This window comes from Pistacia vera, unplaced genomic scaffold, assembly GCF_008641045.1.
Source record: "Pistacia vera cultivar Batoury unplaced genomic scaffold, PisVer_v2 Contig68, whole genome shotgun sequence".
Taxonomy (NCBI): domain Eukaryota; kingdom Viridiplantae; phylum Streptophyta; class Magnoliopsida; order Sapindales; family Anacardiaceae; genus Pistacia; species Pistacia vera.
The window spans coordinates 187,240-259,328 of NW_022196534.1; the positions used below are offsets into that span (position 1 = coordinate 187,240).

Sequence of the window (72,089 nt, forward strand, 5' to 3'; positions counted from 1 at the left end):
AGCCGAGTTGGTGGGGTCCTGGATGTAATGTGGGTCATTCATATTGATGGGATGGTTGGTGTTGGTGATGTTTTGCAGTTGTTGGATGGGGATGGGTTAAGCGAGCTGATCACGGGTAGTTGAGGGGTCAACTGATAGGGGTCATGTTTGCATGGATAGGTTTGTTGTATTTGTGGTGGTGGGTGTTAGACCATCCTTTATGGATGACTAGAGTTGGGAGGATGGTGGGTCTGAGGCCGAGGATCTAAGGTCTAAAGTTATAAGTGGCTGCATGGGGTTTATCGAGACGCAGAAGCGATTTTCCGGTATTTGATTGAATGGGAAGTCAAGAGAATATTATTGATTTACCTTTTCTCGTAGGCTTTGATTCTCGGCCCGGATGTTGTTGTTCTCGATTTCCATCGTCGTGACCTTGTCTGCCTGTTGCTGCATTAATGCGAAAGAGCCTCAACCTTAGTCGCAATGTCTGCTGAGGCAGTGTCTGTGACTTCAGCCATGACATAATTCTTCGTAAAGCAGGACGTCAAATGGGAATTGATTGCCAAAGGCCCCACAGTGGGCACCAAACTGTGGATACAAAAATCTATGGTTACGGAAGTAGGGTCTGATCCCATGAGGTTAAGGCCACTAACAATCCGCTGCACCTATACACAAAGCAAACAAGCTTGAAGCTTACGTAAACACCTGTGTGATGTTTGCCGTAGGCACTCCAACGCTCAAGTCAATAAAGTTGAATGAGGCAATTTAGTGAGGGTTAAGGGAAGGGTTACCGGAGGTTAAGTCAGAGACTAGAACCACGACGTTGTAGTATAGCTCTTAGGAGAAGAGCTTGGGTGCAAGTAGGAGGCATTGAGATCGAATGCCTCAACAAAGGAGTGACCCCTGTTTATATAGTAGTTGTAAGATCTTCATGTCCTGATAGGACTCTAAATCCATAAGGGAAGAGGCCTAGTAAATAGGAAAGACCCTAGTTCACTTGTCTTATTAATAGCAGGAGTTCTAATTCACTTAAGATACGGAATCTATGGCGAATTAGGATAAAACCAAATAGGAAGAGTCTTACTTACCTTGGTCTAGAAGGCCTGACCTTAGGTGAGCTACTGGTGACGCCCATTTTGGAGAAAGGTTTGATTTGGGCTACACGTTTTGGCCCATGTCATGAATTCTGATGCTAGCCCAACCAGAATTGGATCGTAAGCTCGGGTCATCTTAGTAGAAAATTCCTGTCTAGGCTTGATAAGGCTTAAGGTGATTTTTGACCCCTACAATAGTATAATTAAACAATACATAAAAATATATATATTAAAATAGCTACCAATATTAAAAAAAAAAATAACAATAAATTTATATGTGGAATAGTTAAAAATTTATAATTTTGTATTGCTTGTAGCCTGATATATCCCATTGTAAATTTTTTCCTTTATTAAACTATCTCTTTGTTCAAAGAATGGTTTGAATAACATAAAAAAAAAAAAGGGTTAACGAGATGATAGTGGGGTAACAAAAGTATTTGTAAAGAATAGGATGTTAAAGTTAATAATAATAATATAATATAAATTTATCATTATAAAGTTTATTAAAAAGTGTGGCTTCGTTAAGTCAAATGCCAATAGATTCACTTTTATGAAAAACCCAAAGCTATCCTTACATGCTAATTTTGAAGCCCAAGTTTTTGCTAAAACCCACCAATGATTGCCCATAGGTGGAGTTATTTAAGTGCCACTAACTCTCTTTCTAACTCCCAATAATATTTTCTAAAAGATGTAATAATAACTTTTTTTAAAATTTTAATTACCAAAATGGTCATTTAATCTTTTAGTACACTCCAAAGAAGTTTAGTGGGGCTTTAAAAACACAACTTTTGCCCCAGTTGATTTCTTATAAGGCTCAAAGCCCATGAATTATATCGGCCGAAATTTTCTTTTGACAGGTCCATTTGTGGGCCGACCCTTCAAATTGACAACAGATTTTGGGCCACAAAACCCTTTTGAGAACACAAACCCCTGTTAATCATTGAGCTTTTATTCCAATGGAGCTAAACAGTCACTAAAGAAACATGTAAGTAGCAGTCAGTCTACCACGCTCTGCCCTCTGTTAATCATTTCTATCGTTTTTTAAGTTCTTCAATGGAAGCGGTCGAGGTAAACTCACAACTTCATTCATTTACTTCAATTCTAACATATACTTATTTTCTCTCTTTGTTGCTTTGTTTAGTTTACTCTGTGAAAATGCTAGAATGATTGATTGGAGGTCTCTAGGGTCTTTGTTTGAAATATTGTGCATGTATTTCAAGAAATCAGTTTTATGTTGCTGTAATTGAAAGTCAAGGTTGACACTGTGATGCTGGCCTTTGTAACGATACTGGTGCTGTTGATATTAAAATTCAGATTTTGTTATTATATTCAAGTTGAATGTTGCTATTGAATTGATTCATGTTACGGATTTAACATTAGTCGCAGTGAATTGCATTTCCCATATTTTGCTACTTTAGTGATGAGGTGGTGGTATTATTGGATGAATTTTCGACAATGGGGAATGTCATGTTTACCATATGGAGGATCACGTTTGTAACATTGAATGTCTAACTTGTAAAGAAATATGAATTATTAATGATTCATGTCATGAAAAATGTTGCAGGTATAATTTCCGTGTATATAAAGAAAAAAGAATCCAATTTTAGTAATGTTATTGCCTCGTGTGGTAGTGAAATCCTTTAAATAATGTGTTGATTTTCGTGATGTGTCACATTGTCTTTCCGTTATACTATCTTTATCTTTACTTGGACTCTTACATTTAAATGGGATGGAGAAAAGAAAGGAATATAAACAATTTTAATAGAACTTTTCTGTGTTGTTTGCTATTGTTTTGTTTAATTTCTTCACTTGGATCTCTTGTTAATTCATTGTTTTGGCAGTAATTGTTGTTGGTCATTTACCGTTTGTATTTTTGTAAATAATGTTGACTTGTTTATTTTGTACTCCTAACCAGAAAAGAAAAAAGATGTTACAGCTGATGACCTTTTTGTTCATTGCAGCTATGTTTATCCAACGGCACTGCGGAGAATGCTGATAATTGCTCAATAGTTCTTGAGCTCACTGAAAATGATCCTTTATTTGATAAAAAGAAGGTGAGAAATAAAATTGGCACTAAGCAGTTAGTTTTTTGTCATTACTCTTTACAAAGCATTGTTAAATCATGTATTTTCTTTACCAAAATTTTAATGACAGTTGAGCATACAGTCATAATTATTATAGTCTACTTTGCTCAAATTATAATATTATTTAGATTGAAAAGAACTACACCAATTTGATTGAGTCTTTTAGTTGGTAGCCTTTTTTTTTTAATTGTTTTTTTGGCAGAAACTACTACTTGATAAGGGTTTTGGAGTCAAGGTACAGATATACCTTAAGAGCTCTTCATCTCTTGATTCAATAAGTAATACTTTGGAGAGAATGCTTCAGATAGGAAGAATAATCCACTTGGATGAGGTAAATTCCCAATACTAGAACATTTATTTTTCAACTCGTTAGGCATATTCTGAACCTAGTCATCGGAATTCATTGAAGGATATACTTGGTACTTATTTGTTTCTAGGAAGTATCAGGGTAGATAATTTGGTGCATGGGTTTGCTTAAAACTCTTTTCATTGATGCTGGGAGATTATGCTTCCTGGCTTGTCTAATCAATTAAGATAAGAAAGGCAGAAAACGCAGTTCATTGTTCCTTGATTGCAATCTATCTATGTGTAATTGATGATTAAATGATGTGCTTGGTGCGGGTGCAGGTGGAACTCTATTTTGGTGAACATGATACACAACTCGGATTTTACAGCACTAGGAACGAACTGGAAGCCCTTAACTCCATGCTTTTGCTTGTGAACAACTCACTCTCTGGTCAAACGTATAAGCAAGTGAATGTTTTGCAAGACTTACAAGAGGCAGTCATTGATAAGATCCACAAAATCGGGAATAAGTATAAAGTTGAAATGAAAATTGATAAAACTTATATTGGTGATAAGGAAAAGATTTTAGTACAATGGGGTGAAAACAATGGCGTTAGAACAAAACTGGAGATTGCTTGTAAGTTTTCAAGATTTAGGTTGCTTTTGTGATGTTTCCTTATGAGCATCCATATTTGCTGTCCCTTCCTCCCTCCCTCCTTCCCCTACTTTCTTTCTTTCTACCTCCCTCCTTCCCCTACTTTCTTTCTTTCCTTTTTTTTATTTTTATTTTTTTCCTTTTAGGACAGGGTGGGCTGGAGTGTTGGGGAGTCTAAAATGTTATTTTTCCAAATCCCTTGTTTTTCTTTAAAGCATTCACTTGGGTATTTAATATATTATGTTTTCCATGCTGCATCTGTCATGCAGGTGTAGAAGGAGCTGGTAGAGGAACCATTGCAATGGAAGATCTGAAAGTTGGAGATGTTGCTTTGGAGATCCCTGTATCAATTATCATTTCTGAGGACATTGTATACAAATGTGACCTGGTATGCTTTCTCATTTGAAAAGTACTTAAAATCACTCCTGAAGTTTAGGGAATTTCATGTATGTTATGTGACAAACATGCCTGGAAAATATTTAGAACGACTAAAATTAGGATAGATGTCCTCACATCTGAAGAACATTCTCATACCTGTTCCATGCTATGTGGATCAAATTTCCCTGTTTGAAGCTGCAATGCCATATTATTAATGGGTAAACTTTTACGCTTGTATTAAGGAATTGAACCTACCCAAGGTAGCTTCAGAATATGCTGCCTTTATCCACTTGGTTACATCTCTATGTCCACTTTTTACAAAAAGTGCAAATTAAAAAGATCTTCAGTTTCTACTGTCTTAAATTTAATATGACATTTAAATAGGATTAGGAAATGTAAAAGTCCTGATCCCATTTAAATCTCATATTACATAAGACTGAGCAGTAGGCTGACAAAATTCAAATGTATATTAGTGTACTGTTTCAGTGAAACATTTAAGTGAATATTAATGCCATGGACAAACTTTTGTGGATGAGTCTAAATTTGTTTTTATTCCATTTATCATGTCTATATTTTTGCTCCTGTTTAGTCATGTGAGATCATGTTTACTACTAAAGATAGAATTGCAAGTGTGGCATAACTCCAATTATCAAAATTTTGGTTCATTACTGTGTTGTTGAAAGACTTTGTCTGGGTGCAGTATAATATATTGCAGAAGATTGATGGCATGTCCTCTGAGACTATGTTGTTGCTGTGGAGCATGAAGGAGAAGCACAATTGTGACTCAAAATTCAAGAATTACTTTGACACTCTACCAAAAGAATTCAATACAGGTATTCGTTTCCTTTTGACACACTTTTGTCAATTTTATCAAGTTTGTTACTGTATTAGGTGTAGGTCTTTGCAGAGAAATAAATGTTGTTGAATTGTCTAACACCATTTTTTCTGCTTTGAATTCTTTTAATCGATACAGGATTGAGCTTTGGAGTTGATGCAATAATGGCTTTGGAGGGGACCTTGTTGTTAGAAGAGATAATGCAGGCGAAAGAGGTTATCTATACACTATTTATAAATATATTCAACATATTTGATTTGACCACTGTGCTTTGCTTCTTACAAGGAAAGTTGGCATTGTGGTGAAAGGGTGTCAAGGTTGTTGTATATAAGTTGTTTATCTTTAAGTTTGAAGCAATTATTTGGTGTTCTGTGATGAATCAAATGTGGATAAACTATAAAGCAGCCATATTCTAGGAGTGTGAATATCTAGGAAATAAACCTCAATACTAAGTGCAGTCCAAGTACTATGGTATTGTTATTAGAAGATCAAATGCAAAGCATACAGAATTAAGTGTCTAATACTTTGGCTTCCTTTTTTTCCTCTCACAATTTTGAATTTATGGAAATAAAAAGTACAATTCTAAATTGTTTTCATAGGATTTCTTTCATGTGTGACTTCCTCAGACTTCTTTGTATGCTTGACTTATGTAAATCTAAGTGGAAAGAGGAAAACCTTTTGCTGAACATAAGCTTTTTTTTCCTCTCCTTTTTGCAGCATCTTCGCAATCAATATGATGAGTTTTTTCCAGCACTATGCAATGATTATCCTGATATATTTCCTGCGGAGTTCTATACATGGGAGCAATTCTTATGGGCTTGTGAACTCTGGTACTCTAATAGCATGAAAGTCATGTTTGCTGATGGAAAGCTGAGAACTTGCTTAATTCCTATTGCAGGCTTTCTTAACCACTCGGTATTTCATTCTTTTCTCTATTCCACCCTCTGTTCTTCATCCCTTGTTTACATCTAGATTTTAGAATGAAACTCATGGAACTTAATGTAGTAGAATATACTATCAGACTGTGGGAAACCTGAGGTACTTCAATTTAGGTGACAGCCCACTAGCATACATGTTTTATCTCCTTCTTTGGGGCTTATTTTCTGGAGCTCTATATACAAAGCCTGGTAAAGTTTGTTTTGACATGCTTTTCTTTTTCTATTTTTGTAGCTATACCCACACATAGTGCACTATGGCAAAGTAGATTCTGTAACAAATTCCTTGAAGTTCCCTTTGTCAAGACCTTGCAGTGCTGGAGAACAGTGTTGTCTTAGTTATGGAAATTTCTCTACTTCACATTTAATTACATTTTATGGTTTCTCACCACAGGGAGACAATCCATATGATGTTATTCCAATAGGTATATTTCACGCTCTGCAAAATTTTTTCTTTCTACCCGTGCACATTGTCTATGTGTTTTAAACATTCAAAATCTTATCCTTATATGAGAACTTTTTCGTGCAATTTTGTGACTGAGTACTTAACAGACACATGCAGACACACTTGTTAATATGTTTTTGCTTATGTACTAGGGATAATTTATCGGTGCAATCCTTGTTCTGTTGCAGATATTGATGTTGGTCAGGATGATTGTATTGAGGATTGTCCCATGTCAAACTGGAGCACCCACATGGTGCAGGGTACTTGGCGCTCAAACAATCACAATATTTTCCATTATGGCTTGCCTACTCCATTATTGGACTATCTAAGGAGAGTTCGGAATCCTCTCCAGCAGGAAAAGGACCTTGTAATTTTCTTCCTATATTTCTTCATTTTCTAATGTATTGATCTGCCAATTTTCTATTAATTACACTTCTAATTTTTAATATGTTATCTTTAATGTTTGCGTTTTCCCATATTGCACTTTTTCCATTGAATTGAGTGTGGTCAACTTTGATTTTTTTCATGCCCTAATTATTTATATTTATTCAGATCTTTCCTGTGTGTAATTTTTGTTATTACAGTCACAAGCTAACTTGGAAATTGAATTAGAAGTTCTTGAGACCTCCACCCACGTTCAGTGCATGATGGAAATCTTGGTGACTCAGATTTTGTAGATGGGTAAAGAAATCTCTTCCAGCACAAAATCATAATTGAGCTGAAAAGCTTTCCTTTTTCTAAAAGATATTTGGGTCATCATTACAGAGAAAACACGAGTTGGGATGTGAGTTAGCAATGGAGTCTAAAGATCTACAAAGGAAATTTCTCCTCATTTTGACTTCGTGTTCTGCTGGTTGCAAGTTGGTTGAAAGTGAGTTGTCCAGATTTGTGTCTTGAGGAGTGAGGACACCTTGTCAATCTGAGCTGGCTAGAAGCTTAATGTGTCTGCCTCATTTCCGGAAGGGTCTTTCAATGCAGTCACTGGTAAAACATTTTTACCGGTAATTTAGAATGACCCACAAGTATTACTTAAACCCAAAAGAAATGAGTAGTTTAGGTTCATCTTAATCATGCTTATATCAAACTTGACCTTTTTTTTATGTTTAATATGGTAATTAAACAGGTTGAGTCTGTTTTCTTTTATCTAATTCAAAGTTGACTGCCAACCAAAGCCAAATAATTTTTGTTTTCGGGTCAACCATTGATATATTTTTTCTATACAAGCAAAAAGTCGTATTAAAATTTCATTCACAATTAAGAAAATCTATGACTTTCATATTTCATCACATATTATTTTTGTGTCAATTACTTGTGTCGACTTTTGAGACGACTCACCTATTAAACAGTTATATGGGTCGTATGTTGTTATTCTTAATAAATTATGATGTTGGTTTGGACAGAAATAATTAAACAGTCATGTTGGTTGAAACATATATCTGAAGATTGCCATATCGACACGACATAAACACAATTTGTCCACATAAGTGTCACTCCTAGTTCTCATACTCATATTGCTGTTACTGTGGAACATAGTCATTAATTCTTGTGTTTATATCAGCCACAACTACAAGTCAAAGGCTCATTTTCGAAGAATTGTTTGTCCTTTCGATATGCAAGGGGTGGAATCTGACTTTGCAGCAAAAATTTAATTCCTAGCACTTTTGCAAGTGCTTCATTTTCTTTAATGCATTTAGATAATACATAATACATCAAATTATCTAATCTTTGTGATTGCTGATGGAGAGAAAAAGGCAAGCCCCAATGCCCATTTCTTGTAAATGGTGGTCAATATGGTTTTAGCAAATTTTTTAGGTTAGTCGTGTAGAAGTGCTTCAGTATTAGGATAAGATCGGAATTCTGAAGCCAAAATTGACTTGGTATATTATTCTGCCATTTATTATTTCTAATTTGTTCTTACTTAGGATTCTTTGACAGGTGTTGCTCTGTTGATTGTGATTTGTTGTATGATTTTGGAGTTGTTGATTTTTGACCCTTCAAATAGCAAGATCATGATCATGAGTCATGGAGCATGAATAATGATGGCATTATTTTATTGGGTGGCCCATTATTGAATGTTGTTTATTGACACATGTGCAATGCTAAATGTTTTTAATAGAGAAAATCTAAGCCAGACCATATCCCTCAAGGCACCTTGCTCTTCTTGGCATCTCTATCTGTCATTTTAGTATATCTCTAAATCTATAAACAACTTAATTTTTTTTAAAGTTTATATTGGAATTAAATTTTTGTCAATATATTTCAAATAAAAAATAGAAAAAATTTTATAATTTTACCTGTGTTGACTATGTTATAAAAAGAATTATAATCTCTCTTAAAAATATTAAATCCTTAACTAAGTGTCAAAATCCCTTGTAAAAGTATTAAAATACCTTTAATACTTTTTTTTTTTTAATTGAAAAAAAGTTCTCCTCTAAATCATAAATAAAATATAGTTTATGCTCATAACAATAACACCACAAAAGTTCATAACTACCATTCACCTACTGGTAGAGGCTTTCATTTATAATGTTGTTGTGTTTATTTAATAAAAATTGTAAAAAAATTTATTTTAATTTTTAATTTAATTTAATTGTGGAGAAAACGACAACCAAATTCTTGCTGCTTGCACCATACAAAAAGAGTGGTGGTTATGTGAAGTGGACTGGTGACTAAGGATGTTACGTGTTATTCTCCTTTTATTTCATTTGTTTATTGAGAATTTTTTCTCTTATTTTGGGAGGATTACCATATATTTTCAAAATTCTTGATTCCCAAATATTTCTACCTTTTTGTTAAATTCAGTGAGGTAGGGATGCGTTATAATTCTTTAAAAGCCTATTAAATTTTTTTGAAATATATATATATTTTTTTAATTATTTAGAATTTTGTCTTGAGCATTGGGTTCGTTTGGTTTCTGATCTAAAATAATTTTTTAAAATTGAAATCCGATTTAGGCTTTTGAGTCGTCTTTAATATTTAAATTCTTAAACATATGTTTAATTAATATTTATAGATTATTTTTATATTAGAATTTATAAAAATATAAGTTTTATACTTGTTTTCTATATTTTTTTGTATCTCTTTTTCTAAACACAAACCAATAAAAATCATTTGTCAACCAGATTGTCAACAAAAAACATACTGATTGTTAGAACAAATTGTTTGTGAGGTTTTAAAATAATAAATCTCTTTGCAGTTAGTAAATTGGTAGAACGAACTTTATTATGATTGACGAATGCTTTTTGAATTTTCTTTCTATTTTTTATTTTAATAGTTAAAACCTTATAATTAAATTTTTGCAATTCAATTAAACCTCACAATAATTGTTGTTATTAAGTGAAAACAAATTGAAATAATTTAAAGTGTGTAATTTCTATAAGACAATGAGTCATACAATCAGACATACCACATATAAAAATTTATATAAAATAATTATTTTATCCCATGTTTTTTATTTTGTTATAGTATATTGAGACTCGGTTAGGACACGTTTTTAATAATACAATTATGCGCCGAACAATGCTTCCTACATATTCTCCGTTATAGCAGTGAGTCATTGACTCATCATCACTCCGTGAAAAATATAATAACTAAATTAATTAATTGATTACAACATTTTTTTTTAGTTGCTTAACGGGCCCCAATTTAAAAGTTGATGGCTGGCCAATGACTTGTTCTGGCTGTTCCCACCACCCAACTTTTTTGTTTTCTCTCCAACCGCCGACGCCGTTTTTACTTTCTTAATTTATCACCTGTGAACGTCACTTCAACTCCACATTTGAACCCCCAATCCCTACTTGACACGTCACTACAAATCCAAACGGGCCTTTAAAAAAAAAATAAAAAATTAAAACGTCTAGGTTGAGATATTAAAATTCTTTATAATTATTTAAAAAGGAGTTTTTGATAGCAAATCTCCAATCAATGGGGTCAGTTGGTATTTTCATTGGATTTTTTAATGTTTACTTAAAATTTTCTTTTATGATAACATATTAGTTGACATTTTAATATAGAAAAATTAAAACAATTCATTCTATTGGAGTTATATCTTAATAATTTTAATATTGAAAAGTGTTTGATATGATTTAAAAAATAATAAAAAGAATGAAAATAGCTTTTAATGGCATGTGAAAACTGTTTTCAAAAACATTTTTACTTATTTTTACCAAACACTTTTTCATAAGATTATGTATCCCTTGTTTTAAAAAACAAAATTTGATTTAATTAACCCAATTTAGGAACTTTAAAGGTTATCTCATAAATCCACAACAATTAGACTTATTTATTAAATTCATAAATAATTTTAGAATTTAATTATATCATAATAAACTTGTTTTCCTAAGAAAATAGGGAAGTCGACGTGGCGGACAAAGGTTTGCGTTGTATTTACATAAATTCTGTACGAAACAGGCGATGGACCTCTTTTACTTAAACCATAACAAAAACAAACCACCTCCGATCGCCTTACCTTACCTTACCTTACCTTACCAAACGGACGAGAAGGAGAAGAAGAGAAATATTACTACTAGTACGCCATCGTTCGTTTCCTCTCTCTCCTCTCTCGTCTCCTTTACTTTCTCTTTCTTCATTCCTTGCTTCTTCTCACGCCCAATCCATCACAAGAAGGAAAAGAAAAAAGGAAAAAGAAAAAGCATTCGATCAACTTCCAACGATTTATGTTTATTTTTTATAGATAAAAATTATATCGTTTTGGTGAAGATGATGGTGGCAAATAATAGCTTTGATTTATGGAAAAATGATTCCTTTTTTTCTGCAGCTGAGGAGGTTCAAGAATCAACTGATGTGTATGTTATTTTTTTTATTTTTTTTTTTTATCTTGAGGTGTTTGGTTTTTGTGCTTGATTCGTTTGTTCATGGTTTGTTTTACTAGTTTTTATGATGTGGCTGTGGATTGTTTTGGGTTGAATAGCTTGTTTGAGCTGGGGATATGTGTAAATTCGATAATTTGATGGGTTTTGTGACGTGGGTTTGGGATTTTTTAGGTGGGAATTCAAGGGATTCTAATGCTTAGGCTGAATATAATTCTTTAGTTATAATATATGTTGCGTTTTATTTTGTCTTGTCTATGGTTTTTTTGGGTTTGGTTTCTAGTTCTTTTTGTATCTAATCATATAGCTGGGATATGCTTCTTTTGATTTTTATTTATTAATTTATTTGGTTTGAGTTCTGTGAGACTGTGTTGCAGGGCATTCTGAGCACGAAATAATTAAGTTTGCAAATTTTTGGGATTAGATTTGGGAGGGAAATTCTCATGTTATAGTTCAATTAGGTGTTCTTATTGTACAAGTGAGAACTGAGAAGTTAGATATTTGATTCGCGACTTACAGGTTTTTTATTCAATATTACAAGTTTTGCTTTTCACTTACAAGTGATACTTTTCTCTTTTGTAAGTCTGATGTTCTTCTTGGTAAGCATATCCGGGGTTATTTTGGTGAATCTGAAGTAGTTATGGATATGCCATCAGAGCACACTGCTATGGTTAGGTATATTGTATGTGCAGTTAAGATGAACATACAAAAGAATCAGCTTTGTGTAATTTAAAGTTATCTAAATTATTCTGTTAATGTGATGATAATAGAGATTTCCTAATCTCATTTATAATATTGAGCACCATTTTTACTACTTAATTTGTTTATTTTCCTGAATTTTTTTCTGTTTCCAGAATGGAATCAGCATACAGATTGTGGATAAGAGAAAGGAGAGAAGGCCTAAAACAAGAGGATTTAGATGAACTCTGTAGGGAGCTCCAAACGGCTTTAGGTACTGCTAAATGGCAGGTATGTTTCCTTTTCTGATGAAACCCTTTATTTCCTATGCTCATCGAAATTATGACAGACTTGAAGTCTTTTCAGTGATCATAACTTCTTCAGTGCCTAGTAAAATTCCTAGTTTGTGCTATGCATTATTGTCTTTTTTTTAAAGAAAACGAAAATTCTTGCCTTAAGTTGAGATCAATTTTGAATGAACTGTTTGGTTTGTCTGAACAATAAATTCATACTTTTCTTTTTTAGGTCTTTATAAGTGTCATAATTTTTTACCGTACATATTCTTGTGATCTAAGCAAAACTTTCTGATTAAGTTTTTCCTTGTTTATCTTTTGTTGGCTAATCAACTTCCACAAATATTGATTTTGTCTTATTGAAATGTGAATGTTGAATCAGTTGGAAGAATTTGAAAGGGCTGTCAGGTTGAGTTACAGCCATCGTTGCAATGATAATGCATCAGCTAGGCATAGACAATTCATTGCTGCCATTGAGAACCAAATTTCGCATGTGGAAGCAGCATTAAGAGAATATTTTAGTGAGGAAGGAAAGCAACCCCTTCGATGGATAAACTTGGATGAAGAAGAACGCGATGATTTAGCCATGTTTCTCTCTGGAAATTCCCCAACCTCGTCTTCTGTGAAAGATGAATGCAACAGTTCCAGATCTCTCGTGAAAAACTCACATTTGGAGAACAGCCACCACAGAAGAGATGCAGGACTAAACTTTAATGCTATCTGCCCTGGAGAAAATTCTGATGAATTAGTAGTTATAAAAGATGCTGGCAGTATCAATAAAAATAGTGAGTGTGTCATAGAAGTAAAAGATGATTCTCCTGGAACAAGCAATGACATAATCTATAAAGCAGATAGAGGAACTGGTGCTAGGAGAACGTGGAGTTCGCCAAATTTCAGTGCATTGAAGATTGTAATTGCTGATGAAGGTGGAGAAAATAACAAATTAATGCAATGCGTGGAGTCTACACCTAAGGAAAAAGGTTTCAAACCTGTTTTTTGGAAGCAGAGTTGTGTGGAACATCCACAGGCAAGGGGAGTCGTTAATGTGTTCAATCAGGTAAATTTACATGCATCACTCTGACTATACTTCATAAACTTCTTGTATTTTTCTTTGTAGTGATCTATAAATTTGTAATTTGATGGTTGAGCATGATTATAATCAATTGAAGTCCCTGGAAATCTAATAATCTTGATGTTCTGCAGCTCTTTGGTGGGGTTCAAAGACAGCGGCAAAATCCTGTGCTTCTTCCATTTAATCGCTCTGTTCGACTTATGCTTGTGTTGATGCTAACAGTTTTCTTGATTGGTAAGCTATTGACTACCTGAATTATTTAATTATTTATAGTGAACAGAACCGAAGGACCGTTCTGTGATTGAAACTGCATGTATTCTTTTGTTCTATTCAATTATTATTTAGGGTTCTTACTCTATTCTTCTTCATCCATTTATTTTTGCTGGTAAAACACATTGGAATCTGAGTTCTGAACAGATTCATGTGAAGTATCAATCTCAATATAATTAGAGTTAGCTCTTTTCATTTATATGGTCATGGTGTGTGTATAATAAAAAAATTCTGAATAGTTGAGTTGTATACTTGGGGAACTGGGTGGGTAGAGATGAATTTAATTTCTATGACAGCTAATTGACAGTGTCAAAACTTGTGCTTGCTTTAGGGATATCAAGTTGCAGTCTCTACAAGATGTTATATTTGAGTACTTAGATCTTTCTTTTGTGATTATTGTTTAGATAATCTAAATCTTTTAAACTTGTTATATATATGAAAGCAACTTAAAGGATGACTATTTTTGTGATCAGTAGATGACATTGTATGGTGTACTTTTGCTGAATTTGTTTATAGACCATTTAATATTCAGTAAAAATTACCAGAATGCTATTGTGCACATGGCATACTTGTTACATATGTATTTTCAAGGATTAGGGGGTGTAGGGGGAATGGGATGTTTGCCTTTTCAGAACTGCTAAATTGCTAAGGATGATCAAATTAAAAAAATACTTTTGGTGATAAAGTAAACAATTTTTGACTGCTAGCACTGGACCTTCTCAATCCCTCCTGAAACTAGGCTGTTTTACAACTTATATTATTTATTTGTTTGGACATCTTGTCCATTCTTGTTTTCTCTCTACACTTTTTATAGAGATCTTTGTTTCTTAAGCAAAAAAATAACTTATATTAATTATTTCTCCATGTATATGACCACGTGTTTTGCTCTTGTGGACAATATGGACCCCTTTAAATTGGGTTCCACTGCATTCTAAGAAATTTTGAGTTGATAGACAGTGAATGTCTGATCGTGTTATGCTATACCACTCAAAACACATTGAATTTTTTTAGCATGAAGTGAATATCATTTGTTATATGAAGTTACTAAAAAAAAAAGGTTTTAGATACAAGGTTGTTTAATGTTATGAGTTCTGATGCCTTGAAAGTGACTTTTTTCTGAACCCTGGTAAAATAGTTTGCAAATTGTGTACAATATTGTTTTAAAGGGAAAAGTGAGAGGTCGTTGAATCTATAATTTTTCTATCTGCTGCTAATGGTTTTGTTTCTTTTTTGATAAAACATGCTAATGATGGATTCTCATTTTTTTATTCTGCAGTGCCATTTGTACTTTATTCAACATGAGAACAAGTGGTAGTTTACTGCTCATGATCAAGGATTCAAGATCAGAGGTAATTGTAGTCCCTCAGCTAATTTTGTTACATAAAAAATTCTCAGCCTGATCATCTATAGATAGTGATTTTGCGGATTCCTCAGCTTAATCTTCGCAAGTTAACAGTTTTGATCAGACTCTTTAATATCTAACCTAAGAATTTAAAAAGATCTCTGCACTGATGTCTACATATGAGTTCCTGTTTTGCAATCGAATGGCATGACACGTCAATAATTTCCTATGTTATTTACACCCGACAAAGAGTCTGTTATTCAACTTCTGTAACTTCTGTTTATGCTTGGGGAGTTGGGGGAGGATTATATTCCGAACCAGCAAAATCTAAATAGTTTGAGCTTAGAAACAGGGGAGTTGATAGCTAAAAATGAAGGTACCCTTCAGCAAGTGTGTAGGGAAGTTCTTCTCACGCCTTCTAGTTGTACCTAAAGATACTAGCACGCATGCAAAAGCCTCCAATTACTCTTTGTTAATATTCTGTAACATCCCAACAATTGCTTTCTGTTACTCTGAATTCTTATAGAATTAAATTCTTTCGTCCATTGAATCTGCAGGAAATGGAGCTATTCATGAAACCGGAAATGCCTTCAGGCAGAGGATGCTTGTAATTCCACAAAGTTGTCCAGTCCTTTTATAGTTCTGGAAGTAGCCTAAAACTCCTCATCGAAACACACATACAACTAGAAACAGGGGTTAGGTTTTCATTTTAGATGTGTTTGCCATAGAAGCTGCAAATTGATTCATATAGTTGTAAACATATCGTTCGAAGATGAATTGAGTGCTGAGAATCCCATTTGAATTGAGTGCTGACAATCCCATTTGAATTTAGCTTCAAACTGAACATAGATGAGTTATAGAAGGATTGTCAATCATGCATATGGGCCAAAACCATGACTTCCTATGTATTATTTGTATCCTTGTGTAATTTGAAAAAGTGTCCTCTCTTTATATTTGGTTGCAGTTACTCAATGTTATTATCAGATCGATAAGTTCATTTTCTGGTAGGCCGACTAGATAGTAAGACCAGTAATATAAAAATTTTCATGAGAATAGCATAAGTGGTTTAAATTTAGTCCTTATATATTGGTCAAGATTTAGAATAAACTTTTGTAATAAGCATGACCTTATAATTGGCTCTTGAGATAATAAAAGAATTGAGATGATGAAAGAACTACACTCTCATGTAGATTTCAACAAACCAATAAGTAAATAAATAAAATTAGATTTCCTCTCTGTAAGTGTGATTATAGTTAATTTATTTGAGATGGGTTTATAAGAAATTCTTTTGACAAAAATCCAATATCTGTAGACGTAAAAATCTACTTATACGGAAAGGGGTCTGATCCCGTAAGGTTGAGGCCACTAGCGATCCGCTGCACTTGCACACGTAGAGAAACAAATGCGTGAAACGAACGGAAAACATCGCGGTGGTGTTTGCCGTAGGCACTCCAACGCTCAAGTCAGCAAGGCTGAAAGAGGCTAGTATAGTGAGAGCTAGGGAGTAGAGAGATTACCGGAAGTCTAGTTGGGGATTGTGACTACGGCGATGATGTGAAGCTCTCAAGTAGGAGCTTCGGGTGTAAAGATGTAATGTAATCTCCCCTATCTGGTCTCTCAACCCTGGTGGGAGTAGGAGTCCTAGTGTGACTCTGATACGAACCCTAGAGGAATTAGGGCGATGGTGAGCTGTCTTACCAGTGTTCGAATAGGAAGGTGATTCCGAATAAGAAGCTGTCCTCGAACAGGAAGGTGTCCTCGAACAGGAAAGTGATCCCGAATAGGAAGGTGACCTCGAACAAGAAGATAACCTCGAATAGGGAAGTGATCTGTGGGTGCCTTGGGCTCTGGACTCACTCATAAGTCCAAGAAGTAAACTGGGATTGGGAGGCTTGCGCCTAGATGGTTTGGGCTGACTGTACTTCGTATCAAATGGGTCTAATCCAGATTGGGCCGCAGCAGGATTGGGCCTGGTCTCTTCCTCATTCAGTCCCGTTTTCCTATTTGGGCCAAGGACGATTTTTTGCCCTAACAGTTTGCCCCCCACTCTCTGAGTTAAGATTTTCTTAAGTCAAAGAGTAGGAAGCGATCGAGGCGCGCTCGGTCTCCCTTCCTGGACGACCGATTGTCGGTGTAGTTGAACAGTTTAATGTAGGTGATTGGTAGTCGAGGGTCGTTCGGTATCCATTACCGATCCGGAGTATGCCATCATCCCAAGAGGGTGTGCTCGATCGGTGTGAAGGGCCGAAGGGACTGAGACAACGAGACTTTTGAAGCTCATGTGCTCATTCGGTGTGTCCTGTTGACTGGGGAAATGAGCAAGCATCCCATGGCAGGGGTATCTGCTCGGTATGCCGGGTCGAATGAGTTGGAGACGATGTTAAATTGAAGGTACGTTCTGTTGGGGTACTCGGGTGATCGAGTGGGATGAAATCGACTCGGCCGGCTTGTTGGACCGTATGACTTGCGTTTGTGATTCTACTGCGCTCTTTACTGGATGCCAAAGGGCCAAATAAAATGCGCAAACTTGACCCATGGCTGCCCACTCGTCCGCTATGGAAGACTGAATGGGCGAGGCCCCTTGGCTTGATCGCCTCGAGGGTGAACATGTGCTAGACTGCTCCTAGCCAGTCGCCCCAATTGGGAGAATCTCTTGGACATGAAACATAGGAGTGCCGGCTTCGTTGCGGGAGCCGGCATGTTGCAATGTGCTGGCTCAGTCGGGTAAGAAGGGCGATTGAATCTTTAGACATGTTAAGTTTGTGTGTTGATCGGTGGCGTGGGGTGGGGTGAATGGTGATAGTCAAAGTTTGAAAAGACCGGTTCGATCGATCGGTCGGTGGTATAGGGAGAGTGGTGATCCAATACTTGGTTTCTGGGGAGTAAGGATGGTGGAGTTGAGTCGGTCGATCGGTTGAGTAGAGTGGAGATCCAATACTTGGTTTCTGGGGTGTGAGGATGGTGGAGTTGAGTCGGTCAGTCAATTGGGTAGAGTGGAGATCCAATACTTGTTTTCTGGGGAGTGAGGATAGTGGAGTTGAGTCGGTCGGTCGGTTGGGTAGAGTGGAGATCCAATACTTAGTTTCTAGAGAGGATGGTGGAGATGAGTCGGTCGGTCGGTTGGGTAGAGTGGATACGCTAAAAATGTCTGGTTCAGGGTCGAATGGTTCTAGTGGAGCTGGGGCATATGTCGAGAATGAGTACGAGAGTGCCCTAACCATGGTGATGATGCCCGAATGGGGTATTCCGATAGGTATACCGACCAGTGTGAACGTGGCTGCCCAAGGGACAAATGCTACTAATCCGAGTGGTTCGGGCAGGTAAGGGGGGAGTGGGGAAGACTTCAAAGGAGTTGGTAGTCCATCCTCGTCTAGTAGTGGCTCTAAGGACAAGCCGAGTCAAGAGGAAAGTGGGATTCTAAGTAGGGATTATCTGCCTGTGCTTAAAGAAAATGACGTGTGGCGGCTCCGGACAATGTATCACATTCCAGATTTGATCCAGATCAGGGTGCCACGTTCGTATGAACGAGTTGACTGGGAGGTAAAAGGTTGGGTGAGTGTTGTCGATAGGGTGACCGAGTCGGAGATAAGAGAGAACACTCGCACGGATGACACTTAGTTCTATTTTTCTTTTGCTCATGTATCTTGGGGCCTACGATGCCCTTTCCTGGCGTGTGCGCCTTTCATTGTATTCTGAACTTAGTCGTTTGAGGCTTCTTCTATATGGTACTTGTGATTATGTTTTTGATGTTTTTCCTTATGGTGAATGATTTGTTGATTGCTTCCTTGTTCGTAGATGTGCTAGGGGTTGAGCCGTATGCTTGTGTTATGATTTTGGTGCAGCCCAGTGGCTGAGTCGTGTGAACTCTCTATTGGGTTGGGTCGGGTCGGGTCGATGACTTGTCGATTTTGAGGTGTAAGAACCCTTCACTCGGTCTGGCCGACTGAATGTGTAGTTTCATGAACCGGGCAAGGCCAATAGAAGGTGTGGTTCCACAAATCGGGCAAGGCCGATCCGAAGGTGAAACTGTGGATCGAGCAGGGTCGATTCGAATGTGTATGTACGTGGATCAGGTAGGGCCGATCAGACGGTATAAATTTGTGGATCAGGCAGGACCGATCCGAAGGTGTAAATTCGTGGATCGAGCAGGGTCGATTCAAAGGTGTAAATCCGTGAGTCGAGCAGTGTCGACCCGAAGGTGTACAAAATTTGTGAATCGAGCAGGGTCGATCTGAAGGTGTAAATCCATGGATCGAACAGGGTTGATCCGAAGGTGTAAATCCATGGATCGAGCAGGGTCGATCCGAAGGTATAACAAACATTTGATCGAGAAGGGTCGATCTGAAGATGCAAATCTGTGGATTGAGCAGGGTCGATCCAAAGGTGTAATTAACATTTGATCGAGCAGGGTTGATTTCGAAGATGTAAATCCGTGGATCGAGCAAGGTCGATCCGAAGGTATAACAAACATTTGATCGAGTAGGGTTGATCCGAAGGTGTAATTAACATTTGAGAGAGCAAGGTCGATTTCGAAGATGTATATCCGTGGATCGAGCAGGGTCGATCCGAAGGTGTAATTCCGTGGATCGAGCGGGGTCGATCCGAAGGTGTAACAAACATTTGATCAAGCATGGTCGATTTGAAGATGCAAATCCGTGGATCGAGCAGGGTCGATCCAAATGTGTAATTAACATTTGATCAAGCAGGGTCGATTTCGAAGATGTAAATCCGTGGATCAAGCAGGGTCAATCAGAAGGTGTAATTCAGTGGATCGAGCAGGGTCGATCCAAAGTGTGAAAACTCATGAATTGGGCAGGATTCGAAGGTGTCAGTTGCTGAATAATGCTTCATTGAATTCAGACCGTGAGACCGACTGTCTATGAATGGTGGATATGCCCACTCATCCTTTTTAAATAAAAAATGAAAAGACAACAAATATTTAGATTGATTTCACCTAAAAGTAGTAGCGTGTGGGATGGATTGCATTCCAATTGCTGTTGATGTCTTTGCCTTTGGGAGTTTGGAGCCGATAGACACCTTTCCCTGCTTCTTTGGTGATCTTGTAGGGCCTACAATCGATCTGAGCTCTGGCCTCCTGTCGTTCTGCATTCAGTCATATCTGGCGTGAATTGCCCGATTCGTCTCATCTTCCTCCCACCTTATTTGAGTTACTGATCTGGCCAGGGCATCTTCCATCGTGGTGCAACCTAGCGTCGTCAGTTCTTTGTATAGTTCACCATCCGAGATGAGACCCTTCCTGAAGGCATCTACCGCTGTCTCGGGGTTACAAGAAGGGATGGAAATCTCCTTTTTGTTGAATCTGCTAACATACTCTCTCAGGGGCTCTCCTCTCCTCTGGTATACTCTGTATAGGTCGGCCGACAGCTTCTCGAGTTTCTTGTTGCTGGCGAACTGCTCCACAAAGGTGTCGGTGAGCTAAGCGAATGAATCGATGGAACTGCTCGGTAGATTTGTGTACCACTGGAGTGCTGGACCGGATAAGCTCGAACTGAAACTTTTTCACATGCAGGCTTCCCTCAGCGGTCGGGGTATTGAGACAGTGAACATCCGCTGCTTGTACGAGGCTATATGATTATCTAGGTCGGTTGTGCCGTCGTAGGGTTTCATGCTGGGAATAGTAAACTTCTGGGGCATGTCGGCTAGGGCAATCTCGTCCACAAAGGGTGAATTCGCGTAACAGTGAGGCATGCTCTTCTTGGTCGGGACCGGCATTCCTAGGATGCGCCTCATCACTGCCTCTACATCAGCCAGCCTCTTGGCCAGTACCTGTTCCATAAGAGAGGGAGATGCCACTAGGTCATCTCGTTTGACTGGGTCAGCCATTGCATTCGTCCTTGGCATATTCCATTGGGTCATCCTGCGCGGTGTAGTCTGGTGGATCATTCCTTTGTGCACACCCTGGTAGCCTGGATCTTCGTTCATTCCTTCCGGTCGAATGACTCCTATGGTAACTGATCTAGTGTTTCGCCCTACATGAATGGTCAGAGGGGTTGTTTGATATTCGTTCGGTCTGTCAGGATGGGTGGGCTCGAGTGCTATAGTTTGGTTGGGTTGGCCGTTTAACCCGTGAAGGTGAGCTGAGCCGAATGGTGTTTATGCGGGGATGGTTGACTGGAGGTGAGGCTGGATGGTAAGAATGGGTTGGTCTTGCGGGTGTGGGCTCTCTGTCTCTTGGGCGTCTTGATCTTGAGACTAGGGCGGATCGGATGAATGGGGTTTTGTTAGTAGATCCTTTCCTCCATGAGTCAGGATCGAGTCGTCGACCACCGATGAACTTTATGGACGTGGCCTTTTACTGGAGGTCGAGGATCTGTGCTTTGGAGTTTGGAGAGGTTGCATGGATGGAACTGGGGCGCAGAATCGATTGGGAGGTACCTGGCAAGGCAGAAGCTCCAAATCATATAATTGACTCACCTTCTCGTTAAGAGACTGGTTTTCGGCCCTGATGGAGGTGTTTTCGGTCTGGATTAAAATGTTCTTGTCTTTCAGTGTGGCCACTTTGTCTGAATTATGTTGCATGAGGGCGGTCAGAGCCTCCAGTTTAGCCTCGAGGCCAAGGCTAGCATTGTCCGAATGGTTAGCCATGGAAAGTTCCTCTACATAGCAAGGTTCGTTGAGCCGAATGATTACTAGAGGCCTCACGGTGGGCGCCAAACTGTAGACATAAAAATCTACCTGTATAGAAGGGGGTCTGATCCCGTGAGGTTGAGGCCACTAGCGATCCGCTGCACCTGCACACGTAGAGAAACAAATGCGTGAAGCGAACGGAAAACACCATGGTGGTGTTTGCTGTAGGTACTCCGACGCTTAAGTTAGCAAGGTTGAAAGAGGCTAGTATAGTGAGAGCTAGGGAGTAGAGAGGTTACCAGAAGTCTAGTTGGGGACTGTGACTACGACGATGATGTGAATCTCTCAAATAAGAGCTTCGGGTATGAAGGTGTAATGTAATCTCCCTTTTGAGAGGGCTGGCCTCTGCTTATATAGTAACTGTCTGGTCTCCTAATCCCGGTGGGAGTAGGAGTCCTAGTGTGACTCTGATACGAACCTTAGAGGAATTAGGGCGGTGGTGAGCTGTCTTACCAGTGTTCGAATAGGAAGGTGATTCCGAATAGGAAGTTGTCCTTGAACAAGAAGGTGTCCTCGAACAGCAAAGTGATCCCAAATAGGAAGATGACCTCGAACAGGAAGATAACCTCGAATAGGGAAGTGATCTGTGGGTGCCTTGGGCTCTGGACTTGCTCATAAGTCTAGAAAGTGAACTGGGATTGGGAGGCTTGCGCCCAGATGGTCTGGGCTGACTGTACTTTGTATCAAATGGGCCTAATCTAGATTGGGTTGCATCGGGATTGGGCCTGGTCTCTTCCTCATTCAGTCCCGTTTTCCTATTTGGGCCAAAGACGATTTTTTGCCCTAATAATAACCAGGAGAAAATAGTAACGCAATCTCTGATGCATAATAACTCAAAAAGGCCAAAAAAATTACTTTCAGAGGAGATTAAAAGTTTACCAAGTCTTGGAGTAATCTACAAAACTGCAACCATGTTCCCCATAGGGGTATGGTTGATAGTTTATAAATATAAGTAGAGTTGACTTATTTGACTAAAACATTAGGGGTGTGTGGTATTAATTAATTTGATCAGGAATACGCTAGTTCTCATAGCCAAACAGTGGGCCTTTCATTAACATCAAAGTTTCAACCACAGCTGAAAAGAGAGCAGATCGACCAAAGTGGAGTACTGCGAAGAGAGAGAAAGAGCGACAGCAACAATGGGGGGAGGGATGGAGACAAACAAGAACAGGTTCATAGAGGAGTGGGGTGCGGCGCGTGAGAATCTAGAGCACAATTTCAGGTGGACCCGACGTAACTTGGCTCTCGTCGGCCTCTTTGGCATCGCTCTCCCCGTCTTCATTTACAAGGGCATCGTCAAAGAATTCGTAAGTTTCTTTATAGATCCTTCTAATTAGCTATAACAATAATTCAGCGCTGATCTCTTTGATAATCAAATGGGTGTGGTTGATGATTAAATTGAGCTCTATTACAAAACCCTATATCAATGTTATTTAGGAATCTATCTCTTTAAAGCAATTCATCAAACACTTAACGTTCTTATTGAAACTCAGATGACATGCTCTTCGAGAGCTATGGTGCCGTTATGTGTCCACACAATATGATGAAACTGTTACTACGGAGGAGATTCAGTGACATGAGGCACTAAGCTTGGTAGCATTAACATGAGTGGGGCAATCCCAAGGGCTGGGCTTAGTGGCAAAAGCCTTTGGTTTTGACTTGAGGTTCAGGGTTTAAATTAGTTTTAAGTCCGTTTTAAATCCGTTTGAGACCACCTACTTGGGATATTATGTTGTACAAGTTTCCTGGTTATCAAGGTTGGTGGACCTAGTTTAGAGTGTGGAGAACGGTGAATATGTAGGAGAGACTGAGGGATTTTTGGGTATCAAAAGAAAAAAATGGTTAAGGGATTTTTGTTGCATAACCGAATATGAGTAATTGTGGGTGGTAGAATAGAATTTGAGAGAGGGGTAAAAAAGAGTGTTGTTGTGGTGGTTGACTTGGGGAGGGCTGATTCAGTATTTTTGGTTAAAGAGATCAAAAAGAGCAAAAAGCTGTGAGAAAAAAAAGACAGTCTCTTGTAGGTACACTTCCTAGTGCCTCTTAAATTTTTTTTGGTTACTAAATTTGTATCATTCCGTTTAGGCAATAGTTTAGGGTATGAATGAGGTTATCCGTTGATTTATTTGTGCAACCAAGTATAGTAGTGTGGAGGAGAGAACCATTTCCATGTAGTATTTGTATGCCATAGTATTGGAGTATGAATGGGGTAAGAAATGCTAATTTAAATTGTTGTTCATGATTAAATAGTTAGTAAAGGCACTACAAGTAAATCAGATTCATGTTGGCTTGGTTCTTTAAAATTTATTGGGCAGGTTTAGTTAGTTAACAAATATGTGAAGGATGTTTATTGTATTTCTTTTGTCCTAGCAAGCAAATGAACGTCTCATCAATTAATGCCCAAGCTGGGGTTTGGGATTAGAAGGGGGAGGGAAGGTTTGGTGTTTAGAAAATGAATGGAAGAGTTTAGGTTACATTTTATGCTTGTTTAAAGCTTTTTCTAGTATAACGTAAAGATAGCTATGAAATTGGTTTGTTTTCTAAGTTCTACCACATGATAATTGTTTCTTTTTGACTAATTTATCATCTGTCGTGCTCTTGTGTTTGTATTCATATTTTTGCAACTGGCAGGCTAGGTGTGCATTCCCTGATCCTCACCAGCCCCATCTTAATACCCATCTTCTGCTCTATCCCTACTGCCATCCCACAAGTATCACGACCACACAAAGTTAATCAGTTCCAGCATTTTCCCAATTTAGAGCCAATTTGTTAGAAGGCTCGGGGATATCTGCGTATTAAAAAATATTCATTAATTTTTGTTCTCTCTCTTCCTCATTTTATCCAAGTAAAATTAGGACGAGGCTCATTTTTGTCATTATATGATTCTTCAATCACTAGAAAGGGAACTTAATCATTTCAAGTATAAATTTCAAATTAGAGAACTTTTACTGGATTTAGCAACTAATTGTGTTGATTTTAGAAAGTAGGAATCCTTAAAATGGTGTTTTCTTTTTTCCCTTTTCCCAGAAATCTAAGAGCGAGGAGTGAGTACTCATTTGGACATGATATGCAGGACATCTGTTTAATTATGTCATGTAAATGAATATTATGATAGACATATAATTTGCTTTAACTTGTTGGCATAGATTTAGTGACATACACCATGATATATGAAAATTCTGATAGGATCATTTTTTGTTTTTTGATTATTAATTCTCCTGACATTTTGTTAACTATGTGACAGCATATGCAAGATGAAGATGCGGGCAGGCCATATAGGAAATTCATGTGAGGTCTCTTCGAAATTTCCTTTTAACAATAATTATGATGAAGTAAAACTGAGTGTGCCATTTTCCGAATTTTGTGAACTGCTTTCATTTGCAGTTGTTTGTATTCTGCGCATTGCTTAGAAAGCTGAATATTGCAGGGTATCACAAGTTTCTGTTTGATAATACTTGCTTCAAGTTATTGTAACTGTATCTCCACTCTGTGTGACTAGTTTTAATTTTATTCTTCTTGTACACTTCAAATTGCACGACGGAAGCTGCACAATGTGATAGATTCTTGTGTTACTCCATAATTAGGGTTGCAGCACTCAAGTCTGTAATATAAATCACAATAAGTTTAGAAGAAACAAACGTTTGGTTATCAATCTAAACGCTGGACATTAGACTGATAATGTTTTAGGGTAGATAACAGCAGGATGACAAGTTTTGCGCTTTTTATCAAAAAGGTCTTCAAAGTTTGGAAAATACATTACTGATACCCCTTTATGCTATTAATTGATCCTCAAAGTTTTAAAGCTTTATCATAGGTACTTCTTTTGCCATAACTCCGTTTACAAAACATTTTTTATGAGACTAGGGTCACTATTTTACCTCAGCAGTTTCTAATAAGACCAAAGTTACAATTTTACCCCTTTATCTTATTAACGGTTTTTTAATAATAAGGGATTTCTTTGTTATTTTCTAAACTTAGAGGAAAATTTTGTTAGTTAATTCAAACAATTAAATAAGCATGGAGGTAATGTAAATGTTTGAAATTTAATTTCCTCCCATATCTATAGATGATTTGAATAATTATATGAATAAATTTAAAATCCTTCACAAAAAATGAAAATTTTAAAGATTAATAAACCAAATGTGGTGGTAATAAGGAATTTGTGTTTATCATGTTATAATTAAAATGAAAAATTAGACTAAAAAAATCATGTTTCAAGAATCAATTACATTATTTAAATTTGAAAATCATGACATATAACATCTACATGACTCAAAAATGAGAGGTAGCAAACTTGTGACACGTTAATCATTTAACAAAAGTTCATTTGATAGCCAACTTCAAAAGGCCATAACACTGTTTAAGTTTACAGATACCATAATTAATATACGGATTAGTAATATATAAAATTAAGAACTTTTTTATTTAGGCAATATTAATTTAAAAAAAAACACACACACACACATTAAATTATTATTTTCATGTTATTCAAGAGATCGGAGATTGCCAAGAAAAGTTGAATTAGTACATAAATGATAATATATGGTTATGATTTGTTTTGTTTTATTATATTTTTTATGAACCACCAATCATGAATTTGTATTTTGCTCGGGTAAAAATCAGACCATGAGAGGTTCTTGGTCCAGAAAGGTTTCCTGATGGAGGCAGTTGAAAGGTAAGACCATTATATTTGTCCTTGTATCATTCTATATATGATGTCGACTGTTTGTTAAGGGGAAAAATAAAAAACAACATAATTCATAATACAATTGTCTCATTGCAATTACAAGAGAAAATCATGACTGGCAGGAGTTTCTAATACCATATACGATTAATTAGTTTAATTCCCATGATCTTAACTATTTTTTTAACTTAAAAAAAAATGAATATACAGGAAAATACGGTCCCAATACTTATCCTTCCTTTCAATTAATTACTAATTCATGAATATTATGATTAAGAAAAAAATTATCCTTTCATTAAGAGAAATATCACTGGATTGGAGCAGTCTTGTTTATTTTCTAGCTTGATATTGTTTGATAAAGAACGGATTTATTGGGCAAGCTTAGGATTGATATAAATGTAAGTATAACTAAAATTTATGATGTGTCAAATTAATTATCTATTCATGAATAATATGACTACAACATGGAATTGAATATTGATTCTATCAATATTTTCCTCGATTTATTGGGCAAGCTGATTTCTCTTGAGTCTTGTGAGTCAGATACAAAGTTCCCAAAAAAAACCAAATTTAAAAAATAAAAAAATCGAGGAAAAAAAAAGAAGAAGGAAAAGAAAAAAAAACTTACATGAATGAGCTAGTATTGTAGCATGAGTTCATTGGATGTATGGTTTTCTTGGGCAGTCCCATTAATGGTGTCATGTCATGTTGGTGTTTTGGTAATTGGATTTTTTTTCATTTTATGCCCCTTTTTTTAAATTTTTATTAAATGTTTTGGGAATAACCACCACAATGGAGATCAATGGGGAATAGAGTAAGGTGGCCTTAGGCTCAGTCTCCCAATAAATAGTGTAAATTTAATTTCCTCCAGTATCTAAGTGATTAGAGTGATTTAGATGTCTAATGTTATAAATTTAATATGCTTTATGAAACTTGAAACAAAATTTAATAAGACAATTAATGAAGTATTATATGGATGATATTTAGAAAAATGTGATTATAAACTTTTTCTCTTATGATTTATGATTAAGATTAGGTGTAATATATACAATATAAAAATGCATAAAAATCATGTCACAATGTACATTCACTATCCATGAATCAAAACCAAACTAAGAGCAGATTAATTATCTCTCCTTTTCTTATTCTTTTTCAAAAAGTCTTGTGACCAAACAGAAAATCTAATGTACATGTTTTCTTTCTTGGAAAATTTTTACAAATTATTACCACTACACTCCAATGTAGTATTAGGTTATGAATATTATTTAATTTATTGTCATTATTTAATTAAAAAGTGTTTGACATTTGTACACAAACTCTTTGTATATAGACTTTTTTGCACTCTTTAATTGACACATCATTTATTTAATTTATTGTTTTTAATGAGTTAATTTTTTATGTGTATTCATCGTTCATTTTATACACATAAGTTCATAGTAAAGAGTTTGTACAAATAGTATTATTTAAATATTAATTTTTGATTTCTTAACGTTAGTGTTGTCCATATAAATTTACATTTGATCAATTTTTGACCATCATTATTATAAGTACTATATTATAAAAAATTATGAAAGTACCAAATGTAATGACAAATTATAGTTCATCCACCTTTATAATAAGGATAAAGATTGGCTTACAACTCATCTTACAAACTTTCTCTCATCATATCTTGACGTGTCAGTTCGTAATTAAATAAGTGAGACCTATAACGAGCAGTGAAATTCATTTGTGAGTTGTCACGTCGAAATTGTGAGAGAAAATTTATGAGATTGAGTTGTATGTGTAGTATTATCCTTATAACAAAATTTTGAACAATTCATAAAAAAATCAATCAAATTCAGACAACACCTCCAAAGCTTTTCAATTCCCTTCCAAAACGCAATACAAAAAAATGATAAACATATTCATCTCCAAAAATCATAAACCCACATAAATAATGAATATGAAAAATACAAAAAATAAAACACAACCAAAAAAACAAGAAAACATTAATAATAAACACACCAAGGGTACTACGATAAATAGTCAAATATTAGCGATCAAATTTTCCTCGTTAAAAATGAGTTTTAGCTAGCCAGAAAATACTCATATCGATTAAACACAGAGTTTCGATTTCTTTACTACTAGTAATTACGTATTGGTTATTTGCCTTAGCTTAATATTTTTCATTTTAGTAGTTTACTGCTATTCATTTCCTTGTCCTTTTTGGTATGCCTTTACTAATCTTGACTATTCTCTGTTGTAGAAGGCGGTGAAAGTGAAACTGTTTAGGAGAGGGCAATAACTTGCTTCTAGCACGCTTCATATTTGCTTTTGGGAAAAATTCACAGAATTAATTCATTTTCATTGGATGACCGAGCGATAACTAAAGCTCTTAGATATATTTCTATTTCAAATAAACAACAATCTGCATAGTGAGGCCACCAATGGGATATGATATAATATGAATTAATTATAATGAAAAAAAAAAAATCTATTTCAATTATACTATTATATTACAAATAAATGGCGGTAGATTCTATTTCCAATAACACTAGCAAATTTCACAGCTTTCCAAGCTGTCTCCCAAGAAATAGTGTAAATTTAATTTCCTCCAGTATCTAAGTGATTAGAGTGATTTAGATGTCTAATGTTATAAATTTAATATGCTTTAGGAAACTTGAAACAAAATTTTGTAAGACAATTAATGAAGTATATGGATGATATTTAGAAATATGCGATTATAAACTTTTTCCCTGATGATTTATGATTAAGATTAGGTGTAATATATACAATATAAAAATGCATAAACAACTGATAGTTGAAAATGCATAAAAATCATGTCACAATGTACATTCACGATATACACGTCCTATCCATGAATCAAATCCAAACTGAGAGCTTAATTAATTATCATATAATTTATAAAATTACAGTAATACTGTACATATATTTATGAACTGATTCAAAATGTCTTGATAAAGATTAAAAAATTTATTATTCAAGAAAATAGATTTGACAATATACGAATACAAAGAGTTTATAAAAATATTGAGAGTTATTTATTGAGTTTTGCTAGTTAATTTGGCAGTACACATAATCTCCCATATTCGCTACTTGAAATCAACATGATGTAATGTGATCAGCATATGCATTCCAATCTACCTCTATGTGCTTAATTCTTTCACAAAGGATAGGATTGTAACAACACAAATAGGTAGAACTTACTCTTAAAAACCGGCTTGTAAGAGCAGGAAGCCCATGTGGCTATTAACCCACCTGCCAAGCCCATACTTTAGGGATGCGATTGTTACAAAATAAGGATAAGATTTTTTAGATTCAACCTCTCAAATGTGCAGTTCAACTTCAAGTGGCAATAATAGTTTGAGACCAAAACATTTAAGAACAAAACCCAGTTAAAGTACCTTGCTGTGGTTTGGGCACAGCTAAGCTTCATACTATCAAAAACAGTACATGGCATTCTTATACCACAGAGGGAGTGACACGAAAAGTCACCTTCTACCCGATAGGCCTGCACTGTCGGGTTTCCAGCCAATATACTGGGAGTATGGAAGCTTACCTACAATTCTTCATAGGTATAAGTGGTATTGTGGTGATCCGGGATCGGAAAACTCGCATGGCTCTGATACCAAAAAGGGTATTAGGCCTCCATCGACGGTCTCAGGAGGTTATGCTCATGTGAAAATAAACAAAATAAATTAAATTCTCGGGCTTACTAGAAAAGTTTAAAACATAACATCAGAGACAAAAACGGAGACATGAAAATAATTATACAAAAAAAATATCCTCTTCTTCATTTGCAGCTAGCATTGCCATATTTCTCCATTATGGACTGTTTGATCTTCTCCTTCTCACATAAGAATTTCTTATGCAGGAATTCAGATTTAGATGGAGCAGCTTGAATTTGCATAAAAGCTTTCCAAGCATGAATATTGAGTTTCTTTAACTCGAAAGCTTGACCCTCCATTCTATATTTATTATCCCCTTCATAGAAATTTTCATCCGGATCAGCATCAAGCAGCGGATCTTCACGCATAGACCGACTCTTCGGATCATAATAAGCCGAATTTAAATCAAGATTCAGAAGGTACTTTGCTGTGTCCTCCCCAATACGTAAATTCCTCACCGTTCCTGTGCTTCCGCCATCAGTAGTACAACGAACACACTTCTTAACTTTTGCAAACTCCATAAGTTTGCTCTCGTTTATCTTCATATCAGCATTTTCATCTAATTTTTTAAGCTGCTGGTCTTTCAGATACTTCCTTCTAGCCTCATCCCTAGCTTCGTATCTCTGAACAACACGAGCATATGTCGCTGCTGTATCGAAACCATTCCATTGGTCTCGTTTGCCATCGTAATCCAGTTCAAAATTCTTACTGTTTTCATCGGCTGCAATGTTCATGTTTGTGAATTTGGCTCGTTTTTCTCTCGGCCTCTCCAAGCACCACTTAGTAGTCTGTGTAATTGCGCCACAATTTTCGCAAGCCCCTTTCCTGTATTTAGGAGCTTGATATATTTTTACACGTCTCTGATTTATCACAGGTTTAGTGTAGTTTGGTTTCTGTTTCTTTTGATGATTTTAGGAGGGTGATGATGATCCCTCTCCCTCAGCCTTAATATACCAAGGGGCAGTGGACAAATAATTTGGAATGTGGGGATTAACTGAATCCATCTCGGCTTGACAGAAATTTTGAATCGATTGATGGAATGAAAAAAATATTGATTTTCCACTATTTATATTCAAACATACCTAATACTATTAGTAAAGGGGTACCTAAAAGGACAAGGAAATCCATAGCAGGAAACTACCAAAAATACTCATAACGATTAAACACATAGTTTTGATTTCCTTGTCCTGAAACGTCCCTTTACTACTAGTAATTACGTCTTCATTATTTGTCTTAGCTTAATATTTTTCAATTTTAGTAGTTTACTGCTACCCATTTCCTTGTCCTTTTTGGTATTAGGTATGTTTGAATATCAATAGTGGAAAATCAATTTTTTTTTTTTTTAATTCCATCAATTGATTCAAAATTTCAGTCAACCCCAGATGGATTCAGTTAATCCCCACATTCCAAATTATTTAACGCTGATGGATCATCATCGTCACCCACCTTGAATCACCAAAAGAAACAGCAACCAAAATACACTCGATCTAAATCATTGTATCACAAAGGTGTAAAAAAATTTCAAGCTCCCAAGTACAGGAAGGGCGCTTGTGAAAAATGTGGTGCAATTACACATACTACTAAGTTGTGCTTTAAGAGGCCGAGAGAAAAAGAAGCAAAATTCACAAACATGAACATTGCAGCTGATGATTACATTGAGCATTTTGAGCTTGATTACAATGTCAAACGAGACCTCAGCGATCTACACTCGTGTTGTTCAGCTATACAAAGCTAGGGATGAGGCTAGAGGGAAGTACCCTAAAGACCAGCAGCTTCAAAAATTAGATGCGATAAACTGTTTGAAGAATGGAAAGGAGGATGATGAAGATGCTGATCTGAAGGTCAATGAGAGCAAGCATATGAAGTGTGTTCGTTGTACTACTAATGGCGGAAGTATAGGAAGTCAGGAATGGTGAGGAATTTCCGTATTCGGAAGGATACAGTGAAGTACCGACATGCTGACTCTTGATGTAGATTCGGTTTATCATGATCCGAAGAAGAGTCGGTCTATGCGTGAAGATCCGCTGCCTAATGTTGATCTATGGAGGAGATAATAAATATAGAATGAAGGGGCAAGCATTGGAGTTGAAGAAACTCAATATGCTTGGGAAGCTTCTGAAAAAGGTTCTGATATGCACATCCAAGCTGCTCCATCTCTATCTGAATTCCTGCATAAGAAATTCTTATGTGAGAAGATCATACAGTCTATAATGGAGAAATATGGCAATGCTAACCGTAAATGAAGAAGAGGCTAGTTTTCTTTGTTACTTTGTATGATTGTTTTCAAGTTTCCTTTCTTATATTTAATCTGATGTAGGAGAATTTCAGTTATTTGCTTATGTTATTTATCGGTAAACTTATAATTTAAAAGCGAGGTCCTGCCAAACTTATTTTTACAAAACAATCAGGAATATTACTTACTCGTTGCGGCATTGAGAAAGCAGTGAAGATTACATTTGTCGATCAATTATCGTTTTTAAGTATTATTTTTAAATAAAACTCAACAAATTACAATCTAAACATTGTTTTATTTAAAGGTCTTGCTTTATTTTACCCTCACACTAAGATATGAATTATGTTTAACTAACGATACACACAATTTGACTCCAAAGGGATAACCTAGCTAGTTTTGGTTCAAGTAGAGCTCAAATAAAAATAAGAGTATGTTAAAAATCATGTCAAAGGGGTATATTTTATATCAGTTGTCTAAGAAAGTGGCAGATGTTAAACTATCAAACAAGATTCAATATGTAATAGCATTTCAAACGTCAGAATTGTTATAACCTGCAAGTTTCAGTATGATAGCAATTAAAACATAAACTACTGCAATATAATTGCATAAATTCTTTGATGTATACACAAACAAGAGCCAATGATGGTTACAGAAGCAAATTGTAAACACTATCAGAGGGAATTCCACGTTTCACCACCCACCCTAGCTTGGAGATTTGACACTCAAAAATACTACATGGAAGTTAGTGCCCTCTCTACCAAAGACTAGAAACTATTTGTCATACCATAACTACCTTATGATGTTAGGTTCTTTACAGCATTTGTAAAATAAACCTTCTTCCAATAATGTTCCCCACTGACATGGGATTAGGCAATTAGTGATCAAATTCGATTTTTACATCTATACAAAATGAAGGTCCATAACCTAATAGAGCATCTACAATCAAACAGTTTACATCTGAAAAGAAAAGCTAATCAAAACATTAGCATCACTTCGTAACACCATGATATATAAGATTAGGATAAAATTCAAAGAAAAAATAATTACAATGCATAGAGCTCTACTTCACCAAAAGCCCATATTAAGTCAAGCATAATTCAAAAAATTGTACAGCAATACCTTCAAATGACAATATTTGTGCAAAAACACAAACCCTTATCGCTCAACTCCAAAAACCCCTTCTCTTGTGATCTCAAACTCACAAGATGAATCAGGCAAATGAGGCGCAAAAACAACACAAAGCCGCCTTCTTGCCCTCCTACACACAAAATCTTCCCCACCACCATTCACTGTCCCATTCTCTTCACTAACAAACTCTTCATTCCTCAACAAAAACAACCTTGAATTCACACAATTAGCCCAAGCTAACCCCAAAGCAGGACAAACCCGCCTTCCTGAAGAATACAAACAACCCAAATTCCCTATCCTCAACCCATTTATTCCTTCATTGGGCTCAATCAAATCAACCACCTGATTGGTCACCAAAACCGCCAAACCAAACCCCACCGCCATCGCCTTTAACTTCCCTGATATCTTGAAAAACAAAGACGACCTCTTTTTAAGATCACCTGGGGTGTTCTCAAAGTCGGATCGAAACAAAGCCGCAATAGAATCAATCACAATGAGCCTGATAGGCAGTCGAGACTTTGAATTTTTAATAAAAGATTCTATCTTGGGCATTTCATCGAGTAGTTGGTCCACAGAATGTACACTCTGAACAAATATGTGATCACAGGGGTTATGATCATTATTAGCTAGAAGGGCCGAATTGGAATTGCGAAAAGTGGCGCTGAGTTGGCGGAGCCGGCGAAGGGGGAAAGGGAATTCTGTGTGGAGGTAGAGAGACGAGGCGGAGAGACCGCCGTGGGAGGTAGGGAGTTGAGCGTAGAGGGAGAGTTGGAGGCAGAATTGGGTCTTGCCGGAGGCGCTCTCGGCCACCAGCTCAGTAATGGAGTTGCAGGGAATGCCGCCGCCGACGCAGCGGTCGAGGATCGGGCAGCCAAGGGTGCACTTTTGGGTGGTTAATGGGCGGTGGAGCAAGTTTTGCGGTCTCATAGATTGGGAAAATTGGCGGCAATAGATATGAGTTTAAAAGTTTAATCCTGCTTATTGAGTTATATTTAAGATAAAGAATTTCAAATGCAACAAATCAAATTATAAGATAGTACATAAGTCGTATGTGATATACACTTAAAGTCGTATGTGATATACACTTAACTTTATAATTGATTGATTTTGCATATAATATTTGTAACAATGTTGAAAGATTTAACTATAGGTTTACTTCTAATAAATTTTTTAATATCAAAAATTATAATAGTTTATGTGAGATTTTTTTTTTTCTAACATAAACTCTCTCGTAATAATATTACTTATAATATAAGGTAAGAAATAAAAGATAAAAATAATTTGAATTCTTCCTCGATTACTAATAGAGATGGTCATTAGAACTCTTACCTGGTCGGTAGTTCTAAAGTTTTTGAAGGATTAGTTGAAGTATGCATAAATTAGTCTGAATACTTTCGATCATAAAAATAATAATAATCTTACATATAATAGATTAGTTTATTAAGTCATTATGTTTGTCCAAATTTAAGACATTTTTATTTGTTTAGAGATCAAACATTTTTCTCTACCTAATCATGTGACACTTTTATAATGTTTGATACTATCACCCCCAAAAGTTTATGATGTAATGTTAGTTTCTTTACAGTTAATTTAGGGTTGGGGTTAGTTCAGAAGCCTGCATAACAAAATCAACTTATTCCTCTAACACTATTTGGAGTCATTTTAGGTATTCACATAACAAGCCCAACTTATCCCTTCAACACTACCGCTAGCCGATCCAACTAAGTGTTAGTCTGACTTATGTTAGTTTAGGCTAAAGTTAATGAGGTCAATTTAAGAGCTCATATAGCATTAGTACTACGACAGTATAGGGTTAAAAATAGTTTAGAAGGGGGTTTCGCCCATTTGAGTCAATCTATCGGCTTTGTTTAAGGTTGAAGTCAGTTTAATCCGTAAATAGCTAATATATTAAGGTCAATAAAGTCCTGTCTATGTGTGTGATCATAACACTAGAAATGGAAAAAGAGTCACACTTCCATATATTATCTCTAAAATTATCACTATTGTTTTAAAGATATTGAAAATTAATAACATTTTAAAAACTCTTTCATAATTTCTTTTTCCCTATTTCTTTGTCAACAAAAATTCCTAAGTTATATATACCTATAACGCTTTTCATGTAAATGGTTGCTATAAAGTAAATATAGAGACAAGTGATGCGATCTCCTTCGATTTGCGAAGAAACCCGCCGATCAAGAACGTAAATATATAGGAACAATCCGAAATTGAAGAATCGTGACCCGAAACGAATCTATCGTTAAAACCTTGGTATAGATAATCTGAAACGCCACAAGTTTGATTTAGATTGAAAAGTTTCGTGGAAGAATGCCACAAAAATTAGTGATTCTTGATGAGTTCTAGATATCAACATGCAATCTTGAAAAAAAAAAAAAAAAAAAGGAAATATTTAATTATTCCTCCTCAAAAGGTTTGTGGCCAAAACATCCAACAATTATATATAACTAACTAATTAAAAATAAGGCTAACAGCCCATTAATAGGTTTTAACCCTAATAACTATCCCAAACCCAACTAATAAAAATAATAAAATACTTAGGCTTTAGTAAATAAATAGCTCCAGCCCATTACATCAAAATAAGTCTTAAAATAGCCCACATAAAACAACAGTTATTAAGCCCCATGAACAAAGGCTTGGACGCCAACTTGGACCCAATTAGGGCTAACAAGAATCGGTCTTTAATTCCTCAAACTTGGACTTGGGCTTCAATCTTGTTAATAATCTTTTTGGATCCCTCTAAGACATACTCGACTTCATACATTGCTTCTTGGCTTCAAGTTCTTCAATTACGCTTGACAAGACACGTTGCATCTTAGCTTGACTCCTCATAATCAGGCCCACCAGAATGTAAAGAGGATCTTGTGTCAGCTTTACAACAACAGGTTGCTCGGTCATGTCCTCATCATACCCTCTCTCTTGAAATGGGTTCATCCTCAAATCTGCATCATCAAAAAAGTTAAGTCAAAAACATTAAAGGTGACACTTATATTATACTCACGTAGAAGATCCATCTTGTATGCATTATCTCCGATTCACTCGAGCACTTGGAATGGACCATCGCCTCTAGGGTGCAACTTAGATTTCCGCTGAGATGGAAATCTCTCTTTCCGTAAATGTACCCATACCCAATCTCTTGGTTGGAATACCACTTTCTTTCGCCCCTTGTTAGCTTGTCTCGTGTATTGTTTGGTTCGCTTCTCAATATTTTTCTTTATTTTTTCATGAAGTTGTCGAACAAACTTTGCCTTTCTCTTGCCATCTAAACTGGAACGCTCATCAACAAGTAAAGGCAACAAATCCAAAGGGGTTAAAGGGTTAAAACCATAAACAATTTCAAATGGTGAATAACCTGTAGCGGAATGCACAACCCTATTAGATGCAAATTCTACATGTGGGAAACAATCCTTCCAAGATTTCAAATTCTTTTCTAAAATAGCACGCAACAATGTAGATAATGTTTTATTTACTACTCAGTCTGTCCATCCGTTGCAAGTGACAAGTAGTTGAAAATAAAAGTTTAGTACCTAACACCTTCCAGAAATAGCTTAAGAATTTTGCATCTCGATCCGACACGATACTCCTTGGAACTTCATGTAAGCACACTATTTCCCTGAAAAATAAATTGGCGATGTTAGTTGCATCATCAGTTCTATGACATGGAATGAAATGTGCCATTTTCAAAAACCTATCTACAACTACAAAAATTGAATCCCTGCCTCTTTTCGTCCTAGGTAATCCTAATATGAAATCCATGGAAATAACTACCCACGGCTCACTAGGAATTGGTAAGGGACTATACAAGGCATGGGGTGAGACTCTAGACTTGACCTTTTTACATAGGATACACCTGTCACAAATACGCTCAACATCCCTCTTCATATGCAGCCAATTAGCATCACTTTTCTTATAATTGAGTAATTAGAATTAAATTAAAAATAACATTGTTTGTGGATTATCAGAATTATAATTTGTTATGTAAATTATACTTAGATATATTATAAATATATATAGAATATATATATATATATATATTAAAATATCATTATTTAAGCAAGTAACCTCCCCCAAATAATTCCATTAAGTTCTCACACAAAACAAACTATGTGTTATCTACCAAAACACATTTGATATTGACACACAACCTTCACTTTTGGTTTTCGGAATCTCATAATCGACAACATGTTCAATTATAATTGAGTAAACATGTTATCTACTTATTATTATTATTAATTGAATTTGAGGTGAGTCGGACTCCTCACTAAATAAGGCTTTGTTGAATGGAAGATTACCCTCTCTCGGTCAAGCTCATATGTTGAATCATGTCTGTTGATAGACACTTGAGCGTGTCTAGTCGGTGTGAGACTCCAACACTCTCTCTCATAGTCAAGCCCATATGTTGGGTCATGCTTGTTGATAGAGGTAGTTATTGGCTCTAACTCCTCATCCGCTGATTAAGCACTCAGCTCAATTGAGTTTAAGTCTGATACTATGATAGAATATGAGGTGAGCTTGACTCTTCACCCAATAAGGTTTTGTTGAAGGCAAGATTACCCATCTTGATCAAGTGCATATGTTGGGTCATGTCTGTTGATGGAGGCTTGAGCGTGTCTAGTTGGTATGAGACTCTAATAATTATGCATAGAAACATAAATAAATTTTGAACTGCTATCATACTATAAAAGAGAAATTTTGAAATATATTGCATATTGCATCATAGCATAAGAGTAAAATGGATATGCACTTACTCTTATATTAGTCAGACTCAAAATTTTATCATGTTTTGAACTCATCAAGCAATATGAGTAATCTTGTCTATCAAAAGTTCTATTTTATCTTAAACTCTATGTTTAAGATTAGCATTACGCTAAATATTAAACTTATTTAGAAGAAAAAAAATCCCAAATAAAATTGTATTTGTAATTACCAGAACTCGTAGAACGTCTAAGGCTTAACTATCTTTAAGAGGGATAACATTAAATAATTACGTAGTAGAAAAAACAAAACATTTTTTATCCAAAAACTTAAAGCCCAACAATCCTTATACAGATCTACGTCATTTTCATAAACAATATAATCATAAGATCAAGACTATACCAGCGTTTGGAGGCTCCTTCGATTGATGCAAATCTGTAACACTCACATCAAGGTACGTAATTTTACTTATGCCCTAATACCTTTCATTGGATTTCTTTGAAGTTACCTTAGACAAATGTGAAGAAAATTCCTTAAAAGTTCATTAAGGGTAAAATGGTCTTTTCACTCAAAATTAGTTGAAATTGTGGCGAGTGAAAAGAGATACAATTTCATGGAGAATGCAATAAAAATGAGGGCATTATGGTAATTGACTAAGGGACATAGATGGAATTTTAGTGAAAGTGCAAGGCCAAAATGGGAATACAAGAAATGCTCATGCAAGACATCTAAAGTCTTTTAAATGTCAAAATGTCTCATAAGACCACCCCCATGGGCCTCACGAACTAACAACTCCCTCAAAGAAATATTAGGCACACACAGTCTATTTTCTCTAAATAAGAACTCATCATGCCTATAGAACTTATCAACAGCAGTTTTCTCGCAAGCAGCATAAATAGTAGCAAAATCATTATCTGTAGCATATAAATCCTTAATGTGCTCAAAGCCTAATAATTTTGCTTCCAAGGTTGAGATTAAAGCATACCTACGAGACAATGCAATGACAACTACATTTTCCTTACCTTGCTTGTAGTTGATGACATACGAAAATGTCTCTATGAATTCGACCCATTTAGCATGCCTACGATTTAACTTACATTGTCCTTTTAAATGTTTCAAGGATTCGTGATCAGTATGGATGACGAATTATTTGGGCCACAAGTAATGTTGTCATGTTTCCAATGCCCTCACCAATGTGTAAAGTTCCTTATCATACGCAGGGTAGTTTAAGGCCGCTCCATTCAATTTTTCACTTAAATACGCTATAGGTCTCCTTTCCTGCATAAGAACAGCTCCAATGCCTATACCTGATGCATCGCACTCAATTTTAAAAGCTTTAGTAAAATCAGGTAAAGCAAGTAAAGGCGCAGAACTCAATTTATCCTTAATCATTCTAAATGCATGCTTTTGTTCTTCACCCCACTAAAACCCTACAGACTTCTTAATGACTTCCGTCAATGGTGCAACTAGTGTACTAAAATCGCTCACAAATTGCCTATAAAAACTAGCTAAACCATGAAAACTCCTAACCCGGGTGATGGAGGTCGGTGTCGGCCACTTCCGAATAGCCTTTACCTTTTCCTCATCCACCTCAACACCTCTAGATGACACGACAAACCCTAAGAATATAACCTGGTCTGTGCAAAAGGAACACTTCTTGAGATTAACATAAAGCTTCTCTCGTCTCAAAAGACTCAACATATCACGCAAGTGTCTTAGATGCTTATCTTGACTCTTACTGTACACTAAGATATCATCAAAGTAAACAACTACAAATTTTCCAATGAATGCACGCAAATCATGATTCATGAGTCTCATAAATGAACTAGGTGCGTTAGTTAAACCAAAAGGCATAACTAACCATTCATATCAACTATGTTTTGTTTTAAAAGCAGTTTTCCACTCATCTCCTTATTTCATGCGATTTTAATGATATCCACTCTTAAGATCAATTTTATAGAACAAACAAGATCCATGCAACTCATCTAACATATCATCTAACCTAGGAATTGGATAGCGATACTTTACAGTGATTTTATTGACCGCTCGACAATCAATTCACATCATTCACGTCCCATCCTTTTTTGGCACAAGTATGACTGGAACTACACAAGGACTCATGCTCTCTCGTATATCTCCCTTCTTCATCAAGTCTTCAACTTGCCTCTAAAGCTCCTTCATCTCCTCAGGATTTCTTTTATAGGTTGGTCGATTAGGAATCAATGCGCTAGGAATGAAGTTGATTTGATGCTCGATTCTTTGAATGGGTGGTAATCCATCTGGTATCTCCTATAGGAGTACGTTATCAAATTCCTGCAAAAGAGAAACAACCACACTAGGCAAAGATCAGAATCTGATAAAAATGACTCATTGTAAACAAACATAACCAAGTGTTGTTCAGTCACAAGGGCAGCCCTCACATCACTCTCTCTTGCGTAGAAACTCATCTTTTTCTTCTCTCTGTTTGCAATCTCACTTTTGCACTCTTAGACACTCAACCCCCTTTCCTTTCCCGATCTCTCTCTCTCTCTCTCTCTCGGTCTCACCTTTCTTTTTCTCTCTATTATTTTCACTCATCAATTTTTTTTCACTCTTTTTTTCGGCCTTACTCTTTTTCTCACTTTCGCTCAATTGATCTTTATACACTTGTTTTGGGGTTAAAGGTACTAGTGTAGTTTGATGTTGTTCGTGACAAAGGAATATCTATTCTTAAATCCATCGTGAACTAAATGCCTATCGTACTGCCATGGCCTTCCTAATAGTATGTGCCCGACATGCATTGGAGCCACATCACACATAATTTCATCCTTGTACTTCTCTATGGAGAATGACAATAATACCTGTTTGGTAACTCTAATCTCGCCACAATCATTTAACCACTGTAGCTTATAAGGCCTAGGGTGTTTGAGTGTAGATAAGCTAAGCTTCTCAACAAGTTCTGTGCTAGTGACATTAGTACAGCTACCACCGTCTATGATTAAGGTACACACTTTATTCTTCACATGATAGCGAGTATGAAAAATATTCTCTCATTGTTCCTCATTCTCCTCGCTAATTTGCACACTCAAAGCTCTTTTAGACACTAGTATCTCTCTCTCAACAGGAAACTCTAACTCTACATCACTAGCATCCTCTAATGGTGGCATAGAATCATCATCCGACTCCTCCTTCGTCTCATACACTCCATCCTCCCTCAATACCATGACTCTTTTATTGGGACACTAAGAAGCTATGTGACCTCTACCCAAACTTTTAAAACACTTTATCTCACTGTTTCTCTTGGGTGGTTCAAGTTTACTAAACTTTGAATCACGATTGGCCTCGTCTTTCTTAAGCTCAGGGCCATGGTTGTCAAATCGTGTATCGTATCGTGTATCGAAAACCTAATTTTTCGAATCGTGTATCGCGAATCGTATCGTATCGTAAGATACACATTTTTTTTAAATAATAAAATAATAATTTTTTTCTAAAAATTAATATAATCCCCAAGATTAATTAATAAATTTTGTGATACTATTGGCTTTAAATTATGATATTACATAATCAAAATTAATCATAAACTTAAGAATCTATATCATTTCTTTTCAACCATTTATATCATTTCCAAGATTAATGTTAATATCTATATCTCCACTAGTGTTATTATTATCATGCAAAATAGGCAACACATCTTCCTCTTCACTTTCTCCATCTTCATCACACAAAATAGGCAGTACATCTTCCTCTTCAACAACTTTTTCTTTAGCTCTTTTGTTGCTAGCATTTAAGTTCCTTGGTCCTATAAAGAAATCATCAAACCATCAATATACATAGTACGTTCAATTTTTTATTAAAAGAATTGCTAGATTAATATCAAAGTAAGATATACCTCTGGCTCTTTTATTGCTAGGAGCACATTCATCTATGTTGAAGCATTCTTGAATATCCATCCATGAATTATCATCCGGCAACCAAGGATCTTCTTTTTCCATAATCCACTCATCATCGGATTCTATGTCCAATAAACATATTGGATCATATGCCTCTCCTTTCTCCTCCCTAAGCTTTTGCCTCATTTCTAATTGAAGGTTATATTTAACAAAGACAAGAGCATTCAATCTTTGTTGCTCCAAACGATTCCTTCTTTTAGAATGCACATGTTCAAAGGTACTCCAATTTCTTTCACAACCCGTGGCACTACATGTAAGGCTTAAGACTTTTATGGCAAGTGTTTGCAACTCTTTGCACTCTTCTCTATAGCTGTCCCACCATAAAGCTATTTAAAAAATAATAATAATAATAACAAACACATTAGTAAGTTATAACCAAAATAAATAAATAACAAACATATAAGCAAACATACCCGGTTGTTTTTTGTCTCTTGTTATTATGGTCATATCCATTCCAAATAATCCTACTCTTCTTTTAAACTTGTCAAGTTGAGCATCAACTTCAACTCTTGTTTCCACATCCGGATACATCTTCTCAATTACCTTGTACAATCTAATTTTAACTTCTTTGTCTGGATTGAAGTTTGGATCATAATGGTACCTAATATATAAAATCAACATAAATTAGATTTCTAAATTCAAATTTTCAAGCAATTTTTATATGGATTAAAAAAAAATGATCAACACTTACTTAGGATTAAGGTAGTATGCCGCTGCATGAATTGGCTTATGAAGTTGAAAATCCCAATGAGTGTCAATTATCTTCCATATTTCTCTATATCGATGCTCCACATTGTTGAAATTCTTTGCAATTTGATTCTTTGCTCTTCTCATGGCTTCATAGATGTATCCTATTGCTTGTTTCGCATCACCATCTACAAGCCTCAAAACCTCCACTAGTGGATCCACACATTTCAAGGCAAATTGGATGGATTTCCAAAATCTTGTATCACTCAAGATAATATCCACCATTTTTTTCCCCTTAACTGTAGTAGCATGTATACTATTTGGCCATTCTTCTGATGCAAACATGGACCTAAGAGTTAGTTTACTATCCATAATGCAACTCAATGTGAGAAAAGACGTTGCAAATCTTGTTACTGCCGGTCTTGCTAGCTCTTTATCCTTTGAAAATTTTCTATATAAATTAAGCACCCATGTATGCCCATAAATGAAACTTGTGACTTGCTTGGCTTTTGCAATGGTGTCATAGAATACCGCAATCTTTCCAATATCCTCAAGAATCAAGTCAAGACAATGAGCCGCACAAGGAGACCAAAATAGCTTTCTCCTTTTCTCTTTTAACATTCTACCGGCAGCTACATAATTGGATGCTCCGTCAGTTACCACTTGTACAACATGCTCCTCTCCTATCTCCTCCACAACACTATCAAGTAACTCAAACATTTTTTGAGCATTTTTTATAAATTCGGAGGTATCAATAGATTTCAAAAAAACTGTCCCACTTGGACTATTGACAAGAAAGTTAGTCAGTGATCTACCCTTTCCATCCGTCCACCCATCTGACATTAATGTGCAACCATTCTTTTTCCACTCATTTTTTATACTTTCCAAGTTTTTCTTCCACAAGATCAACCTCTCTCTTCAAATAAGAAACTCTTGCTTCATGATAAGTAGGAGGTTTCAATCCGCTTCCATAATCTCCCACTAATTTTAACATGTCAACAAAAAGAGGACTTTTAACTAAATTAAATGGTAATGCATTGCCATAAAGACACCTACATATACCTTGAATTACCTTTTCCCTATCCTTCACAACTTCATTTAAAGTTCTTTGCTTAGAGTTAGAACCACTTCCTTTTTTCCCCTTACTAAGAAAACTATCAATTTTACCCGTATTGGGATTAACATCTTACTGTTTAAAAATGTCAACCATATCATCATCATCATCATCCTTATTAACTTTCTTTGCTACCAACAACTCTTGAAATTTCATTTTAACATCTTCGGGAACTTGACTACATGGCTTAACTGGATATGGGCTCCAGCAAGATGATTTTTCATTCGTATTACACCACCCCAATATGGTATACCACAATAGTTACATGTAAGATGCAATCTATTTTCCTCATTCACTTTTTTACAATGCTCCCATGTAATATCATCTAATTTTCCCTTCTTATTTCTCATGATTGAAATCTTAGTCTTAATCTAATAGACCAAAAGAGGCTGCAAAATACCAAATGAAGAAGCATAACATAAGGAAAACAAATCGAAACTCATATACAAGAGGTTTGTAAAATTGTTATCCATAGAACAATGCAACTAAGAATTTCTTAGTATTCTAATATTATATTATTTAATTGTCTTCAGTTTTATTCAACAATCAACAAAGATGAATCATTTTTTTATATTCTTAATGAGCAAATAAACAAATCAAGGTTTTTGTAATATTATATTACAGATCAAATATGAAATGAAAAGAGAAAAAAAGTAGTACACCTGAACAAATCGTGTAGAACTTGGGTGGCTTTTAGCTTAATTGGTTTAATAAATTACTAACTACTGAGAGTGGGGACCGAGAGGCTATGGTGCATGCAATTGCTCTATATTATTTAATTGTCTCCACTTGTATCAAGAATCAACAAAGATGAATCAACTTTTTATATTCTTAATGAGCAAACAAACAAATCAAGGTTTTTATAATATTATATTACAATTCAAATATGAAATGAAAAGAGAAAAAAAGTAGTATACCTGAACAAATTGTGTTGAACTTGGTGACTTTTAGCTTAATTGCTGACTACTGAGAAGTGGGGACCGAGAGGCTAAGGTGCGTGCAACTGCTCTCTTCACCATGAGTGAATCTTAGCTAGGGTAAAATTGGGGATGGGGTAATTTTAAGTGGGTTTCAGTGAATCGGGTCGGGTAACCTAGATCTGACCCGATCTATTTTCAACCTGACCCAAAAAATTTTTTAGGCCTTCGGCCCAAATTAAAAAAGCCGTATCGATATTTTTAAGGATACGGACCAATACGTATTTTATCATAAAATACATATCAACGTATCAAAAGGTTTGCGATACACCCTCCGATACATATCGTTGGTGACCCGTATCGAATCGTATCATAGGATTCATATTGTGTATCGTAGGATATTAACAACCATGCTGAGGGCTCTCAATTTTGGGCTTGTAGAAGGTTCCCTCATCTCGCTTAGACCCACTCGACCTAAAAGTATTACTATAAGATCCTAAGTCTCTCGACCCTCACATTGCAACTATCGCTCAACTTTCATGGCCATAAGAACCATGTCTTCTAACTCAACATAGTGTTGCAACTCTACCACATTAGCTATCTCTCGATTTAACCCATTCAAGAACCTAGCCATAGTGGCTTCTCTATCCTCCTTTATATTTGCCCTAATCATAGCCATCTCCATCTCTTTATAATAATCCTCTACGCTCTTATTCCCTTGCCTAAGCCCTTGTAACCTTTGGAACAAATTGTTATAGTAATGGCTCGGAATAAATCACTACCTCATCACACTCTTCATATCTTCCCATGTTTCTATGCCTATTCCTAACTAATTGGTCCCACCATACGCTGGCGTAATCAGTAAACTCTACAATCGCTAATTTCACTTTCTTCTCTTCCTAGTAACTATGGATATCAAAGACTTGTTCTACCTTTCTCTCCCACTCCAAATAAGCCTCCAAATCGTTCCTACCTTGAAAAGGTGGAATCTTCATCTTAATACTACCCAAGTTTCTATCTTCCCAAACCGAGTTCCTACCTCCCCTAAAGTATTTCCCATCGTTCTTTCTAACCTGCCTATCCGCACTTATTATGGTCATCTCATCGTCATTGCGCTTATTCTCACTATCAATTACTATCCTATCATGAGCTCACGTGGATGGTGCATTCTTCTTATTTTTCTTTTCCCCTTCTTTCATTCTTTCTACCCTACTCTCAAAACTACTCATAAGATTCATCATACGTTCTAATTGTTACTGCATAGCTTTCATTGTGAAAACGTTGGATTTCTCTGATTCTTTCGCAATGTCCTTTTCAAGATTTTTCATGAAGGTGTACCTGTAGAAAATGTTAGAAAATTCCTTATAAACACTCCCTCACGTGTTTACACTCAATTATTCAAGCCACTTACACTCGCATTTAGAATGCTCTTTTGAATCTCATGATCTGAAATTTTATTTTATTTTATTTTTTTACAACGAAAGACAAGAATTATTAAATTTTCAGATGTGTCGCTCAAAATCACCTACCGAGAATGCAAAAGGACAGATCCGAATCAATCACGAAGACAATAGAACACCCAAAATTTAGAGTGTTCACGACAATAAAAAAAAAAAATCAACACCAAGAATATGAAACGAACAAAACTTCAATCAAGATCGAATCTTTGGAAGGACAATTGTAAAAGATTAGATTGTAACAAATCAGACCAAGATTCAAGATTAACAAGATTTGGCCGCAACTTTTCTTTCTTTCTTCTTTTTATTTTTTTATATATCTAATCAAGATCTGAACGTGAACAGTATATTCAGATCTGATATATGTTGCAATTTTTATTTTTTTTTAACTTGGCCGACTTTTGTTAAATCAAATCTGATTTGTATTGAATTTAATTTGCAATCAAGAAAAGATGCTAACAAGATTCAATCAATTACAAATCAAGACCCAAACTAAATAACATGGATTCAACACAAAAGCATATTACGAAACATGAGATTAAATTCAAAGAACCCTAATGACTTGAGCTAAACTTAATCGAAACCCTAATTTGGTGCACATATTGATCAAGAGAGCCCCCAAGATGTTCAAATAACCAAGAAATCACACCAAATTCAATAGTATGATGATCAGTTTATTCAAGATATTCAGCAAGACTCAACTAAGACAATTTGAATACGATGAAACAAGAACAAAGACTTGAAAAGAAACAAAAGAAAAAAAAAATAATAACAGAGATTCTGATTTGAACCTGGCTCTGATACCAATTGATGCGATCTCCTTCAATTTGCAAAGAAACCGGCCAATCAAGAACGTAAAGATCTAGGAACAATCAGAATTCGAAGAACCGCTACCTGAAACGAATCTATCATCATAACCTTAGTATAGATAATTTGAAATGCCACAATCTTGATTTAGATTGATAAGTTTAATGGAAGAACGCCACGAGAATTGGTGATTCTTGATGAGTTCTAAAGATCAAGATGCAATCTTAAAAAAAAAAGGAAATATTTAATTATTCCTTCCCAAAAAGTTTGCGGCCAAAACATCATACAATTATATATAACTAACTAATTAGCCCAAAATAAGGCTAACAGCCCAGTAAGAGGTCTTAACCCTAGTAATTAACCCAAATCCAAATAATAAAAATAATAAAATACTTGGGCTTTAGTAAATAAATAGCTGCAACCAATTACACGAAAATAAGTCTTAAAATAACAAAAAACCCACATAAAATAACAATTATTAAGCCCCATGAACAAAGGCTTGAACGCCAACTTGTGGACCCAATTAGGGCTAACAAGAATCAGTCTTTAATTCCTCAAACTTGGACTTGGACTTTAATCTTGTTAATAATCTTTTTGGATCTCTCTAAGACACACTCGACTTTAAAAATTGCTTCCTTGGCTTCAAGTTCTTCAATTACGCTTGACAAGACACGTTGCATTTTTTTAACTCGACTCCTCATAATCTGGCCCATCAGTATGTGAAGAGGATCTTGTATCGGTTTTACGACATCAGGCTGCTTGGTTATGTCCTCATCAACTAGAGTAAAATGTAAGGTAGTGATATGCAGAATTAGGTTAGTCCATCTACTTCAAACTCATAAAAAAAAAAAAAATCAAAATCCAAATTGAGTTTAGATTTATAAACAAACCTAATTAAACATTCTTTATGTTATTTTTTAAAAAATTGTGTCATCCCACTTATTCAAATCTGGTTCATCTTTATCCACAGCTAATATAACGCCTAACTATCATACAATGTTTTTAATTAAGTGCGGTTATACATCATATTTTTTATTTAATAACATTGTACTAAAGATACACATTTCAAGTTATATAATCACAATGTTATATGATAATCATAAATTAATATTAATTTTAAAAGACAAGGTGCTTCTGTCAATGGTTATATTAAGGCAAAATTTCAATTTCAATTTCAATTTTCAATTTTCAATTTTCAATTTTCAATTTTCAATTTTCAATTTTCAATTTTCAATTTTCAATCCAACCAAACGCGGCAAATAACAAGTGCTTTTTCCCACGCACCATTCCCACCAAAATCACCCGCCCAGTCTCAATTTCCATAACACGATCCAACACTAATTCATTTCCACCAATCACATTCAAGATCTCACAATCCAACGGTTCGCATCTCAAAAAGTACCCTTCACGCGGATCACTTTCTAATCCAACGGCCACCAAGCCTCATCTCTTTCCATATAAACCCCGTCTCATCTCTCACTAAACGCAACAATCAAACATCTAAACAGAGAGTAAGAGAAAAGGAAAACAGAAGAAAACGCAAAAATGTCAGGAAGGGGAAAGGGAGGCAAGGGATTGGGAAAGGGAGGAGCCAAACGTCACCGTAAGGTTCTCAGAGATAACATTCAGGGGATCACGAAGCCGGCGATTCGGCGTCTGGCGAGGCGTGGCGGCGTCAAGCGTATCAGCGGTTTGATCTATGAAGAAACTCGCGGTGTTCTCAAGATCTTTTTGGAGAACGTGATTAGAGACGCCGTGACCTATACCGAGCACGCTCGCCGGAAGACCGTCACCGCCATGGACGTCGTTTATGCTTTGAAACGTCAGGGCCGGACTCTATATGGTTTCGGTGGTTAGGGTTAGGGTTTGGTTTGTTGGCGTTTTAATGGATTTTGTAATGAAATTTCATCAATTAATGAAGATTTTTATGGTAATTGACTATTATTTATTTATTTATTTATTTTTTTTTGTGTTTAGTTTATGAGTTTATGCTTGGATGATTGGTTCGGTTTGTTGATCTAATTGGTTGGTGAAAGGTTAAAATTGGAATTGGGAGTGCGTTTGGATGCTGAGAAAATGTCTGGGAAGAGGAAGGGGAATATTATTGTTGAACTGAAGGAGCTAAACTTGTTAACTGAAATTTGCTTTCGGTTTGATTAAAATTGGCTTTAAATGTAAACTGAAATCGAAGTGTCAAATTACATTTCGGAAGCAATTTGTCCTGTTTTCTGAAGAATTTAAAAGGGATTTAGGACTGAAACTGAAGAGAAAATGTCACTAGTCTCAAGGATGAAAACAAAGTAAATAGAAATATAGAATGATTTCAAAAGTTAAATTTGAGGTGAACTTATGAAAACAGAATCTGGGCACATCAGTATGATCTATCCATACTAGTTGATGAATTCAAATTGTTATGTACAAAGATTGTTGAATTAGTAAAAAGATAAACTAATATCAGTTTTTCCTTACAAAGAATCTTACTGCCGCTATCAAGTCATTGACCTACTTGCTAGCGAAGCATACCATCGCTTTGTGCTGTTCCCTTTTGCATTGATGATTAATGATTCAAATTGCTGAAATAAGCCGCCTCTCTATTAGATGAGAATTTTGATAAGATCAAACTGGGGTTGGTTTTTATTTTGAAGTGGCTCTGCTGCCTTCCCCTAGTTTGGCCGGCCTTTACTATAGTAAGCAATGTGTATCATTTACACATAACATGACATAGACGTAGCCTTTGTTTTGGTGTCATAAAAGATAACACCAATGATCTAAATTTTAATTAGGCAATTAACACGTTTGAGTGTCAAGTAATAAATGTTCTGATAATCGACTAATATCAATAGTGATTAATATATGACGGGTAATTTGTAGTGTTGGATCCAGAAATTTTTTTTAGGGTTGGCCAAAATAAAAACTAATTACATATTAATATTTTTGTTAGGATGGGCCAAAATCCAAAAATTATATATATTAATATTTAAAAAAAACATTTGAGAGTGGGCTGGATCCGCGCCCCTGGTAATTTGATTACTGTTTGAAATGATGTTATTTTTTACTATCAGGTAATCTATTGCTCATACCAATTTTATTTTTAATTAATAAACATTTTGGATATAATTATCTTCATATGTCTACTAAATAACAATTAGCTCAAATGTGTAAAATGACTTCTATAACTTCATATATTAATTTTTTTAATATAAATACCCTCATTATTTATATGAATAATATCCAAAATATCCCTAATAACCTAAGACGACTGTTAATCGTTGACCATCATCAACAGTTGTCGGAATAGTGCACGATTGGTCATGTGCCGATTTGACCATTTCGACCAAATTGAAAGCTAGAAACCACCAGATGGTCATGGATCTGGCTAGGAACGACCAGATTTATTTTGCCCGTTTTCAGCTAGATCAACCCGATTGTGTGCCATTTTGACGATTGCTGGTGGCGGTGGATGGAGGTATTTTGTTAAATTTTAAACTTTTATTATTGGAGTTTTTTAGCTAAATTCTCAAATGTAGGGAGTTAAAGTAATACTCTAAATAATAATAATAATATTATAAAGGAACAATAATTAAGTAAAAACCTTTTCGATAATATTTTATTCTTCCCAACCAAACATATTAATTATTTATATTCACTAATTTAACTAGACATATTAATATTACATTCTTTATTAATTTTTAAGATAATATATTTTAATGGTAATACTATTTTTTCAGTAATATTTTTTAAAACCAAGAGGGTGAAAGTTTCTTCCGCTCCATAATTTTTGAAACTATGAAGATAAACTACAGTATTTCGTTAAATGTAGATGGTTTGGGCTATAACATAAACAGAAAGGCCCAATTCATTACAATCGGCCCTCCCTTTTCACGTCCGTCATCTTCCTTGTACACCGACCACGGCCCATAACCACTCCATAGTCCACAGTTCACATCAGCCACCAAGCCAACCTTTCTCTCTCATTTCAATTTCTGCTCCTCTGCAGCACAAGCCACCTTAACATTTCTGCTTCAAACTCATCAACCTCAACAACGAACAAATTACCAACTCGCTAACTCACTTGACTCGCTCTTCAATTCAACTCAATACTCTCTTCCATTTCATTTTCTCTACCTCCCAAACCCTAGATCCGATCAATTCAAAACCCGATCAGATCCAATCCAATTCAAATTCACCCAAATGTCGTGTCTAGCCCTCTCTCTCCAACCCGTCAACGGATCCGACATCCTCCTCCAAACCCGAGAATGGTTCCCTCCGACCCGAGCCCTCGCCGCCCTCTCCGCCTTCCGTCAAACCCGCGAAATCTTTGCCGCCACGAAACGCCTCCACACACATCAAGCCCATCAATCCCAACCCTCCGTCTCCCCCTCTGTCGACCACGACGCCGCTCTCGAATCCATCGCCTCCCTCGGCGATGATCCCCTCGCCGCCTCCAGCGGCCAGCTCATCGTCGGCGTTGAATCTCGGTACCGCGTCGTGTATCGTCTCGTCAACTCCATCTACGTCCTCGGCATCACCAACGCCGATCACGACAACTCAATCAATGTCTTCGACTGCATTAACACCGTTAATCAAGCCGTTAGTGTCATTGTGACAGCGTGCCGTGGCGTGGATGTCACTCCCGAGAAACTTAATCGTAAGTACGCTGAAATCTATATGGCTTTAGATATTGTCCTACGTGGCGTTAGTAGTATACGTTTAGCTGCAATGTTGGGTTCAATGCACGGTGACGGAATTGCGAAGATGGTTCACTCTGCATTAGACACGGAGAGTAAGATTCGTGGGGCGGATCATTGGAGTTCTGTTGAGATTCATTCGCTCGAGCATTTGGCGGCGGTTGATTCATTTTCGAATGCTCGGTTTGAAGTCCCGGCTGAGACTATTGCGGCCGGAGATGAGGTGGCAGCTACTCTTGTTGTGCAAACTGCTAATGAGCAAGAAAAAGATAAGGAATTGGAGAAGAGTGAGGAGTCTAATGTTGAGAAGGACCCATTTGCGGCGAGTGAAGTGGTGAATAAGGAGGAGGAACTTGTTGGTGGGTTTAAGAAGAATAAGGGTTCGTCGACTGATTTGACTGTGGCGTTAGCGGGATTAGAAGTTACTACATTGCCGCCGGCTGAGGCTACGCAGTCGACTCATATTAATGTGGAGGGTTTTGAAGGGGAGTATGGTGGTATTGAGTTTAGTAATGATAAGGCTACGATGGAGGAGACTTTTGAAGGATTTACTGGAGCTTGGGGTGGTGGATTGGATGCTTCTGAGTTTATTGGACCAAAGAAGATTGCGAAAAAGGAAGGGCTTAGTGGGCTTGAACTGTTGCAAACTGGTCCTGATGCTCCGGCTAAGAAGGCTGATGGAGCTGCAGAGACTCCACTTGAGAAACTTTTGGTGAAAAAGACTGAAATGAAGGGTCCTGAAATGTATATTGTGGAGCAAATTAGTGCAGAGTTCAGGGAATCATTGCTTGCTAGAACAGGGTTAATGGGTGTGGTTTATTTGAGATCATTGCCCAAGAAAACTTCTGGTGACGATAAAGAAACTGAGTTCTCATTTCGTGTTGATGGTACTAGTGGGGTTAAGAGATTTGTTATGCAGAGTAGTAAAGTTAGTAGTCTAGGTAATGGGATGTTTCATGTGAGAACAGCTCCATCTGATGAGCCAATTCCCATTTTGAAGTATAGTTTACTTCCTAGGATGACACCATTGCCTTTAAGAGTTCGCTTGATAAAAAGACTTAGTGGGACTTTGCTTTCTGTGATGATACAGTATGTTTCAAACCCTGACTTGCCTACACCATTACATGATGTAACGTTTGTGTTGAAACTACCGGTTGATCCTACATTGTTGAAAGTTTCGCCTAAAGCTGTGTTGAATAGAACTGATAGAGAATTGAAGTGGCATGTACCAGCGATTCCAGTAAAGGGTTCTGTTGGCCGGCTGAGAGTAAGAATGCCTGTGGATTCTATTGAGGAAGATGGTGGGGAAGAGCTTGATGTTATTGGTTATGTAAAATTTTCTGGAGAAGGGATGTTATCATTATCTGGGGTTTGTCTACGGCCTGCTACTGAAGGTAAGACAGACTTTTATGAAGTTGCTTACAAGTATGAGACTGGGGTTTACATGTGCAATTAACACATTTGTTATGTTCCATTTTTGCTTTTTAATTTTTTTGGGAGGGGAATCAAGCGGCTATGTGGTTTGATTGTGTCTGTAGCATTCTTTGATTACAAGCTTGTAATTTAGATCGAGATTTATGTAAAAGCTTTGTGTCTTTCTGTTATCAGCTACTGGTTTTCATCAATGGGTGGTGTACGTTGTTCTTTGTATATGTTCTTTGTTTGTTTATTTCTGAAGTTCAATATATCAGTTCTTTCCGCTGCATTTGGAGATATACATGCATGTTAGAATTCATATCTGCTTAACACTAACCTTGTTTCCGGAATACAAATTTTGTGGTTGATTATAGCGTATCTGTAAGAACTTCTAATATTTTGTTCAAGTAAATAGTTACTGAATGACTTATGATCAGTATAAGCTATTGAAGAATCGGGAAACATCACCTTTCATTTGTACAGTGCAATATGGGTTTAGATCAGTTAAAGTGATGTTTTGATAATAGAACGTTGTTGGGAACTTTTATTTTAAATCTATTGAAGGCAATAACCTGAATAAATGCTTGTTATGTAATTGGGCTGCATTTCAAATCTTTGTTTATTATATAGAATATGGATGTATCCTGTAGTTGCTTTAGGTTATGCAAGAAGAGGCTTCTTCTGTTTATTAAAGGTCTTTGATGCAGAAATAATATTATATGGTTTGAAAATCTTAGAAGTAGGAATTGTCAGGATTATAAATCAATTGGGAGATTAAGTGGTTGCTTTCCTCCTGATCTCTTTAGAACTCTAAAATCTGCTCCTCCTTAATTTCTTCTATTTTCTCTCTCTTTCTCGTTCCATGAGCTACATGAGTCTTGTAGTTAATTGTTTGTAAAAAATGTGATAATGGTTTCAGACCCAAACTGAAAGCTTCCTTTATATTTCATTGTTCTACATGGTTCTGGTTAAAAAGGATAGTCAATTTCTAAATATTTGTACAGGATAATTTTTGGTAGCTATATCCCATTTTCCTTTCACAATGAGAAATTTTTTGTGCTCTATTTTAATAAGCTGGCCAACTTATTAGATTTGTTTGAGATGGTGAAAATGACCATAGGTGAAATAGAGATGAGATTCAAGTTCTGAATAATTTTCCTTTGATACTTTTTGGGAGTATTAATGTCGGTCTTCTGCTAGATACAAGTTACATCGTCAGTTATAAGTAAAATTATGTATGTAACAATATTTTTCTCAGATATCATCGTGTGGAACTGAAACATATTGGCAGATGAAATTTGTATTGTGTCTCATTAAGGTACTGCTTATTTCTGTTTTTTAAGGCAGTGCCTTTTCTTATTTATGAATAGGCTTGTACTGGAATTTTCTTTTGCCTGCTTATTTGTAGCTCCTAATCTTGGCACTTTATTCTTCATCCTTTTCTTTTTTCCATTGCCATATCTTCAGCAGAGCAAAAGGTTTTCACTTTTTTTTTTTCTAATTAGAAGTTCTAAAAGAATTGACGATTGCTTTTTTGGAAAACCGTTTTCACGCACTTGCAAACATACCTTTAATGAAGTTAAAAAATTTTATGCAGAGTTGCTTGTACTGATCCAATGTGGTAGGTTTTCATGTGTTTACCTTGCCAATGCATGGGAAATCTGTAAACATTTAATGAGTTTGTATTTTCTTATGCATGATCCTGCTGAGAATGCATTCAAATAGTAAACTGTATAGTTGTTGAAAGTATTTTTCTTCATTCTGAGTTGTGAAACTTGCAACTGTTATGAAGCTTGATGCGCGTATGTTTATTAATCAAATTTATGTTCTTATCTGTAAATGAGGAAGGTCCATGTGAGAGCTAGCATTCAGCAAATACTAGTGAAGTTATTAGCTTATTTAGATATGCAAATTTTCAGTTAGTCCATTGTAACTCTGCTACAAACTTAGATTGGAATGTGCTTTTGACTAGAATTCGATTGTGTGATTCTGTGTTGACTTGTCAAGTTCTTCTGAAAGCAATTTGAGGCCTGTGTACATATTGATGTGACTTTGATTGATGTTGCATGAGAAAGCTTCAACTTGGTTTTACTTGTATAATTCTCCCAATTAGGGAGGTAATTCAGTAATATATGATGCTTTTTCTTTATGGATATGTAATAGCAATCAAGTCATTCAAATTCAGTAATATACATAAAATGCACCCTATCTTCCAATCTGGTCATACCTATTTGAGAAATCAATGTGTCCCTAGCTATGTATACACAGTTTTTTATTTTTGGTAGTGAATCACCCTTTGCTTTAGAAATGCGATCTTTAAACTCCTTGATTTTGGAATTGTCATCAATTCGACCCTTAAATCAATCAACAATTTTATCAATCTAACCTCTAAAAAATATATAAACTATTCAATATTATAGATACATTTTGGATATTAAATTGTTTGAATTTGAATGAATAGTAAAAACATCAATTTTTTAAAATGATCAATCACATCAATTATAAAGATAGGGAGAGAAAAAATTATAAATAGTATTTAATTTATTGATTTGCATATGGATCATGTAATTCCCCTTGGATAATAGATTTTCGCGGACAATGAATCAACTATTTTATATTTAAAATAATAATAATAAACAAAATGTTGTAATTGGCCATCCATGCCTTAACTTTGAGGCGTTGAATAGGCGGATTGCATCGAACACTAATGAACAATCTCATTTGAAACTTGTTCAATAAGCATGAAGGAGTATTCGATTTCGTGTTCGAACTCGAACGAACATATGATGACCGTTCGTGTTCGTTTGATTAACAAAACGAGTAGTTCGTGATCGTTCGACTAACTCGTAAATATGAATTTGGATTTTGGGCCGGTAAGGGAAAATGTGGAATTGGGTTTGGACTTTGGATTTTTGTTTTAAAATTTGGGTTGGGCCTGGTAAAGGAAAATGTGAAATTGAGTTTATATATGTGTGTGTAATGTATAATTGTGTATGTACAAAATTATTATCATATATATATAAGTTATGAAATTACCAAAATTATAGGTTATCATATATTTATTATCATTAAATGAATTATCATAAATATTTTAAATGTTTACATATATATTTTTTATCAATACCCATAAATTCATATTGGAATGAAGGTCTATTGTAATAGATGATCAATACATATGTGTGATTAATTTGTTATATATTTATACATACATTACTGTCTATATATATATGTGTGTGTGTGTGTGTGTGTGTGTGTGTGTTGTATCAACACCTGTAAATTCATGATGGTACGAGAGTTTATTGTAATATATGATCAATACAAACGTGTGATTAATTTAGGTTTAATTAAGCTATTATGTTATTAATTTTGTCATGTTATATATCACTTGATTATTCAATATATTATGTTCATAAATTTGCCATATTATATTTAATTAAACTATTATATTATTAAATTTGTCATGCTATATATCACTTAATTATACAATTGTTATGTTCATCAATTTACCATACTATATTTAATTAAGCTATTATATTATTAAATTTGTTATGTTATACATCACTTGATTATACAAGATGTTATATTCATCAATTTACCATACTATATTTATTATTTATTAATTGAAATGCTATCTTATAATATTTAATTATTGATTACATTTGGAAAAATATGAAGCTATTATATTATTGGATTTACTATATTATATATCACTTGATTATACAATCTATTATGTTATTAAATTTGTCATGTTATGTATCATAATAATTTATTACTTTTTAATTAAAATGCTATATACTTATATATTTAATTATTGATGACATTTGGAAGGAAAAAAAATCCAAACATATTATATATATAAGAAAAACAAAAGCATCATAATATTTTATTATTGATTACCATTAAAAAAAATTCATCCAAACAAAACCAAACATAATATAAAAATGAAAAAAATATATATATAAATTATAATAATGCATACCATGTTTTTCGAACATAAACGAACGAACAACTCATGTTCGAACTCGATCAAACATATTATCGAGCAAACATCAAACTGTTCGTGAATAGTATTGAACAGTTATCGAGCGAACATCGAGTTGTTCACGAACTGTTCGGTTCGTTTACAGCCCTAACAGTGAATGAGGGGAGGGGGCGTTGGCTATAAAAACCCCCTCTCCGCTTCATTTTTACTACAACAGTTAAAGTGAAACGAAATGAAGTTTTATAGTCCCCTTTCAACTTTACTTTAACATTTATGTCTTCCTTAATCTATTACACTTATACCATTAAGATTATAATACATTATCAGCACGAAGAGGTTAACAAGTGTAATAGTGCACTCCTATTGAAAGATGAACTTAAAAAATGAAACATCGATATCTAGTAATGATGGATACATTTGTATAGTAGACAGTGTAATGACGTACACCATCCTTTGGGATAGAAAATATTTTTCAAATTTGACATTTACTGAAGCTAAAGTAAATATTATATTAGGGTCTATAAACATAATTGAGGGCTCTGGAAGAGCAACACTCTTGTTATCAAGTGGAACTAAATTAAGTATCCATGATGCTTTATATTCTAGCAAATTTAGAAGAAATTTGTTTAGTTTCAAAGATATACGACTCAATGGATACCACATTGAAACTTTAAGTGAAAAGGATGGAGAGTTTATATGCATCACTACTAATATTTTATGCCATAAGCATGTACTGGAGAAACTCGCTGCTTTCTCAATTCTCATCAGGGTTATATTACACATTCCTAAAGAATGTTGAAGTCTATGCAGTTATGAACCAGAAGTTCACTGATCCTAAACTTTTTAAAATTTGGCATGACCGTCTTAGTCACCTAGGATCTATTATGATGCGTAGGATCATAGAAAACTCACATGGGCACCCATTAAAGAACTTGAAGATTCTGTCACCTAATGAGATTACTTGTATTACTTGCTCACAAGAGAAATTGACACTTAAGCCATCCATCACTAAAATTGGTGTAGAATCCCCATCATTTTTACAAAGAATTCATGGGGACATATGTGGACCTATCCATCCACCAAGTGGACCTTTCTGTTACTTTATGGTATTGATTGACGTGTCGACACGATGGTCACATGTTTGTCTACTATTTACCCGTAATGTTGTCTTTGCTAGATTGCTGACATAAATCATCAGAGTACGGGCACTCTTTCCAAATTACCCAATTAAAGCAATCCGTCTGGACAATGTTGGTGAGTTTACCTCAAAGAAATTTGATGCCTATTGTACAACAATGGGAATTGATGGGAAATTTGATGACTATTGTATAGCAATGGGAATTGATGTTGAGCACCGAATACCACATGTACATATCCGGAATGGTATGGCCGAGTCATTTATAAAGAATATCCAATTAATTGCAAGAACTTTGCTATTACGTACGCAATTACCAACTTTTGCCTGGGCTCATACTGTTTTACATGCTGCAGTGTTAATTTGCCTAAGACCCACTGCATGTCATCAGTACTCTCCAATACATCTTGTATTTGGACATCAGCCTAATAAATCTCATTTAAAAACTTTTGGTTATTCTGTGCAAGTTCAAATTGCACCCCTTTAGCGCACCAAAATGGGACCCAAACAACTCACCATCTATTATCAGGTATCTTGAGCCCCTGACGGACGATCTGTTTACCGTACATTTTATGGATTGCTATTTTGACGAGACAACATTCCCATCTTTAGGGAAAAAGGTAAAGCCTCCTGAAGTAAGGCCTGAACGTTATAGGAAAGTGAATTATATGTCTCATTTAGATCCTCACACAATTCAATATGAAATTGAAGTGCAAAGAGAACTGAAACATATTGGCAGATGAAATTTGTATTGTGTCTCATTAAGGCACTGCTTATTTCTGTTTTTTAAGGCAGTGCCTTTTCTTATTTATGAATAGGCTTGTACTGGAATTTTCTTTTGCCTGCTTATTTGTAGCTCCTAATCTTGGCACTTTATTCTTCATCCTTTTCTTTTTTCCATTGCCATATCTTCAGCAGAGCAAAAGGTTTTCACTTTTTTTTTTTCTAATTAGAAGTTCTAAAAGAATTGACGATTGCTTTTTTGGAAAACCGTTTTCACGCACTTGCAAACATACCTTTAATGAAGTTCAAAAATTTTGTGCAGAGTTGCTTGTACTGATCCAATGTGGTAGGTTTTCATGTGTTTACCTTGCCAATGCATGGGAAATCTGGAAACATTTAATGAGTTTGTATTTTCTTATGCATGATCCTGCTGAGAATGCATTCAAATAGTAAACTGTATAGTTGTTGAAAGTATTTTTCTTCATTCTGAGTTGTGAAACTTGCAACTGTTATGAAGCTTGATGCGCGTATGTTTATTAATCAAATTTATGTTCTTATCTGTAAATGAGGAAGGTCCATGTGAGAGCTAGCAGTCAGCAAATACTAGTGAAGTTATTAGCTTATTTAGATATACAAATTTTCAGTTAGTCCATTGTAACTCTGCTACAAACTTAGATTGGAATGTGCTTTTGACTAGAATTTGATTGTGTGATTCTGTGTTGACGTGTCAAGTTCTTCTGAAAGCAATTTGAGGCCTGTGTACATATTGATGTGACTTTGACTGATGTTGCATGAGAAAGCTTCAACTTGGTTTTACTTGTATAATTCTCCCAATTAGGGAGGTAATTCAGTAATATATGATGCTTTTTCTTTATGGATATGTAATAGCAATCAAGTCATTCAAATTCAGTAATATACATAAAATGCACCCTATCTTCCAATCTGGTCATACCTATTTGAGAAATCAATGTGTCCCTAGCTATGTATACACAGTTTTTTATTTTTGGTAGTGAATCACCCTTTGCTTTAGAAATGCGATCTTTAAACTCCTTGATTTTGGAATTGTCATCAATTCGACCCTTAAATCAATCAACAATTTTATCAATCTAACCTCTAAAAAATATATAAACTATTCAATATTATAGATACATTTTGGATATTAAATTGTTTGAATTTGAATGAATAGTAAAAACATCAATTTTTTAAAATGATCAATCACATCAATTATAAAGATAGGGAGAGAAAAAATTATAAATAGTATTTAATTTATTGATTTGCATATGGATCATGTAATACCCCTTGGATATTATAGATTTTCTCGGACAATGAATCAACTATTTTATATTTAAAATAATAATAATAAACAAAATGTTGTAATTGGCCATCCATGCCTTAACTTTGAGGCGTTGAATAGGCGGATTGCATCGAACACTAATGAACAATCTCATTTGAAACTTGTTCAATAAGCATGAAGGAGTATTCGATTTCGTGTTCGAACTCGAACGAACATATGATGACCGTTCGTGTTCGTTTGATTAACAAAACGAGTAGTTCGTGATCGTTCGACTAACTCGTAAATATGAATTTGGATTTTGGGCCGGTAAGGGAAAATGTGGAATTGGGTTTGGACTTTGGATTTTTGTTTTAAAATTTGGGTTGGGCCTGGTAAAGGAAAATGTGAAATTGAGTTTATATATGTGTGTGTAATGTATAATTGTGTATGTACAAAATTATTATCATATATATATAAGTTATGAAATTACCAAAATTATAGGTTATCATATATTTATTATCATTAAATGAATTATCATAAATATTTTAAATGTTTACATATATATTTTTTATCAATACCCATAAATTCATATTGGAATGAAGGTCTATTGTAATAGATGATCAATACATATGTGTGATTAATTTGTTATATATTTATACATACATTACTGTCTATATATATATGTGTGTGTGTGTGTGTGTGTGTGTGTGTGTTGTATCAACACCTGTAAATTCATGATGGTACGAGAGTTTATTGTAATATATGATCAATACAAACGTGTGATTAATTTAGGTTTAATTAAGCTATTATGTTATTAATTTTGTCATGTTATATATCACTTGATTATTCAATATATTATGTTCATAAATTTGCCATATTATATTTAATTAAACTATTATATTATTAAATTTGTCATGCTATATATCACTTAATTATACAATTGTTATGTTCATCAATTTACCATACTATATTTAATTAAGCTATTATATTATTAAATTTGTTATGTTATACATCACTTGATTATACAAGATGTTATATTCATCAATTTACCATACTATATTTATTATTTATTAATTGAAATGCTATCTTATAATATTTAATTATTGATTACATTTGGAAAAATATGAAGCTATTATATTATTGGATTTACTATATTATATATCACTTGATTATACAATCTATTATGTTATTAAATTTGTCATGTTATGTATCATAATAATTTATTACTTTTTAATTAAAATGCTATATACTTATATATTTAATTATTGATGACATTTGGAAGGAAAAAAAATCCAAACATATTATATATATAAGAAAAACAAAAGCATCATAATATTTTATTATTGATTACCATTAAAAAAAATTCATCCAAACAAAACCAAACATAATATAAAAATGAAAAAAATATATATATAAATTATAATAATGCATACCATGTTTTTCGAACATAAACGAACGAACAACTCATGTTCGAACTCGATCAAACATATTATCGAGCAAACATCAAACTGTTCGTGAATAGTATTGAACAGTTATCGAGCGAACATCGAGTTGTTCACGAACTGTTCGGTTCGTTTACAGCCCTAACAGTGAATGAGGGGAGGGGGCGTTGGCTATAAAAACCCCCTCTCCGCTTCATTTTTACTACAACAGTTAAAGTGAAACGAAATGAAGTTTTATAGTCCCCTTTCAACTTTACTTTAACATTTATGTCTTCCTTAATCTATTACACTTATACCATTAAGATTATAATACATTATCAGCACGAAGAGGTTAACAAGTGTAATAGTGCACTCCTATTGAAAGATGAACTTAAAAAATGAAACATCGATATCTAGTAATGATGGATACATTTGTATAGTAGACAGTGTAATGACGTACACCATCCTTTGGGATAGAAAATATTTTTCAAATTTGACATTTACTGAAGCTAAAGTAAATATTATATTAGGGTCTATAAACATAATTGAGGGCTCTGGAAGAGCAACACTCTTGTTATCAAGTGGAACTAAATTAAGTATCCATGATGCTTTATATTCTAGCAAATTTAGAAGAAATTTGTTTAGTTTCAAAGATATACGACTCAATGGATACCACATTGAAACTTTAAGTGAAAAGGATGGAGAGTTTATATGCATCACTACTAATATTTTATGCCATAAGCATGTACTGGAGAAACTCGCTGCTTTCTCAATTCTCATCAGGGTTATATTACACATTCCTAAAGAATGTTGAAGTCTATGCAGTTATGAACCAGAAGTTCACTGATCCTAAACTTTTTAAAATTTGGCATGACCGTCTTAGTCACCTAGGATCTATTATGATGCGTAGGATCATAGAAAACTCACATGGGCACCCATTAAAGAACTTGAAGATTCTGTCACCTAATGAGATTACTTGTATTACTTGCTCACAAGAGAAATTGACACTTAAGCCATCCATCACTAAAATTGGTGTAGAATCCCCATCATTTTTACAAAGAATTCATGGGGACATATGTGGACCTATCCATCCACCAAGTGGACCTTTCTGTTACTTTATGGTATTGATTGACGTGTCGACACGATGGTCACATGTTTGTCTACTATTTACCCGTAATGTTGTCTTTGCTAGATTGCTGACATAAATCATCAGAGTACGGGCACTCTTTCCAAATTACCCAATTAAAGCAATCCGTCTGGACAATGTTGGTGAGTTTACCTCAAAGAAATTTGATGCCTATTGTACAACAATGGGAATTGATGGGAAATTTGATGACTATTGTATAGCAATGGGAATTGATGTTGAGCACCGAATACCACATGTACATATCCGGAATGGTATGGCCGAGTCATTTATAAAGAATATCCAATTAATTGCAAGAACTTTGCTATTACGTACGCAATTACCAACTTTTGCCTGGGCTCATACTGTTTTACATGCTGCAGTGTTAATTTGCCTAAGACCCACTGCATGTCATCAGTACTCTCCAATACATCTTGTATTTGGACATCAGCCTAATAAATCTCATTTAAAAACTTTTGGTTATTCTGTGCAAGTTCAAATTGCACCCCTTTAGCGCACCAAAATGGGACCCAAACAACTCACCATCTATTATCAGGTATCTTGAGCCCCTGACGGACGATCTGTTTACCGTACATTTTATGGATTGCTATTTTGACGAGACAACATTCCCATCTTTAGGGAAAAAGGTAAAGCCTCCTGAAGTAAGGCCTGAACGTTATAGGAAAGTGAATTATATGTCTCATTTAGATCCTCACACAATTCAATATGAAATTGAAGTGCAAAGAATAACAGATCTGTAAAATATTTTCAACCAAATGCCTGATACATTTATAGATGCGGCAAAAATAACAAGATCATACATTCATGTTGTCAATACACCAACAAAGATTGATGTTACCAATGAACAATCTACGGGCAGTGATCAATTCATCTATTACACACTAGAAGTGTGACAGGCCGATTGAAGCCAATGGTAATGTTCCTAGGAAACGAAAGACACGAAACCAAATAGGTGCCAATATTAACAGTACTAGAATAATAGATAATTCCACATCTTTTAAACTAACTCCAGAAGAGTTAATAGTCCTTGAATGGACACAAACCCCTGAAGAGGAACAAATCCTTGAAGGAATGCAAGAATTTAGAAATGAATAAGTTTCTATAAACTATGTTGATGAACGAATTCTAATTCCTCACAAGTGCACGAATTGCTCTCGTAGTCTAGTGTGTAAAAGCAAGGATCGATCCCACAGAGATTTGTAAGCAATTTACTAATCCTAATAACTATGCTTCAATTAAAACTAATAACTAGAATTAATAATAAAGAATTAAGAAAAATCACTTTAAAAGCAACAACTGAATAAAACTACAATTAAACAACTATTAAGACTATCTAAAACCCAATTGACCAAAACCTAGGGTTCTAATTTCACCATAATTATCCAGCTCTATATCAACAATCTATCTATTGTATCTCAATTCCCTCTCTAGGGGTCGCACTCACTAAATCAAGGTATTACCGTAAGGCTTTTGGGATTAACCTAGTAGTTTTAACACAAGACTAGCTAGAGCGTATAGTCTAGCCTATGAATTAAAAATCCATTAAACTCAGGAGTACTTGAAATTATGAATGAAGGACCATTTGTTAGGGCGTATGCACAAATACTAAATATTCAAGAAATTATGAACTGACTCATATTCAATCAGGGCGTATGCACAAAATACTAATCATTCATTCAATAATCTCAACACAAACAACCTACTAATTCACACTAAGTGTCGTCACACAATAATGAAAATTAAAGGCAAAATAAATACATGAATGAATCAAGATTTCCGTTGAATTGATAACAATAAATATATATTTGAAGATAGAGCCTTCCAATTAGGCTACATTAGATCCCCAAATAAGAGTTTAGTTACACATTGACATTAAAGAGAGCAAACTTGAAAATCCCCCAAAAGCGTGAATAATTCAAACCCTAGGAAGAATCTCCTTCTCTTTCTTGATCAAAAGTAACTCTCAATTTAGGTAAAAAAAGAATCCCTAAAATAAATTATAAAGTCTTATTTATACTTTTCCTTTGCTAGAGGTGTTTTTGGGAAAACACAAGTTCAAGTCGAAGTTGGAAAATGTGAGGTTTTTATTTTTCTCGCAATCCGTGCCGCGGCATGGTTTTCTGGCATCGCGGTGCCAAATTATTCCGCAAACATAAAACTTTGTCACGTCGCGGTGCTAACTTCTTCATGCTGTGGCATGAACTTTCTGTCCAAATTCAACTTCTCGCGCCACAGCACAGAAAAACCATGTCGCGGCGCAATCCAGCAATTTCATATGCTTTCTTTTGCTTGACGATCCAACTTCTCTCTTTAGGACGTACAAAGCCTCCAACCACCGTGTGAGCATAAATTCATCAGTTTTTTCACTTAAAAACCTGAAACTCATACACATACCCGTGATTTTGGAAAATAGAAATATACAAAGAAACTTGCACAAAAATAATCCATGAAAGTCTAGAGTTCCCTGCAATCGACTCATAAAATCATGGAATATATATATCATTTCATCACTCATCATATGCTCATAATAAAGAAATGTGGAATCGTGAAATAACTATTGTTGATAGCATATTTTCATACACAATAGCTACTGAAATTATGAATGATGAGTTTAAGCCACGTTCTGTTGATGAATGTCAACAAAGACACGATTGACCAAAATGGGAAGAGGCGATTCAAGCAAAATTAACCTCTCTAGCAAAACATAATGTATTTGGACTTTTAGTCCAAACGCCTGAAAACGTGAAACCCGTAGGATACAAATGGGTATTAACAAGGAAACGAAATGAGAAAAATGAGATTGCTAGGTATAAGGCTAGACTAATGGCTCAACGTTTCCTTCAAAGACCTAGAATTGACTTTGATGAGACGTATTCACCACTGATTGATGTTATCACATTTCGATACTTAATTAATTTATTAGTCTCAGAAGGACTTGATATGCGTCTCATGGACGTTGTCACTGCGTATTTGTATGATACACTAGATACTGATATCTATATGAAAATCCTTGAAAAATTCAAAGTGCTAGAAGCAAATTAAAGGAACATGTATTCAATATTGCAAAGATCCTTATATGGGTTGAAACAATCAGGACGAATGTGGTATAATCGTCTCAGTGAATATCTGATGAAGGAAGGATATATCAATAATCTTGTATGCCTGTGTGTCTTTATAAAAAGGTCAAAATCAGGATTTGCACTTGTCACAGTATATGTTGAAGACATGAACTTAATAGAGACTCTTAAAGAGCTCACAAAAGCTACCGAGTACAGAAAAAAAAGAATTTGAAATGAAAGATCTGGGGAAAACAAAGTATTGTCTTGCCCTACAGATCAAGATTTGTTCAGATAGAATTTTGCTCTATCAATCAAATTATACTGAAAAGATCCTAACGTGAATTAATATGGATAAATCTCACCCCTTAAGTACCCCAATGGTAGTTCGGTCTCTTGATCCTCAAAAGGATCCATTTTGTCCTAAAGGAAATGATGAAAAGATACTTTGTCCTGAAGCACCACATCCAAATGCAATAGGCTCATTATTATATTTGGCACAATATATGAGACCAGACATAGCATTTGCAGTGAATCTATTGGCAAGATTTAGCTCTACACCAACTCGCCAACATTGGAATGGTATCTAACATGTCTTTCGTTACCTCAGTGAACAAAAGACTTGGGATTATTTTATCTAGGAAAATATGTTAATGATCCTAAATTAGTTGGTTATACAGATGTTGGGTACATTTTTTATCCTCATAAAGCCCGCTTGCAGACAGGATATGTATTCACCTACAATGGTACTACAATATCAAGGCGCTCTACAAAACAAACATCGGTTGCCACTTCCTCCAACCACTCCAAGATTTTTGCGCTTCATGAAGCCAGCTGAGAATGCGTATGGTTAAGATCTGTCATCAATTTTATTAAAAGTACATGCAAATTGCCACATACCTCATATGCTCCCACAATTATAAATGAAGACAATGTAGCATGTATTTCTCAACTCAGGGGAGGATATATCAAAGGAGACAGAACCAAGCATATCTCATCGAAGTTCTTTTACACTCACGAACTCCAACAAAAGCGAGAGATTGATGTCAAACAAAAACGCTCCAGTGATAATCTTGTAGATTTATTCACTAAAGTTTTACCGACATCAACATTTGAAAAGTTAGTATATAACATCGGTATGCGGCGGCTCAATAAGTTACTAAATTAATTCTACCATTATGAGGGGGAGCATTGACCAAGAAGAGTACCGATTAGGGGGAGTTTTTTCATAAAAGTTTATTGTACTGGACATATGTGTACTGTACTCTTTTTTCCTTGATTAAGTTTTGTCCCATTGGGTTTTCTTGATAAAGTTTTTAATGAGGCAATATGAAGCACGTCCAATTTCACGTTACAGTAGAGTTGTAATTCTTTATTTAAGTTTTTTTTTTTTTTTTTTTTTTTTTTCCCACTAGGGTTTTCTTCAATAAGATTAACTAAAATTATCTGTAAATGGTGGATGTCCAAAGAGGAGCGTTGTAATTGGCCATCCATCACCTTAACTTTGAGGCAGTGAATGGGGGAGGGGGCGTTGGCTATAAAAACCCCCCACTCCCCTTCATTTTTACTACAATTAAGTGAAAAGAAAAGAAGTTTTATAGCACCCCTTCGACTTTACTTTTTTAATATTTTGTCTTCCTTAATCTATTACAGTTATATCACTAAGATTATAATACAAAAGGTTTTACTTGATATAATCATTACTTTTACTATGAACGCCAATTATGAATTTGACAAATGTCACAAAATCAACTCGCAAATTTACTTAGAATGATAAAATATATGCTTTGATTAAGCTCTTAATATACTAATTAACCCTTTTTCTTTTTGAAAGCTTCCTACCTAAGTAAACTTCGATGAATTTACTTCGTATTTTATATTATTATGCTTTTTTATCTTACCTTTATTTTTCTTTTCTTAATGATCATCAACAATGGGGCCTAAATCATTTAATCCTATAAGCTACGTTTTCTTTAAGTTTAGGAATATTATTATTATTATGAAAAATTATTATGATTTTTGCATTTTTGACACAAAAAATCATTCTAATTTCATCAAATTATAAGAAAAAACACAAAATAGTTACAGTATATCTTAACTCTTAGGTTCAAATCAAAGCTAAACTAATTACAATAAAACCTGTATAGAGTATGAAATTCTTTATGGTAGTTAAAACCCTAGATTATACAAGTGATCAACACCCTGGAATTACGTTGCACTTAGAAGAAGTAGAAAGAGAAATATAGTGATAATTTAATCCTTTCACCATCCAATGGGATAAATCCAACAGTGTATAAGTATGGTTACGATGAGAGTCTAGAAAATTGACAAAATAATCTCGTTTAAATATTTCAAATACCCACAAGGCATTTTGAGCCAAAATGTTTCCAAAATACAAAAATAATCATCAAACCAAACATACCCTAAATTAAAAAGCTTCCTAAACCAAATAAGATATGAGTATTCAAAACTCTCCCATTATTAGGATCAAACTCAAATAATGACTTGAAATGTTTGCTTGAAAGCCAAGACATGTTTTTTGTTTTATTTGTTTCCATATTTCCAATCAATTGTGTGTCCAAAAATTTGCCACCTCAAAGGGTTATTTTGTACGTTAATTTTTTTTTTAAAAAAGAAATTATTATTATTTTCCATTATCAGTCAAACCCACAATTCTCCGGCAGTATCATTGTTGGCAACATGATATTAGTATAATAATTGAAATTAATAATAATATTCAGTAAAACTACTTTACTTCATAAATTACATTGTATACTATTATTTCGCATGGGAATTCATTTCTAATTAATTGCATGCAAACTAAGTTTGATTGGCTTATAAATTACACTAATTACCAATTTCAAAGCACTTCAAACCAGCATAATTTCTTCCCAAGCTCCACCTTTCTTAGCAAATTATGTGTTTAGTTTTTTTTTTTTTTTTTAATGATCGGAGTATCTGGGCTAGTTTACACGTACTTCAACTAATCTTCAAGACCTTTGAACTATCAATCGGGTAAGAGCTTCATTGGCTATCCCTATTACAACTAAGAAGGACTTGAACTTAAGCCTCTTAGTAATACACCCAAAAATCCCATCGAACCACTCATCCACCTAAAGTTGTTTAAATTATGTGAATAGTTATTTAACTCTATAAATGCATAAATTATTAAGCATAAATTCTTGGATGTAGCCGTCATATTTTTAAAAGGCGGATGGTTGTCGATAAAAATAATAATATAAAAAGACAAAATTTTACAACCTTCGATACTTTTTTTTTTTTTTTTTTTTTTAGTATTTACAACACTGCTTAACTATTAAATTATTTCAATAAACAAGGTTCATATTTAAAAATATACGATCGCACTAACTAACATTAACATAAGTATTGTAGGACTTAATTATTTATTTTATTGATTTAGTAGTTAATAAAAGAAAGTAGGGGTTAATTAGTTACATAATACCACCCAATAATTTTTTCAATTATTAGATAATTGGATGGAAGGTTAGTATAAAATACGCTCATAATCTATACATTTTTGTATCAAATTACATTAATTATCAGCTAAATAACGTATTAATCTCAAGAGATTGACTTAACGATCAAAGAGATTTGTTCACTTCTTGAGTTGAATTTTGGATTCAAACTTAAAAAAAAAAAAATTGTAACATCAAAAGTGAAATGGAGTAAAGGATTGAAATTACAAGAAAAGTTGGAAAAGTGTAGCCTACAAAACTCGATCTTGCTATCTAGTGATGCTCACAATTATTACTATTTTTCTTATCTTTTCTCTTCTCTTTTTCGAACCTGAAAATTACTTTGAGTTTAGATGTAAAATTGATGTGTCCTGATCTATTTTTTCTATTTCTTCATTTTTTTTCTCCAAAATATCATGAAATTTTTATTTATTTATAATATATAATAATAATAATGAAAGTTTTTCTTTACCCTTCTCTCAATTTTTGCCATTAGCCAACAAAATTAAAATTATGAAAACTATATAAATTTCTCTAAAACTCTCCAAATTATATATAATTAAAAAAAATTATCTATGATATGTTTATTAGGCTTGTTATTATAAGCTCCCATAAATTTCATTTAATTTTTCGACGTCTATTATTTTCAAAAAGATTACAAACCCGGAGTTTTTTTGATTTTTTTTGGTAGTTTTGATTTTAGGAGAATTTTTAAAATTAAATTGTAAATTAAGTAATGGATCTATGTTAATAGATAAAATCTTATGTATTATGATATGATAATTAACTTTCAATTAAATAGGAAAAAAAGATATTTATATAAAATATGGGATAAATCAATTAAAATATAAATAATTTAAAAAAAAAAGGCTTCTCTAAACAAGAGTGGTTCCCATGTGTAGCCGCCCATAGAAATTATTTTCCTTGTGACATGACATGCTAGATTTTATGAATGTATTATTTAATTAATTTGATTAACTCTCATTACTTTACAAGAATATATGCTTAGACTTTTCATATCATATTTAATGACATTTTTTTTTCCTCAAGTTCAATGTATATCCCAACTACAACATCCACAATCAAACCAAGACAAATCAAATATCAATTTTTTTTCTCCATGTTCATGCATGATGAGATAATATAAACCATAAACAAGAGCGTTGCAATTGGTGAGATAAATATAGTGGGATCATTACACAATAATCTTAATTGGGTTTTATCTAATTTTCCCCTAAGTTTCTTGAAATAATTATTTTTTATAATCAAGGGTGTCCGGATCAGCTTATGGGTAGCTCAACTAATCCTTTGGGACCTTGTAACTACCGGCCGAGTAAGAGCTCCATAGTCCCCTATTAGCAATCGAAGAGGGACTCGAACTCAAAACCTCTGAGTAATATATCCAAGAGTCTTTATTGAATTACTCGATCACCCAGAGGTAGTTTATAATTTTTTTTATTGAAGTATCTAAATAACAATTACGTATTATCTTTGTGTCTCCTAGAGTTTCAACGTCTACTTTAATAAATAAAAATAATAAAATCTGTTAATTAGGCTATAAAACCCTAATGAAATATATATTGACAATATGGAGTAAATTATTATTCAGATTAGAGACAGAAATTGTTATCAAACCCTCTTAATTATTGTTAGTTTAAAAGTATTTTTTACCATTATAGGCTTAATCATTTGATTTACTAATTTTTAATATTTACTGAAATTGATAATTAACATTTACCCAAAAGGTCCAAAACTAAAAAAATTGTTTAGAGTCTTCTTAATAAACTTTAAACCTATTTACGTAAAAAAAAAAAAAAATACCATTTAACCTCTCTCTCTCGTGATCAGATGATAAATCCTTTAGTCACGAACTATACTTAGAGGGGTCTGTGTTCTGAGTCATAAGAGAGGTCCCTACACATTTATCTTAGTTATTTATTTATAAGTGTTTCGTGACACTTCAGGATTAGGTAGAATACAAACATGTGAGTAAAATTAGCCCAATTTTTTTATTTGTACACAAGAAATTGACTATTATATAAAATATATATTTTTATATCAATATTTTGATTAATCAATCACTATAATCCACATTATATGTTAATTTATTAATTAACCATTAAACAAAGAAATTGATGGAGAAGACTAATAACAAGTCAATAGATCAAAGATTAAGTTGTACAACTGCAACATTTAACCTGTTATAATTTTAAGATATAACAAATTAATTAAAGATACCATCTTAATATATTATTATCCCACAAATATATAAATCAAAAATCCAAATTTTACAATTAATTTAAATAATTAAAACTACAATAAAAGATCTATTATGTCATTATCGAGAGTCTCGTGATTATCATTCATTTCTAATGGCCCCCACCTACCAACCAAAATCAATCTTCATTCTCATTTGCTAACTACAATCATCATCATAATCTCTCATGCTCCGCCCTGTACATTATCATACCTTTCTTGTACGTAAAGTCATTAATTATTTTCTCCTTCTAAATTTTTAACGAAAATAAAGAAATTCTCGTTCAAAATTCAAATAATTTTAAATGACGAAAATACCCCTCCCATGCAAATATGAAACCAACAACTGGGGTTTTCGTTCGA

General features: G+C 34.7%; 6 protein-coding genes and 2 pseudogenes across 6 annotated transcripts; 6 read left to right on the plus strand and 2 right to left on the minus strand.

Moving 5' to 3' along the window:
- The first annotated feature begins 2,028 nt into the window (after positions 1-2,028).
- On the plus strand, positions 2,029-8,723 carry LOC116113471 (ribulose-1,5 bisphosphate carboxylase/oxygenase large subunit N-methyltransferase, chloroplastic). The gene is made up of 13 exons (XM_031399628.1): positions 2,029-2,141; positions 3,035-3,127; positions 3,360-3,488; positions 3,785-4,079; positions 4,367-4,485; positions 5,176-5,308; positions 5,449-5,525; positions 6,028-6,225; positions 6,481-6,670; positions 6,879-7,057; positions 7,275-7,349; positions 7,456-7,561; positions 8,626-8,723. Exons 1-13 carry the CDS (start codon positions 2,127-2,129, stop codon positions 8,721-8,723), a joined length of 1,707 nt encoding a protein of 568 aa, XP_031255488.1. The 5' UTR covers positions 2,029-2,126.
- A 2,440-nt stretch (positions 8,724-11,163) lies between these two features.
- On the plus strand, positions 11,164-16,141 carry LOC116113506. Its single transcript, XM_031399657.1, has 6 exons — positions 11,164-11,495; positions 12,374-12,488; positions 12,873-13,547; positions 13,694-13,796; positions 15,109-15,181; positions 15,732-16,141. Exons 1-5 carry the CDS (start codon positions 11,410-11,412, stop codon positions 15,132-15,134), a joined length of 1,005 nt encoding a protein of 334 aa, XP_031255517.1. The 5' UTR covers positions 11,164-11,409; the 3' UTR covers positions 15,135-15,181; positions 15,732-16,141.
- A 6,724-nt stretch (positions 16,142-22,865) lies between these two features.
- LOC116113508 lies at positions 22,866-25,402 on the plus strand. Its single transcript, XM_031399660.1, has 2 exons — positions 22,866-23,129; positions 25,067-25,402. The coding sequence occupies exons 1-2, from the start codon at positions 22,962-22,964 to the stop codon at positions 25,112-25,114; spliced, it is 216 nt and encodes a 71-aa protein (XP_031255520.1). The 5' UTR covers positions 22,866-22,961; the 3' UTR covers positions 25,115-25,402.
- A 4,822-nt stretch (positions 25,403-30,224) lies between these two features.
- LOC116113472 lies at positions 30,225-31,178 on the minus strand (annotated as a pseudogene).
- A 413-nt stretch (positions 31,179-31,591) lies between these two features.
- On the plus strand, positions 31,592-32,417 carry LOC116113473 (annotated as a pseudogene).
- On the minus strand, positions 31,618-34,506 carry LOC116113517 (DNA repair protein XRCC3 homolog). The gene is made up of 2 exons (XM_031399670.1): positions 33,527-34,506; positions 31,618-32,342 (listed from the first exon to the last, which is right to left on the minus strand). The coding sequence occupies exon 1, from the start codon at positions 34,460-34,462 to the stop codon at positions 33,563-33,565; it is 900 nt and encodes a 299-aa protein (XP_031255530.1). The 5' UTR covers positions 34,463-34,506; the 3' UTR covers positions 31,618-32,342; positions 33,527-33,562.
- A 14,122-nt stretch (positions 34,507-48,628) lies between these two features.
- On the plus strand, positions 48,629-49,100 carry LOC116113507 (histone H4). The gene has a single exon (XM_031399659.1). The coding sequence runs from the start codon at positions 48,702-48,704 to the stop codon at positions 49,011-49,013; it is 312 nt and encodes a 103-aa protein (XP_031255519.1). The 5' UTR covers positions 48,629-48,701; the 3' UTR covers positions 49,014-49,100.
- Positions 49,101-51,112: 2,012 nt separating this feature from the next.
- On the plus strand, positions 51,113-53,451 carry LOC116113509. Its single transcript, XM_031399661.1, has one exon. It carries the CDS (start codon positions 51,348-51,350, stop codon positions 53,298-53,300), a length of 1,953 nt encoding a protein of 650 aa, XP_031255521.1. The 5' UTR covers positions 51,113-51,347; the 3' UTR covers positions 53,301-53,451.
- The last annotated feature ends 18,638 nt before the right edge of the window (positions 53,452-72,089 follow it).

Excerpts from the sequence above, each read along its gene's own strand:
- LOC116113506 (XM_031399657.1), top strand. The coding sequence starts at position 11,410 with ATGATGGTGGCAAATAATAGCTTTGATTTATGGAAAAATGATTCCTTT. Across the intron at positions 11,496-12,373 it reads GTTCAAGAATCAACTGATGT|AATGGAATCAGCATACAGAT; the intron begins GTATGTTATTTT and ends TTCTGTTTCCAG. Across the intron at positions 13,797-15,108 it reads GCTAACAGTTTTCTTGATTG|TGCCATTTGTACTTTATTCA; the intron begins GTAAGCTATTGA and ends TTTATTCTGCAG.
- LOC116113517 (XM_031399670.1), bottom strand. The coding sequence starts at position 34,462 with ATGAGACCGCAAAACTTGCTCCACCGCCCATTAACCACCCAAAAGTGC.
- LOC116113508 (XM_031399660.1), top strand. The coding sequence starts at position 22,962 with ATGGGGGGAGGGATGGAGACAAACAAGAACAGGTTCATAGAGGAGTGG. Across the intron at positions 23,130-25,066 it reads AGGGCATCGTCAAAGAATTC|CATATGCAAGATGAAGATGC; the intron begins GTAAGTTTCTTT and ends ACTATGTGACAG.
- LOC116113507 (XM_031399659.1), top strand. The coding sequence starts at position 48,702 with ATGTCAGGAAGGGGAAAGGGAGGCAAGGGATTGGGAAAGGGAGGAGCC.
- LOC116113509 (XM_031399661.1), top strand. The coding sequence starts at position 51,348 with ATGTCGTGTCTAGCCCTCTCTCTCCAACCCGTCAACGGATCCGACATC.
- LOC116113471 (XM_031399628.1), top strand. Across the intron at positions 3,128-3,359 it reads CTTTATTTGATAAAAAGAAG|AAACTACTACTTGATAAGGG; the intron begins GTGAGAAATAAA and ends TTTTTTTGGCAG. Across the intron at positions 6,226-6,480 it reads CAGGCTTTCTTAACCACTCG|CTATACCCACACATAGTGCA; the intron begins GTATTTCATTCT and ends CTATTTTTGTAG.